General features: G+C 39.7%; 1 protein-coding gene across 1 annotated transcript; it reads right to left on the bottom strand.

Moving 5' to 3' along the window:
• Positions 1–25,553: 25,553 nt before the first annotated feature.
• On the bottom strand, positions 25,554–50,662 carry LOC128740777 (protein artichoke). Its single transcript, XM_053836344.1, has 11 exons — positions 50,566–50,662; positions 50,027–50,352; positions 38,888–39,031; positions 38,703–38,807; positions 38,316–38,442; positions 37,679–37,875; positions 37,394–37,549; positions 26,303–26,449; positions 26,000–26,156; positions 25,794–25,922; positions 25,554–25,726 (listed from the first exon to the last, which is right to left on the bottom strand). The coding sequence occupies exons 1-11, from the start codon at positions 50,660–50,662 to the stop codon at positions 25,554–25,556; spliced, it is 1,758 nt and encodes a 585-aa protein (XP_053692319.1).
• Positions 50,663–72,089: the final 21,427 nt, after the last annotated feature.

The following is a 72,089-nucleotide window of genomic DNA, read 5'->3' as shown; positions in this document are numbered from 1 at the left end:
TGTACCTCTCTCTGTTTTGACGCGTGACCGCAGTGAGCATGCGACTCCTGGGGCCTGGTTCTTTTCATCTGTCTGGCTCTCTGGCATTCGGCATCAAACCAGCTGTTAAGGCCCAGAAAAGAAGAAAAGAAAGGAAAATTCCTTTCCTGAGCTTAGAGCCGTTTGTCAGACTTCTATGAAGGCAAAAGTTTTTGCAATTTTTGGAAACGTTGATAACAAAGTATTTAACAACATACAAAAAAATTACCAAAAATAACAATTAAATCCTCAATTATAGTTCTTTATGGTACGTACTGATTAGTATTTTAGGCTTTATTTATTACATGAGAGCCGCTGCAAGTCTCGGAAATATTATAGTTAACTAGTTTAGCAGTCTTCTTGCGCTGTATTACAAATCTTAATTATAGCAAAGTAGTGAGAAAGTGTCAAGAAAAGCCACCCGGCAGCATCTTCGGCTGCATCATGGCGAAAATGCACGATGCACGTTATAATCTTCATGAGGAGAGGATTATGATAAGATTACACAAGAAAAGTTAATTATTTTCGTCTGTAATGCGCATATATTCTAATAAAAACCGGTAGGTTTCCTGATCTGTTCTGTTCCCGAACATTGTTTACATGCAGTGTAAGTAAGACAGCTGAGCAGTTTTAAAGTATCGTCTTAGCCCCTATTAAAAATGTATGGGTTTGTTGTTGTGCTTCAATGTGCTTCGCGGATGCTTCCCCTGGGGGTAAAATGGATGGCCCACACAATAATTAAACAATGCAAATTATGATTCATTACTAGATCTTATAATTATTTATAGTTTGCCTAACAGAATTATCGATGCGTTAATGCTAACAAATCAATAATCAACACTAACAATGTTTAACGTTTAATGTAACGAAATATATTTGCTGTAAAGAGCTCTAGCTAATATAATAGAATTGATTATTATATAATTACATTGTTTAAATATTAAGGGGTAAATCCAAATTTCCATTGGCGTTTTCTAAGAAACCGGACACCTCAAATGTTTTTCAATATTATTGTCATTGACAAGCCTATAAACTATGTATGCCCGTGTAGGAGACTGTCATAAAATTGTGGGACCCTTCGACTCAAACATGTATGATGGTTGTAAAAAATGCCCTTATTTCAAGTGTAACAAGAATTTTGTGTAAGCCAAAAATGAAACAAATTCAAAAACGAAACAGATTTTGATTTGAAAAACATTTAAAGAATAGTAATTTTAAATTTTTGTAGCTTTTGTGGTTTTATTTTTATGATTGAAATCTGTTTTGGTTGCAGTCTTTTGAGTTAAGTATCAGGTTGTAAATGCAAGTGAAACTGAAAGCTTCATATTATTATTTACGATAACTTTTGTAGATTTTCCAAAAACTTTTTTTTGAAATTGAGTAATTCAATTAACAAAATTGAATAACTTTCATGATCATTAGGAATTTTCTTTTTACCTATGTATCTAAAATGTCTTTTCGAAACATATTTGCAAATCAATAGTAGATTTTGATAAAGAACAAAAAATGTACAGTTTCTTAGAAATCCACCTGGCAGCAGGTATCTGTTATATACATAGATACAACGAGAGACAGAAAATTTTTGAATATTGTTTTAAAACATTTTGTTTGTCGTCAACAGAATCGTTTAACCATTTTCGCATAAATATATGCTAATGATAGAGTCATTTAATCACCCTGCTTGTATCTTCATAAAGTGAAACGAATAGTTAGAACTAATTAGTATCAGGTAGGTACCAGTTTAGCCAGACATTCGTTTAATTTTCGACAGTTTGACATCAATACATACGCATAACATAAATGCTGTCGCGACAGCCTTCTACCTGGTAATGAGTTGAACAGTATATAGACATGTACTAACGGCAAGCAAATCACTGTACCTGACTAGCAGGTCAGACCACGATAACCGATGTTGCTGGCCTATTTAAAGTGACCCCGGTTGTGCCAGTAGTGCATTCTCGAATATAACGACACCAGTGCAGGATCAATTCAGAATCGTAATTTGGGGCGATTGGCGGACTAGTCGCTTATTTTATCAACCCATTGGCTTAGTGACTAGACCGAACACTCGCGTCCTAAAACTCGATCCGTTCATCGTGGGATTTTGTGAAGTGAAAGTGATTGTTGATTGTGATTGTTTATCTGAAATTCTGCTCTAGCTACTTTGGTGTTCTACCTTATGATCATTATTCAGGAATCATAAAGCTAGACCATCACTGCAGCTAGTGTGGATCAATGCAGCATTTAAAATAAAAATAAAAGGTGCTTGTGAAATAGTTTATCGTTTATAGTTGGTCCATCGGTTGAAGGTGTCGAAGCTAGAAGGAACTCCCGGTGTGATATATGTTTCGATTATATCACAGCAGTAGTTACCTGATATTTTCGCACCGACTGCAGCAAATTATTTCGATGGACAGACGAGAAAACAAAGTGTAGTTATGTGGACGTGAAAAGGATACCGATGTTGAAGGAACTTCTGTTGTGATATGAGATTTGAAATATAGTATATCACAGTAGTTGTACCTCTACTTCGGTATACCAAACGCAACGAGATTAGAAACAGGTGCCACTAGTGATTACCGTTCGATAGTGTTTAAGCCGGAAGCGTTCGGTTTATGCGTCAAACTAGACTCAGATGGTGGAATTTGTAGCACTCATCACTGGGCTTAGTTTGTCGCATAATAATTCATTAAACAACAAAAACACTCGTCCTGATCTAACAAACCCGCGAGGAGCCCATAAAAACAAGCTGTCATCCGCACTGATCGCGCCCAGTCACGTATCTTTTTCCAATTTCCACTACCCGGTCCCATGGCCACATGGGACAGAGCACATTTTAAGCTAAATTCAGTTATCGTTTGTACGATGGAGCATTTCTGGTGTTCCTTCCAAAACTCCAGCTATCAGCTCGGGCTAATAGAGTTAAAACTTTCATCCCAACCGAGCTTCATTATCATTTCGTGTTTCTATACCGGAAAGAAAAACTTTTCCACTTCGCTCCTCATCCAGAAATAGCAATCCAACGCAACGGGAAGACCATATCCCTCGGGGGCCGTAGAGTGATTGTGCGAAACGGACGAAAACGATTTGGTATTTTTCCAGCTCGACCACCAGCAGCATCCGTGGCAGCCAGCTGGCAGTCACTGGGGTTTGTGGAGATAAATTTTCCAAAGGACTGGAGGTTTAGTGTTTACTATGGTAACTAATTCTACCGGAAGAAATCCGACAGATCATCACTGTGTGTCACTATGGTGGAAGGATATCATCACCAGGGTTATGTGTGTTTTATTAATATCGTAGGTGAGTAAACTATGAGCTATGAGCTTAGAGTTTGTGTTTGGGTTGATGTTTAATGGGACGTTGTTATGGTTATTTATCACGAAACAAAAAGTGTAAACTAAAAGTATATACCTAAAACTAACCAAAAATAATTTTGGTGCGGATTGATTTTATTTGATGAATGCTTTTTATGGTTACGGTTCGTCGTTTTTAATTTTTCGTTTGATCTTCGATGATTTGATGTAACTTATCGGATGCGATGCCCTTGCACAGTGGTCCATAAGGGCGAAAAGTGGAACTTTTTTTTAGTGTCTTTTGCTTTTATTTTATCATTTATAGTCTTCAGCACTTTTGTTCGTACGAATATTCCCCTTAATCTAAGAATGTCATCGCTTACTATAATGAAAATAGTAAAATAACTTTTTTGTGTTGGGAAATATTGACACAGTTTCTTCGGCAAAGTTGTAAATATTGTAAAAACAAGCAACTTTGCTGAGGAAATAAAATTTCTATCTTTATCGAGTGCTGAAGTATAGGGCATTTTCTTTAAAACTTCTTTAAAAATTAGTTCTTTAAAAATTAGATTAGCTTTTCTTAGTTGCATTTTACAAGAATACAATGTTCTAAGCAATTATCGAAGCTGTCAAAATACACGTTTTTGCAGAAGACCGCAAATCGTTTTATGTGTTTCGCGTTCGCTCGATACACGTCCATTTTTTTTATGTTAGTAGATATACACATGGTTTCTTCGGCAAAGTTATGGAAAATCTAAAGGTAAAATACTTTGCTAAAGAAATAACATTCCTATTTCTATCGAGTGCAGAGCTATAGAGCATTTTCCTTGGAAATTCTTTAGAAACTAGTTTTTCATACTTAGTTTATGTTGGTTGCATTTTACAGAAATATATGGCGATTATTGAAGGACTAGGCGGATTATTGAAGGACTCAAAATATACGTTTTTGCAGAAGCTTGCAAATCTATAGGATCTTTCCTTACAAAGTTATCGCTTTTGGCTCAGTTAAGGAAAAATAAAGCTTAAATAAGCGATAACTTTGTAACAAAAGGTCCTAGAAATTTGCAACCTCCTGCAAAAACATGTGTTTTGAGTCTTTCAACAATCGCCTAGAAACATATACTCTTGTAAAATGCAACCAACATACGAAAAACGTATTTTTAAAGAATTTCCAAAGAAAATGCTCTATAGCTCTGCAGTCGATAGAGATAGAAATGTAATTTATTCAGTAAAATGGTTTACCTTTATATTTTCTATAACTTTGCCGAAGAAACTATGTATCTATCTACGGATACAAAAAAACTGGGCGTGCATCGAGCCTTTAGCGAACGCGAAACACATTAAACGTAGGCTTGCCGTACTCTCTTTTGGGTGGTTGGGGACAATACAAGTTTATAGTACTCGAATTAAGCTTTAAGATGAAGTGCTGATTTCATAACCCCACTTGCCCCATTTTACCCCATGGCCTCGTGAAGCTATGGAAATTTTGAAGCTTGAGTATGCGATAACTCAGCAAGTAAAGGTCAAAGAGATATTTCTCACCCCTTTTTTCCTTCTACGCTTCTTACTACTTTTCAACCAATCTAGCTCTAGAGCCAGGAACTGCGGAGACTAGTTATAATTTGTCTTTGGACAAGAGGCTTCATTCGCACCTCGAGCAAGTATCATTCTCATAACCATGGTTGCAGCCCGGCTAAAGGCTTCATGGTGGGTAAAGCAGACTTCAACACAGAGTGAGGGTGTGTATGTGTGTATGTATGTGTTTCTTACTACTTTTACATTACCAATCTCGTTGCTAAAACCAGGAAGCGAAACAAGTTATAATTTTTCCCTTGAACAAGCGGCTTCATTCGCACCTCAAGCAAGTACCACTCTTATAACTTGCCCTGGCAAGAGGCTTCCTTGATAGTAAATGCAGAATTAAGTAAGAAGGATGTGGAGGGGCCTGAGAATAAACCCATGCTAAAGTCACTTAACATGGAACGGCCTGATTCTACTAAGATTCGAACCCACGACCACTCGCTTGTCAAGCCAGACTCGGTAACCTCGCGGCTGCAGGGCCCCCCAATATGCCCTATAGTTCAGCACTCGATAAAGATAGAAATTTTATTTCCTCAATAAAGTTGCTTGTTTTTACAATATGTACAACTTTGCCGAAAAAACTATGTCTATATTTCCTAACACAAAAAAGTTATTTTTCTATTTTCATTATAGTAAGCGATGACTAACTTTTGACAGTTTTAGATTAAGGGGATATCCAAACGAACAAAAGTGCTGAAGACCATAAATGATAAAATGAAACCAAAAGACACTAGGAAAAAAGTTCCGCTTTTCGCCCTTTTGGACTACTGTGCATTGAGGTATTTGTTATTCGCAAAACCGAAGATAGCTTTTTGGCTCTTCAAGGGCCGTTTAGCTTGCGTTCGAAAATAAGCAAATATGAAAAGTAGTCATTCTGGGTAGATTTCATTTTATTAAATAGCGTAGAAAGTACAATGTACATACATCATTTCTTCAATACCATTATAATCACGTTAGTCACAACTCATAACCATAGTCTATTGCGGCAACAGCAAAACTAAACAAAACTAAGGTTAAACAATTCTCAATGGATTTCTGCTACAAATACTTTCCGACGGTATATTGTCTCATCCTCATCGATCCGTGTTTTTTTTTATTGTTTTTTACTCGATGAAACTCAAGTGTTCACTATAGACCACTTTCACCGTTTCCCAGACAACGTGCTGCGTCGAAGTGCGACAAAGTTATTATCAATAATCTCAATTAAAATTGTGCTTCGAGCATCGCGTCTTGCTTTCTTTCTGTCCCAAGTTTGGAACAAAGGAATCAGAGCGGTCCCTTTCGAGTGCATACATCCTATTGTGTTCGCCGCCGCGCCATAACCGGGAAGCTAGAGCTCTTCGTTGTGTCCTGACAGTGGTCATAATTTGGACAAAATGTGAAGTTTGTGCGCACAATCGACGAGAATTGTATTATTTTATATTGAGAAGATCGTCTGAATAAAGTTTAAGTTTATAACTTGGAATCTATTGAACATGCACAATTAAATTGACCACCGTGCAACTACCAGGATAACATTGTGTATTCGGCTCAACCAACTGCATGTGCATTGCGTTCGTGGTAGAAGACCGGGTTTTCTATGAAATATAACTAAAACGTGTTAATTACATTAGAACGTTCTTCGTGTCTTTCATCTTGGCGAGAGTTTGAGACAAGAACGGAATTGCTTGCTCCAGTCAGTGTATTGAATTTTTTTTTCTTCAATGCCATGAAATGGAGTGGCACACTATGGAACAGATCAGGCAAGAGGAATCCAGCCAGCAGAGGAGGGATTCTTTTCAGCCTTAGTGACATAATGGAGCATGTTTGGCTCAGACTCAGACTTCGTTCGTTCTTCATCGCTCTGGTTCGGTGGATCAATAATTATTGCGGTAGTATAGAAAGCATGCTGAGTTGATGCTGTTTACGAGATGATAGTTTTTATTCACGGGTCATAGATTTTCGCAAACTAAAAATAAAAGTTGCATTCATACATATACCGCTTGGTTTGTTTTTGAAAAAGAAAACCTCAAACATCTTGTTCAGTTAAATGAAAATATAACAGAATAATAAGAAATGCCTTGAAAGAAAAAAAAAAATACATTGGATAATCATTTAGAAAGAAACTTCCTATTTACTTCGAAATTGGTTTCCATAACTACTATTTTTCAATTGTTCAGAAGTGATTTAAATTTATTTTACTAGAAGTAAAACTCTGTGCAGGTTTCCAGTGGCTCAACCTCCATGGCTCATAGCTCTAGACAACTGTTTGAAGTTTACTTATGCTCTTGCCATGACACGATTTTTTTTGCTTCTTCTTTATAGTCCAGGATAAACCAGCGTGGAAACGACAGTGCCTGCCTGCACCGGCATTACGTAGCAGAACGTAATAAGCTTTGATGCACTGAGCACTGCTGCTCAGTTTAATTATATTACTAACAGTCAGTCGGTGGGTCAATCGCCGAGATTCATCTCCTTGACAATAACAATATTGTAATAAGAAACGCGCGCATTTCCACGAATGCAGCCAGTTACGCTTTCTACAGCGCACAGTAGGATCATGCTTTTTATAATCCTACTTCCAGCTCTGTGATGAAACATCTTCGAAAAGAGGGAGTTACATACGCTAGAACTGCAGCAACCATCGCAGATCGCAACAAAATACCGGAGCGCTCCAATCCATCCGCCTATAGGGGTAATGATAATTATGGAAGGCACTTGATAGCTCACACAAGCCAAAGGATCCATTCCATGGCGCGTCGATAAATTGCCCCATTACCGCTTGGCTGCTAATGTGGACGTGGCCGCGTGCCAAAGAGGCAAGTTAGAAAGGCTGAAGTATTTAACGTCTGAATATAATTCCATTATCGCAGAGTGCTCTTGAGGGTTGTTGTGCACCTAGCTTTCAACTAACAACCTTCATTCACACACACTTTCCGCTCTTCGCTTCTATGCGAAGCGGTGGTAACCAACCCCCACTTAGCGCTTCCCGGTACGGATCCAATCGACAGCGTACCCCGTAGCCGCTTTTACACAACACAAGCTTTTGTGGGCGCTATGCGAAAGTTTCTGCCGCTGCCGGTGGAATTCAGTGACAAACTGTATAACTCGTCGACTGATAGCTAGAGTAGCTGGAGTACACTAGACAAATACGGCTAATGAGATCAAACATCCTCGCTGCAGCGACGTTAATAGTTTTCGGAACATTGTCGGATGGTAACCGCGATTATTTCAATTAATTACACTGTTGAAATAGTTAAATGGAGGCTGAAGTGACTTTGCCCGCCAGGCTGTTGAGAAAATGAAAAAAATAATAGCCTTGATAATAGGTATATTATGTTGTTGACGGTACGTATTCTAAGCATCGATTGACAAAAAATTATTTTTGGAGAACTCAGCTCAGACGAAGAACCCTTCAAAGATTAAGGTTTCTGCATTGTTAAATATGGAATGGGGAGGAGCAGAAGTGCGATGAAGACAAAAGTGCGATCCAATGATTTATCGGTGTACATTCCGCATAATTTGACAACATTGGTATGGTTACATAATTACATTGACAGCTTGAATTCTATCTTAAACATTTGCTGTTTACGAAGCATAATAAATAGCTAAGTTAAGTGAAAACGTTTATTTAGTGTGTATTATTTCGTTATATTTGTGTGTAATAAGTAAAGTTTAATGAAACCATGAATTGCAATATTGTTCATTGATAATTTATAAATAAATTTCAACTGTTGTTTTTAGCGTATCATTCTTAGAAGTTTTCATGGCCTGTTCCAACTGTTTCATGACTTACGACGATAGTACAATTTTTAAGTAATCTGTAAAGTTAATTAAGTATAAGAGGTAAAATGAATTCTAAATCTTTGAGTTCGTTACTCCTTATGTTTGGGTTTTTTTTTCAAGTCGTCCGGCATCCTTACGACGTGGTCGGCCTACCATAGGCCACACCCAGCTTTCGCCAGGTGTACGATGAGTATCTCTCCAACTAGTACCCACAGGTCGTAGTCCATACGTTTGCGCCACTCTCCGCTTTTCGTTTGTACTCCGTCAAAAATAGTCCAATACTGCAAGTGCACGTATGTCTTCCATAAGCAAAGTTACAGTCTCAAGTCCCTAGAGGACTACCGAAAGTCGGCTACTTTTCATCCCCTTGCCACAATTCGTAGGGACTCGAGAATGCCCCCGAAATGCGTACGTAACACATCACCCACTCCGTTCCAGGGTTGCTTTGATCAGCCGCGTCAGTTGGCCCAGAAATCCACGAAAATAATTATAATGCGCGGGCACGTCGACATTTTAAAAATTTGTCGGAGAGTGAAAATTTGACCCTTAGTAACACGGACCCTCATAATGCCCGTCTTATATCATCGTATCAATTCTCTTGCTATTGGAGATAGACGACGTAACAAAATCTGGGAGTGCATCTTGTAGGCAGCGTTAATCAGCGTAATGCAGCGGTAATTTTAGCAATCGAGCCGATCGCCCTTTTTGTAGATCTTTCTAATTAGTCAGTGAAGTGCCGTTGCAAGTGGCAAGTGGTCATTTTTGTAGAGCTTTACCAGAAGTCGGCTGCAATAAGCTTCAGCTTCCATTCCGCCTCCTTCTATTAAATCGGCAAAGAGATGGCCATCGAGGTACTGTTTCCAACTGCCAACCACTGGGTGCTCGATTGTGACCGAATTTTCGTCCTTATTTCTACAGATATCAGGCTTCTTAGTCACTGCGAACCGCTAGCTAGCTTGATTGAATAACACCGGGAAAGTATTTATTAGCGATGAAATTTAAAGCCCTTCGCAAACCCGAGCATGCTGACTTGATTTGAATACATACTATATTCTGCATCAAATATAAGAAGAAGAAAATGAAAACTATCAATCTGTAACAGTCTCTCTCTCAGGTTTTGAGTGCACGTGTACTGCTACTATATAATGTTCCGAGCCCTGAGGAACCGTATGTTAGTTGTTGTTTTTTATTAGCGACACTTTACACCTGTTAGTGTATTTGCGTCGGAACCGTATTCGTTGACCAGGTGATATCCCCGTGGCTTTGTGGATATCTTTGAGGATATCCTTGCGCTTCATTCTCGTCGTTGGGTCTTTCTTTGTGAGAATAGTGCGCGTTTATAATGGTGTTATTGAAAAAAACCTTTTATTCTTATCATTCACAACTTTTACTTTCGTCACCGTCAAGGCTCTTGTTGCTTTACGTCTTCCAGTCCATCGCGCGCTGCTGTATTCTGCTCATCACTACAAAGCCTGTTCCCAGCTCGTTGGTTGCTTCACCACTCTGGTAAAATTGGGCTTTGCCGCCACGGAAGTTCCACACCTTCTTGCCGTTGCGATAGTTCTCCTACAGTGCCACGATGCCGAATTTTCGGAATTCCAATTGTTCGAGCTGCACCCTGTCGCATGGCTGTCCTGCACTCAGTGTACCTATTTTACTTATTTAACTGCAACACCGGGTATGAAATGGAGAGAGTTACCTGGAAGGAGCGTCTAACATAGCTCTGGCCCTCTCAAACTCCCACCTAGCGCCTCCACGCAGATCTAAGTCAAATGATGACCGTCGATGGCCTTACCCGGAAATGCTTCATATAGTTACTGAAGCAGCTAAGCTAGGAGGTGCGAACTAGAGCGCCTGTTCTCCAGGTGAGGGGCGGCTCACACAGCGTCTGTCTCGAAACGGGCGGCTGAATATGAAATGCTGTATCCCGCAAGCTATACCTAAGGTGGCAGACCCATCAGCGGGATGTAGGTATTGCGACCCCGGTGAGGTAGTATACCGAAAACACAATTACCACGAACAACAGAGAAAGAAATTCAGGACGGAACAATCGGTATAGGATACGGCAAGGGACAAGGAAACGATTAAGGGATAATGATTGGAAACTTGGTACCTGGAATGTCCGAACTCTCCATGAACCGGCACGGGCTGACTTGCTTGCTCGAGAGCTGCATCAACTCGGAGTGGAGATCGCTGCTATTCAGGAAGTTCGGTGGCCAAATTCCGGAGAAAGGGAGTTCCGTGCAGTAGACCCTATTGCAGACACTTCTTTAAAGTACCACATCTACTACAGTGGTGGCAAAAATCAGAACATGAAGTCGGTTTCGTAGTGTTGGGAAAACAAAAGCAACGAGTTATCCGGTGGAGGCCCGTAGATGACCGTATATGCGTGTTGAGGATTAAGGGCAAATTCTTCAACTACAGCCAAATCAACTTATACGCACCGATAAATGATAAATCGCATGATGTTAAGAACGAGTTTTACGACAGGCTTGAGAGGACCTATGGAGAGTGCCCAAAACACGACGTGAAAATCATCATCGGAGATGCAAATGCGTAGAACGGGAGGGAGTAATACTTCCGTCCAGTCATTGCAAGACATAGCCTTCATCTGTCGACAATAATAACGGTCTGAGGCTCTTAAATTTGGCCGCGGTAGGAGGAATGGCCATCTGTAGCACATATTTTCCACGTTTGAATATTTGGAAACACACCTGGAGGCATCCAAATGGAGACTCTAGCTCTCAGATCAATCATGTCTTGATTGACGGTCGACACTTTTCGGATGTTATCGATGTACGGTCTTTTCGGGACCAAATATCGATTCTGACCACTATCTCGTAGTGAGTAAGATTCGCGCAAGGCTGTCGAACACGGTGAAAGCTCGCACTGAGAGGACGCTGCGTTTCAACATCCAGCGGTTAACGGCAGGCGGCGTAGCAGCGGAGTACGCCAGGACGAATCACAGAACAGTATGTAGAAGGAGAAGATATAAATAGGCTGTGGAGGAACATCCATTGTCCCATCGAAACAGCTGCGAGAGAGGTGGTAGGCACGACGCGTGGAAGACAGCGTAACAGCTGGTTTGATACCGAATGCCACAGAGTGACAGATGAAAAGAACCAGGCCAGGAGTTGCATGCTCACTGCGGCAACGCGTCAAAACAGAGAGAGGTACAGAGAGACTAGAGCTGCGGACAAAAGAATCTATCGTCTAAAGAAACGCGAGTACGAGGAGCACGTGCTCGTCGGCGCAGAGGAGCGATACGCCAGCAACGATACACGGAGTTTCTATAAAACGGTGAGATGCAGGAGCTTTGCCATGCCTGTGATGTGCAATGATAGTGCTAGCAACCTGCTTACCGACAAAACGACGGTTGCAGCCAGGTGGAAGAAGCACTTCCAGACACTGTTGAATAGAGAGGTAAATGCAGAGATCAGCAGGGACAGGATAGGAATTGTAAGCGAAAGTTAAGCTGTGGAGCCACTAACATATGAGGAGGTTAAAAAGGCAATAAAGGCTGCTGGGAAGGACGGTAACCCGGCTGAACTCCTAAAAGCGGGGAGCGAGCGGCTGTACGAAGCAATCCACCGGATCATTGTCAGGATCTGGGAGGAAGAACGAATGCCGGAGGAGTGGTTGGATGGCCTCATATGCCCAATTTTCAAAAAGGGACACCGACTGGAGTGTAAAAACTATCGAGGAATTGCTCAATTCTGCATTGCTCAATTCTGCCTATAAGGTGCTTTCCCGTATCCTGTTCTGCATACTGAGACCGTTAGTGGAGTCCTTCGTCGGCGAGTACCAAGCTGGTTTTCGTGAGGGTCGCTCCACGACGGATTTTTACCTTACGTCAGTTGCTAGACAAGTTCCGGGAGTACAACTTGCAGACACACCATCTGTTTGTGGACTTTAAAGCGGCGTACGATTCAGTTAAACGAAATGAGCTGTGGCAGATAATGCTAGAACATGGTTTTCCGACGAAACTAGTTACGCTGATTCGTGCGTCGCTGGACGGATCCAAATCATGCGTTAAAATAGCGGGTGAGACCTCGGCTGCTTTCGTAACGTTCGATGGACTGAAGTAAGGGGATGCACTCTCTAACCTGTTATTTAACATTGCCTTGGAAGGTGCATTACGAAGGGCAAACGTGGAAAGGAATGGAACTGTCAGCACGAAATCTCACTTGCTTCTTGGTTTTGCAGATGACGTCCATATCATCGGAATCAACCGTAGAGCAGTGGAAGAGGCCTTCAGGCCTTTTAAAAGGGAAGCGGCGAGATTGGGGCTTACCATTAACAGCGCCAAAACGAAGTACATGGTTGCTGGTAGGGATCGTGGGTGCCCAAGTGGTGTTGGTGCCGAGGTGGAGTTAGATGGGGAACGATATGAAGTAGTGGAGGAATGAATAATTTGCATACTTTCTTAGCTAAAAAGAAATGTTGACCTGGAGAGATAGTATTAATATTTGTTACTCCGATGTTAGAGCAAACAGCTCTTTCAATCTATAAAGTTTGCCTCAGTTCTTCATATATGTGCTAAAGCTGACTGAAAAGCAAATTTTATCTGCACATAATTTTATGGTTTAAATCCAGTGCATTCAAACCTGCTCATGCGCTCGTATCCCTTTCCTTCTGCTTGGATAGAAAAAAACCGATCTGGGAAAAACTATAGCACCTACCATCCGTTGTCCAGTCATCGAACAGTTATATTTTTTTTCTGTACACTGTCGATCCAAAAGAGTTCGACGATTGCCAATTGATTGCACATCAAGTGCGTTTATGAAATGAAATGTTGATGTGCAACATTACTTTAATATCCGTAATTCCGTCAGACTAAACCTCTATTCTAATGCTGCCGTTAAAAATTGATCGTAAAGATGAATTTTCTCTTAGAAAATATTACGGTCAATTGCACATAATCATTGTCATATCACAATTGATGGCGTTGAAGAATAGTGATGCTAGTGTTCTTCATACTCCCACACCTTGGAATTCATGTTTGAAACGACGTCGATGTGACCGCTGAGTGACAGAGCGATGAATGCAATAAATATTTGTCAATCAATTTTGACTGTTACCTAAATCTATCGAATGCCAACGCTGAAATTGCTTGCCAATGTGCTGGATTTCATTCGTCGAATGAATGCAAGTGACTGACTTATACTGGTGCAATCTGAGTTGATGACAAATGGGTTCGGTCAGAGCAGTCTGTTGAGCAGTTTTGTTGGGTTTGTTAGATTTGCTCTATGGATTGGTTCATATAAGGTGAATCAAAAAAGAACAGTTTGTTGCATATCTCGATATTGGAGATTAATTTTTTGGTATTCGAATCAGTGAAATTTCAAATCGATCTGTGTACATGCATTTTGCGGTCATCAAAATCCAAACTCTTGTTGAAATTTTGAAAGTAATAGCATTTAAATTGTTTTTGTATGATGACCTGTGTTCAGAGATGCCAGAAGTGAAGACATGTCTTCATTTTGAAGACATTTTTGTTACAAAAAAGTGAAATGTCTTCACTTGAAGACATGTGAAGACATGTCTTCACCATGCAGTTTAAATGGGCGGAAAGCCGAAGGAAGACAAATGAAGACATTTTTCCTTGATTCGTGAAGACTTTTCAAAAAATCACCTGGCATCCCTGCCTGTGTTTTCAAGTTTGAGGCTTTTGTGGGCTTTGTTTAGGTTTGAAATGAAATCATAACCATATCATCTAAAGAAAACTGTCACTGCTAACAATTAATGCCAAATATTTACCTGTAATTTTTTCTCCACTAGATTCACAACAGAATGACGATGCTACAAGAATCACCATAATAATTTGGTTGGTAAACTTTCGCTAATTAAAATGCTACGAGGGGGTGTGCTTGGTATCGCCGGACACGTAAAACGCAAACACAATCAAAATATTTGCAAAAGAAACTTTGAATAATTTGGTTGCGTCTCTGCCGGCGGCGGCGGCGGCGGGCAGGGTCGATCGTGTTCCATTAGTCCTGGTTTAATTTCCATTCTCTTCGTTAAATGATTTGTTTTCATTTCTTACTTTGGAAAAATTTTCGATCAAAAGATTTACGACACAGCACTGAAGAAGTGTGCAAACAGAAAGATTGATTATTTAATCAGCCATAATTACTTGCAGCTTCGGCAGCACTTTCGTCCGGAAGAGACTCTTCGATTTCCACAGCGAAAATGTTCACCATCACCGGCCGGGTACGACCGACAGTGCGTGGTCCTGCAAAGATTTAATTTCAATTTGGGTAAAATGGTGCTTAATAATAATCTTCTGCTGCCTTTCTTACTAATCTGTATTGATACACAGTGGAATATACAGTTTCAGTAAATTTACTCAAGTTCCGTAAAAACTGCACCCGTAAATTAGCGGTAATATGGTTTTAGAAGCAGTTTCTTGAATGAATAAACTGGTACTGGAACAAAACTTGCGACCAACAAACGAGTTTGTGATTGACTTTTTCAACAGTGCACAACACGACAGGAACAGGAACACATTCGACATTTTTCAATCGACACTGGCAGTTGTTCAGTTTTGCTTCTTTCTTTCTGTTTTTTTTGTGGAATGATAATCCGGTTGCTGGGATGCCGCTTTTGGTAGTAAAATCGATTCGTCACCCTACGAGAGGATTTATTGTTCCGAGTTTTCGGATACGACGACTACGAACGAGACTAATGAGAATTTGTTCCGACCGACTGTTGGAATAAATTTAACTCCAAAGCTTGCGAAATTCGAAAGATGATGATGATGATGGTGACACTGATGATGATGCTGATGATGATGATAATGAATTCTATGCTTTTGAAAGTGGTAATGGTGATGAAGATGATAAAGATAATATAATTTGATTGTTATTTTGATGACAAACCGGCGGGTAAATAAATATTTATATTTGAATCTAGTAACTAGTCTAGTCTACAAACGAAAACGAAATACTCTATTCATGTATGTAGAAACAAAGTTTAAGGTTTGCACGTGGGAGTATGTACTAAATTAGTTATTTAAGCGTATTACGCCAATAGCAGACATTGTTGAGTTAATTGAAATTCTGCCACAAAGCCTAGTGTAAATTATTTCAATTTCTTTCATACGAGTTTAAAAACTAGTCATGCGATTAGTGTGAAATAGTAATTTGCAGTAGAGAATATGCCATTCTTTATTGCAGATAAGAAACCATTCCAGGTATTGTGAATACGCAATTTGTATCAAACCAGGAGACTGGTCTGGCTGTCAAACTCAGATATTTCCCATGTTTTAGTCTTTTGATTTTGGTTCCCACTATGGAAATTCCGCTTGCATGAGAACAATCTGATGGATCCTCTTTTCACAGCTACATCCGAAGGAGATAGTATGACTGCCCCTGCTGTACTAAGCTTGTCCACCCTTTCGGTATGCATATATATTCTCCTGGGCGAGCCAATATTGCAAATCTTCACTCTGCTGCAGCATAGAATCCGTTGTAGGTACAGGATATTCTGTAGCAGCCAAGTATGTGTGTCGGCGAAATTATCCTGATAAAGTGCAATCTATTCACTTGAGTAGATTGCTGAAATGTGTGAAAGGGAATTCGATATCAGGTGTCTACACTTGACATTGTAGGGGCCCCTTCTTGTCGGGCGCTTCGAAAGAGACTTTTGTTCTTTAGGATACACGAGTGGCTTTTATTTATATTTGAAAGACTATTGGTTAATTCACCTGGGTCAATTAATTCAATGTTTACGAATAATATTTTCGTTCCAATTATTTTTGTTTGGTTTTTAAACTTCTCGTTCTTGGACTATTGCTACTCTAGTTTGATGACGATTACAACTATTTTACTCGAGACAATGGGAAAACAATCGCGTCGCTTCGAGAAAAGCAGCAAGTTTTTTCCATACCCTCGTTCATGTATCCGGGTTGGTGCCGGGTGCAATGAAAATGTCTCTTTTCAAGCCACAAGTCTACACAGTAATCTACCAAATGAAACGTATTTTTAGTGAACTTTGACATGCTTGAAAATTTCAGCCATCTTTTCCTTTCCGGTTGCCGTATAAAACTTCTGTCCACGAAGTTATTTGAAATCGACCTCGACATAGGTTTCGTTGTCCATAATCACCACGCAATCGATATTTGTCAGCAGTCGTGTACAGCTTCCGGTTGATAACGAATGGTCACAGTCCTAAGTTACTTCCCCGTGGAACTCATTGTCGCTTTGTTAGGTACGTTTGGAACCCAAAGATATAGACACCCGCGGTTTGTTTGCATGCTAATTTTGCTTTTACCTCTTCAAGTCCATAAAGAACTGCTGGTCTAATTAAGGCTTTGTACATTGTCAACTTTGTATGGCGGCGTATGTTTCTTGATCGTGGCATTTTGCGACGGGTAAAGAAGGCCCAATTTTTCGTTTGAATGCGCCGCTGGATCTCCTTACTGGTGGTGTTGTCCTCGGCCACCAGCAATCCCAAATACACGAACTCATAGACCACTTGCAGTTCGTCGCCGTAAATGGTTACTGTCTATGGAATGCGTTCCTTCACGTGTTGGGTCTTAAAGGCTTTAATTTTTAGCCAAATTATCCTAGACTCCAATTTAAGTTGAGCGTAGATTGTCTCTGTTATAAAGTTCTTGGCTATAATATCAAAGTCTTCTACGAAACCTAGGAATTGGCTGCCTTTGGTGAAAACTGTACCGCTCGTTTCGGTGCCCGCTCATCGGATCTCCCCCTCAAGCGCGATGTTGAACCGCGTGCAGGAAAAGCCGTCACCTTGTCTCAACCCTCGCCGCGTCTCAAGAGTGTATCCGAGATGCACAGGAAAAACATCATTCGATCCAATGTAATGTTATCAGTCACGTCAGTTTATCCGAAAAATCGGGTACGTGCGTTATCTGCCATGGCTGGTCACGATTGACTGTATCGTATGCTGCTTTGAAGTCGCTAAAGACATGATGCGTGGCACGTTGTACTCCTGATATTTCTGCAAGATCTTTCGGATGCTGAAAATTTGGTCCATAGTGGAGCGAGCCACCATGAAGCCCGCATGATAATTTCTCGCGAAACCTTGTGCTATTGGTGTCAACTAGCGTAACGAGATCTGGAAGAGTACCTTGTAGACCGCATTTACCGCGTTATGCCGGGATAATTGAAGCAGGCAAGCCGATTACCCTTTTTGTAGATGAGACAATCCTTTGCTTCTAGCTATTCCTCCGATAACTTCTCGACCTTCCAGATCTGGGAAATAACCCAGTGTCGAGCTGTTACCAGTGCTTCCTGGCCATGTTTATAAGGCTTTGCTGATAGGCGGTCGTTATCGGCGGTTTTGTTGGTCCTTAGCAACCCGATTTTTTGTTTGTTTTCTTGGAAGTCAGGTGCTGGGTCATTCCTATCTTCTACGAGTACCACAGCCATATTAGGATATCATTCGTTTGTGATCAGATTCCCTTTGTCGTCTCCACACATATCAGGTTTTGGTGTGTAATCCTTAGGAGATTCGTTCACCTTCTCGCAATACTAGCGCGTGTCTTTAGCTCGTAATAGTTGTTCTAATTCTTCATGATCTCTGTCCTCCTTCTGGCGCTTTTTACCCCTAAAATCGGGGTTAGCTGGTTCCTTGTTGGTCGGTATTTGGCAAAATTCTCTCTAGAATTTGGGAATACTCAGATACTCAGATTCGAGGTCCTTTTTTACTCTCCACCGCTTGTTGGCATTTCTCATCAAACCAATAATTTTGTATACTCCAGGGTTCTTCTTCTAGCCTCGATGCTCTCCGATGACCAAGCGTATTTTACCCCAACCGTCTTCGAGGGTTGGAACACCTAACTTTTAACGATTCCAAGAGAAGGGAATCCACTGAACTATCACTAGACTAGTAACCATCGTGACCGATGTATCCTTAAACCCGGAACACTGGACGTGCAGGTAAAGCAAATGTGAACCAAGTCGGAGACGACAAGCCGAAATCACCGACTCCCGATCCCATTCTGTTCTATATCAAACCTACCGCCCAACAATGACCCTCCATCTTTATGAGCTTTTCACCTCACAGTATCAGTTGATAATGCACGAATTTTCTCGCCATCCTAAGTAGATTTGGAGGACGCAATCGTCGAGATATTTCTTCTTAAATGGACTGTGAGCTAGTCAAGACATACTTTGTGACATAAGAAAAGGTGATTCTGTTTTCTTAGATAAGGTTCCGTGAGTGCCGTAGTGTCCAAGGAACGTCAGACAGCCCGTCCATTGACCGCATCTGGTACTTCAGCCAACTAGTTGGAATAACCAACGGGGAAAGGCCACAGATAGTCGCGAAAGGCCCGCGTTACCCAGCAATTGCTCAAGTGACCATTGCAAGGTGTCCAAAGCTAACGGGATTGGTGGAGAAGGTGAGTCTGATCCGTTCTGTGATCTGAGCCTAAGCCTTTGCGTATCACAGGGCCTCGGGAAGCTGCTAAGGTTGTACATCGGTGGTCGTTACAGTTCGTGTCAGTGGGTAGGCCATGGCACATGGGATCCTATCACCAGTTTATATATTTCTTCCCTACCGATCTAGGTGTCCATACCCTCGATGACGATTTTGATGTGTCGTGTCGTACGTCGTCTCCAGCCGCGCGTAGAACGCTTCCTTCTCATTTTCGGATATACCTTCGTGCGTCTACCAAAGCCCGTTCCCAGTTCGTTGGTAGTGCCACCGCTCTGGTCAAACTGGACGTTTCCGCTGTGGATCTTCCAAGCCATTTCTCGTTTGCGACAGATTACGGGGTTCAAGCTGTTTGAGCAGCACCGGTCACCCGGTCATCGATCTGCAGTTCCTAGTATAGAGTCACCTACACACTTAAAAAAAAGTGCCGAAGTCAGCAAAATTTTGCCGAGATTTGGACAGCCGAGCGTTCGGTAAAATTTTTTATGATGTCAAACGTTAGTAAAGATCCGTAAACGTCGATTTGCAAAACTGAAATTTTTACCGAATGGTCGGCTGTCCAAATCTCGGTAAATTTTGCTGAGTTTTTTAAGTGTGTAGGTCGATGCCCAATATTCCGCTCCAAATTTGCTTGAATGTTCGCTCTGGTTTAAGTTGGTTTCCTAATTGGGGATACGCTAACGAGTTATGTAATGGGGCTACTATCTCAGACACCACGTTTCCAAATTCAACCGCCCGCTCCGGATCAAACACTGCAGTGAGCCGCTCCTGGAATACAACTGCTCATTTGGCTGAGAAATCGACATGTTATCATGAGCCGCCCCTGACAGGGGAACAGACGCTCAAGGTTGACAAGAGTATTCATCGTCGCTACACTCTGCCTTTGCATGAGTGGTTCCTTCCTGTCGGTATACGACCTTAGATTCCACCAGGGTAGGTTACCCGATCTTATATGTTTAACGGGTTCGACATTGAAAACCCAAATCCCACCCACCTCTAGTGTGGATTACTTCGAGGCGCTATTGGTGAAAATACGGAAATTTAATTCACCAGTGTTACGATGCGAGATGTGCATCTAGAAAGCACCGTCAACAGAATCATTTGTTTATTTCGTCAGCCGGCGTGTGCCACCAGGTGAGTTATTTTGCAATAATGGGATGAATTTTCAAGGAACTAATCGAATCCTGAAGTTCCGGATAACCCAGGGACTTTGCGAAATATTTACCAGTGCCAACAGCTATTGAATCTTTATACCACCGGGTGCCTCAGTTGGGTGAAGTATGGGAATACTTAGTACAGTCGGTCAAGGTAGCCTTGGGTGAAGCGTACTCCGAAAGAGAATTTCACGACTAGAGGTTGAGACATTGTTAGTGCTAACTAAAAGAATAGTGAATTCGAGTGGTCAAAAGAAATTTTATTCATGAGAAAAAATTGTAAACTGTAAAGTATCGAAATTGTGAATCAAGTACCGTCATCCGGGGATACTTGCAACACCGGGGTTACTTGCAACACTTTTGCGCATCGCGCTTTTGACAGCTCTAACGCATTTGTTTGTTAACTTAACCATTTGTAGGCAATGGGATTTTAAAGAAGGGACGTTTACCTATTGTTTAGTTAAGTTTAATCCATTATGTCATTGATTTGCTTGTTTTTATACGACTGCAAAGTAATTTCATTTTCAGAGTAGGAAAAATGGATGCGCAAAGTTGCGTCAGTGCATTGATATGAAATTATTTTTTATCATTTGGTTCCTGTACACAATTAGTACATCATATAAGCTAACAAATAGCAACTTTGAGCTTTATTTATATTTTGAACTTGGGGAAGTAACGACGAATTCGTGTTGTTACTTCCAATATGGCGCGGCTTGCAGCACTTGTAAAATAGATAATTAGAGTAATAGACAGTATGTAAACAGTATGTTTGCATCTGTATGATGTTATTTTGTCTACTGCCATCTCCAGAAAATTGTGAAAAATTCCACGTGCCTTGAGACGGCAATTTGAAGTTTGCCGACATGCTGCATTTTCACCGAATATCTTTAAAAAAGCGATAGACAAAATTGGGAAACAAAACATGCCTCCAGTATCACTTGTTTTACTAGAAATATACTCAAAACATCTAAAAACGCTCATTCGCGGTTTGAAATTAAATTTAAAATCATAAGAAACGCAAAACCAGAAACGTGTTGCAAGTAACCCCGTTTACTGGGTAACTTGCAACACCCCTATTTTCGGTTCATTCTACAGGCTCATTTAGTTGATAATTTTTCTCATAATCATAAATCAAAAGTACTGACAACTATACAAGTTTTGGCTACTTACACTTGGATCTAAACGGTACACTTCGAAAGTTATACCAAGTCAAAGTTCAAAAGTGTTGCAAGTATCCCCGGTTGACGGTAATAATTTTATGCTATTTGGGTCTTTTTAGTAAATTTATTATAGAGTGACGGAGCCACCTCGTCATGCGTAATCACGATTCACACTTTATTTCGAGTGTTAAAGGAACATATCGACAAGTTTTTGGCACGAGATGAATCTTTCACTTCTTGCCCGTATGGGTTTACATAAAGCAAAGCAAAGCCTAGGTGCTACATTACGTTATCGAAACTTGACCTTCTGTTTTTTATACGACAGACTTTGCAGTCAGAGTACAGGACAATTGCAGGGCTAGTTGCTACGATCCTCCAGTCGAGATTCGAACATACGACGCCTGGCCAGCGTCATCGGAATCAACTGGGAGGCTCAAATGGTTTACATACGTTTAGATAAATAAAATATTTCGGTCTTTTTACAGAAATCAGTTTTCTTGTTCAATGCTAGTTCGTCATACGGAAACTGCCCATCGTCATAATCAAGATTTGATTTTGTCTTCCATGGACAAACGCAATTTTTCACAAAAATCTATGCATTGATTCTTCAAGTCGTGTGCAAGAACTTTCCAACTCCCACAAAAAAAATGGAAATTGTTTGAGTCACAGCTCGCCATTTCAAGTGTTTACTCCGAATGATCAGCAGATTCTCCTCGTTATATTCAAAGTGGATAGAAAACCCAAGGGGACTTTAATTTTCGAAAAATCCATTGGAGCGCACGGTATACCACCTGTTTTCCTGAAAAAATGCATCCACGCTCTAATCGCTTCGATGAGCCATCTTTTCAGCTTTTCCGTCACCTCAGGTGTCTTTCCTTCAGCATGAAAATCAGCATACAAAGAAAAACAAGAAAAACGTAGATAACTATCAAGGAATCTCTGTTCTAAAGTCGTTTTCGAAACTCTTCTCGTCTTAAAAACTCGAGATTATCGTGTTTGAACCAGTATTTGTATTTTTCAAACAGTACAGAGATGTACAACCAACATGGGTTTATGACCAAGCGCTCCACGACTACCAACCTTGACCGGTCGCAAACAGATATTATTTACACTGATCTTTCCGCAGCTTTCGACAATTTGAACTATCAAATTGCCATTGCCAAACTAGATAAGCTTGGCATACGTGGTCTGTTGCTGCATTGACTACGTTCATACTTATCCGATCGCCACCTGAAGGTGGCATATTGAGGGAAGTTTCTTAGAATCCCTCAAGGCAGCCATCTCAGTCCTTTCATATTCACTATCTACTTCAATGACGCCAACTACCTGCTTAAAGATTCACGACTCTTGTTTGCAGACGAGCTCAAGTAGTTGTACTTAAAAGTTGAAAAACTATTCGATGCCGCTGTCTTTTCGTCCATTCGCTTTTGACTACAGGCTGTCAAATATGCCATTACGTCGCGAAAACTGCGTCAAGGATCTGGTTATACTGTTCGACTCTAAACTACCTTAAAGTCTAAAATATTGCGCTCCAGTTTAAAGTGCCCCCTGTCAAAATGCCGTTCGCCAAATGGAATCAGTGCAGCGGAGATTCATTAGCTTTGCTCTTCGCTTTGACCTCGCGAATGGATTGCCCGTCTATACTGGAAAGCCTTCACATACACGTCCGGAGTCGTAGCTTGCGCAATAGCCCCTTTTTATCACGTGTCGCATCGATGGGCTAACTACAGCAGCTTTAGCACAATTACCGGTCAACAACGCCATTTTAACTGTTTTCGTTCCAGCTTCGAGTTTGACGTCAGCCGAAATGTGTTGAAAAATCGCTGTTTTACAATAGCACGTAATTTTTAGGTTAAGTCTATCATTTTGGATCACATGGCCTGACAACATCCTGTTGATATTTTATGTACAATTAAACAAATATTTAATCGAATCGTAAACAATGCAGAAGAACAGTATTACAACGTACAACAGCAGTGGACAATAAAAAGTTACTTCGTCGATTAAACCACTTGACAAGACAGAAAGATTTCGGATTATTTGTCAATCATTGACGGTGAATTTCAACGAAAAATCAATTCCACGACCGAGCTTATCTGTTAAATACAAATAATTTGGCATTTTTCGCAGCAGCCGAAAATGATTTACGATTATAACGAAAAATCATCCATAAGCCGAACTAATGGCACTGTCAACGATGCTGTTTGGAAGGGTACAAATTCATGATTTACGTGTACCATAACCATTTCTGCAAGTACATGTATTAAAGTGTGATTCACAACTCACCTACCAACCTTTTGTTCGGCATATGTATAGCTAATTGATCCAATCGCAGTTGTAATACGAAAGCGCACCGTAATTACTGTTGGGGTCAATGAATTATTTTCGATTTTAACCAAAAACAAAATGTCGAGTAAGTACAATGGGTTAATTTTAATCTATAATTGCGCGTGGTGCGCTCTATTAACCTTTGAACGTTTTATTACCGATGCCATGAATGAAGCATACTTTATATAATGCATGCACCAGGCGGGGTTTTTCAAAAGTGGTTTTTCCTGTTGGCTTTCACGAAAATCCTCAATCATAATGAACGGTAAACGAACAAAACAAATAAATGTGTAGCAAATGGAAAGCATTGAAACGGTTGTTATTTAATTAATGGAAACAGAAACAAACAAACCGTTCGACGACCGACCGACCGACTGACCGCCCGACCGGTCAAGTGATTATCATTGGGTCCCAGCTCCGAGTACTTTGCCGAACATCTGAGACCCCCTGTACCAGTGTGGCACTACCAATGCACGAGGTAGCGTATGTAAATTATCCTCTTTTGGTTTTATTTTGTGGGAGAGGTAAAATCAGTTGGTACTCGTAGCAGCAGCACTGCACTGCACTGTATTGCCGCGCCGGTGTACCGAACTCGTATTATCGTAATCCACCGAGAAGCGAACTTTGTTGTTGATGGAAGCAACGTTTTGGGAGGATTAGTGGTGTCAGGAAAAATAAAAATGGTGTCGTAGCATTTTATGTTTTAATATTATCAGGATGTGAAGTTTATCTTTTTGCATTTTATTTCAATATAAATTTGTACTGCATGGTACTTACCTTTCAGAAAAATTATGAAAATGTCATCCAAAATAACGCTATCAGAACATTTTTTTTTGCAAAAAATCTCTTTATTGATATATTCAAAAAGTATTTATTGAACGAGCAATCTTAATCTTAACAAACCGTGTTTACTCTGATATCGAATCTAGAAGGGTTTCCTTCCCTATTATTATTCTCACATCGTACAACTCTCGAACATTCAGCGTGGTTTTCCCTTCACTAGTTAATTAACCTACCTTCTTCACATGCCAATACCCTTACTCAAGAGGGATCTCAAATTTTCCACACACCACACCAACGCTGCGCTGTAGTTTGCGATGCGGTTGTCGTTGTCGATCAGTCAATCGACGCTCACTTTTCCCTATTCATTAAAACACCACAATCTTCTTTCTACTCCTAAAACCGATGGAGAAACTGGATAAAAGTGGTTGGGACACTAGAGAAGAGACTACGGGAAGGAAAGGACAGGTGTAATTTTCACTGGCTCTGGCTGGTTGTACATTTATTTACAGTTTGCACCTCTTCTCGGCTTAAGTAATCATTTGTCACCGGTGCCTTCGTTACACGTCGGATAAACGGTCATTAATAGCTAATTACAATTAGTCAGGATTAGTTTGTCGTTTTCACTCCATCCTGCTGGTGAATGCTCACTTATGTTTATATCAACTAGGGTGGGTTGAATACGGGGTACAGGAGATGGAAAAGGCAGTGGAATCTTAGTCGAATAAATACAAACTCACAGGTCGTCTATTTACACACACGCAGACACATAATGTCCTATCTGGGGCGACTCCAAGTCGCCTTTAGGTCAGTGGTTTATGTTCCTAGAACACATCCCTCTTCTTATTGTTTCTTAAAATACCACGTGGTAGAGGGGCTGCTGCCCCTCCGGAAGTACTACTACCGCTGCCCATGCTGCTGCTGGTGGTGATGGCACTGGAGGGTGTACCGAGGCCCACAACCGAAGCTGACGACGAGTCGTCACCGATGATGGCTACTGTTGCGATTGTGGTCGTAGCACTGGCGGTGCCGGAACCACTTTCCTGGCCATCACCGTGTATCGTTCGTTAATCGAACCGTTCGATGACGTTAGTAGTAGGCTTGCCGGGTGGTGGCGGCGGCGCTGGAATGCACATCTCATCAATCGTACAAACCCGGTCGGTGTAAGGGAATTTAAAGTTGATTTCACTACCCGCCGTCAGCAGTGACGTTTCGGTTCCATTCTTTTCCAGTGTAGAGTCTGATGGGAAAAGTAAATTATTCCCAAATTAGTAAGGTTAAAAGCTAATCCGAACATCCAATCTCACCTCGTTTCTCCTCATGCGTGTAATATCTGGCTCGGTGTCTCGAGAGACAGATAGCCGTTGACACTACAATTATCGCCAGAATAACGAACAAAAACAGCCCACAGAAGGCGAGAACACTGACACTTCCGGCTGCAAAGGAAAGATCATTAGAAATCCAACCGGTACGGTTTTCCATTGTAACCTGTGATAGGCAGGTAGGTAGGTACCTTGCTCGAGAAAATTGTGCGATGTGCTGGCGGCATCATGGTCCTCGTCGACAATGACCTCCATGCAGTCCTCGATGGCAAAATGCTCCAGGTCATTGATCGGGATGCCTCGCAAACGTTCCGGCAGAAAGCACTCCGGTTTTTCCCTCCATGGTAGCTGCAGGTTTTGATGAAAGGACATAGGGTCGTAAAATGAAATCAGACATTTTCTACTTTTATCATTATCGTCATCCCAACAATCATGCCAATCTGCATCGTCGGTAAATGTTGAATATAAGAAAATGGGTGGAAGGTCTCTCTTACCTCTTTGGCCATCTCGATTATCGCTCCCATGTGGCACCGGTCGCATATGAGTGGATTATTATCTATCCTCAGGTCCTCGATGTGGGCCAACTGGGAGGTGTAACGGTCCTCAATCCCGGACAACTGATTGCGCGACAGGTCCAGCAACTGAAGAAGGAGTGACAAAAGAAGAATTTACATATTCAGCTTCTTTTTTTTTATGACAGACGAGACGAAAGATGAATTGCTAAATAGAGCTCTCTTTGTTTCGTCAAATAGGTAGGGTTTGTTGCTGCTTCGTTGTAATTGCCTATTCCCGTCCTATCCAACACAAATTGTTAAAAATATCAGCATTTTTATGACACAGAATGCCAAACTAGTTATTCCTTAATATTTTAGTTTGTTGTCTATCATACGCGATCAATCAAAGTGAGCTGAGATCTATTTAAATGCTTTTTATCATTAAAGAAGTCCTACCAGCCAAATTTCCTACTCTTTTTCGTGCGTCGAAGAAGAAAATGTCAACTAACCGTTTTAATTTCCGTCATTCATAAATGAAAATAACTCACGCAAGACATTATCGTTATTCTACAGCCAGGAAAACTTGCCTGACCTTCAGAAATTTTGCAGAATAACATTTGTCATGCCGTTCTACACAAATACATGCACGTTAGCTTCGTAAACATTGTTGTGATTTTTAGTTCGGACGATGAAAAATTTTGATGGACGGAATTCAAAACGGTACGACGAATTTAAGAAATAAAGTCAGTTGTGTAATTTCAATAATATGCTTTAATAATCGCTTTTCAGTGATTTCAAAGTTCACAGATCGGAAGGTAAGTGTGTTTTAGTCAAATCAGCACAAAAACTTTTGGAGTATTCATTAAATCCATCCAACAAATGATGAAAATTAGAATGGCTTTACTTACTACGACGGGAATTAGAAATAAACCCTATAATCTTTCGGTTTTACTTTCCCCATCATGCAGGATTATAGCACCCATTTAATTACGGTGTTGGGCGAACTTGAGAATTGATATTAACGTATTCAAATCAACTTTCAGATTGTGATAAAAATGAAACACTAAACCCTAAAACTCTTTCTGTCAAACGTGTACTGTTCCTCGGTTGATTGAAGATATTATTTGTGGTCAACAGTCACGAAGTTGGTCGCGTGTTTGTTAGCCGTTAGAAACAATCAAAGCAACTGTTTTTCGTACCATCCAAACGTAAAATTTGACAAGACGTGACACTGACCTAGTAGGTATTAGGGTAGTTGATCCAGTAGTTGTGGTAGTACCAATAGTTGCGCTACTATTCATTATTAATGCATATTTTCGTCACCGTAGCATTTTAGATAAAACAATTACATTCATTATATAAAACAGGTTTTTAGAAGTATTGGTAGTTAGACTACACTATTTAAAATTAAAGCATTATTTGCTAAAATGCCAATTTTCCAAAATCTAACGCGCAGTTGGAACGCACAACTATAGGCGCTCATCTATAGTTTTGCTACGATGTTTTTTCACTTAGCAACCTAGCAATGTATATGGAATAACACAATTAAAGGAACATCAAACTTAATTAAGGAAACATTAGCGCAACTGTTGGTACAATATAATTGAATCGGAAAATTCATTTTTTCTTTATAAAGCTTCTCGTACAACGAAAGCAATTGTCTTGCCTTGTGACATATACCTTGTATTTGATAAATTCATATCCCACAAGCATTAATTGAAGCATATACCTCAATAAACAAGCAAAATGAAGGTATATTGTGCTTAGTGGCGCAACTAATGGATCATCTACCCTAGTTGCTCTCTTAGCAAATATAGGTTAAAAAGCGAAACACGAAGCATGGAACGAATTAAGAAACAGAGTGATCAATATTTGTTACCAATAAAACTGATTTGTTTTGATTCTCCCGGGGAATCGAAACATGAAGTTCTATAGGTATACGAGGAAGGACCATGCCGTTTTATTTAAAGCGTCAGTCATGTCCCTATATTTAATTTTCACTGAATTAATCATAAGGTTTTGCGAAGGATTTGAAGCTGAAATTTTAATTTTGTTGCATTTTATAACGGACTAGACTATATAGTTTGTTATTCTATTCTATAGAATCTGTTATTCTATTCTATAGAATCTGTTATTCTATAGAATTTATAAAGCTTGTTTATAAATAATAAACTTTTTGTTTATAAGCTTTTTATGGAGCTTGCTGTATTACAAAAACTCCAATAGCGTGCTTATCTATTTTGGTTTAAACTAGCTGTACCCTGCGTGCGTTGGAGCCCATCCAACTAAAAGCAAATTGATTCTAATGTGTTGGATGTCGTCGTCTAAATTCCTGTTGTTGAGACGAAAAAATAGCATTTGAACCAACATTAATGAGGATTGCTTTTAAACTATTATTAAGCATCAATATTTTAGGATTGTCTTTGCATTCTAGTTAAGAGATAATGTGAGAAAACTATTTTTAAGATGAAGTCGCTTTGATTTTCAAGATTTGAAGATTGAAGATGACGAAAGAAATACCATGTTAGAGGATTAGCCTGTAATGTGTATTGCTTACACATTATTAAGGTACTTGCCGGTAGCATGTAACGGGACAGAGGGAAAGGGTCAGAGTGAATTGATAGCTTCCCGCGTTAAATGGGGCGCGTCAGTCAATCAGTGGTGAACAAGTTGGATATCACATTGGCGATCTGTTGTCAAATCGAACTTTCAGATTGAATTTCGTGGTAAAATATGGATTATATTTTGCAGCGCAAATGAAATGGCACACTGTTAATGGAGCCAGAAAGGCAAAATTGCACATGAGAAAAAGAATATATCACGCCGGCTTTTCATTGAGATCGATACCAAATCAAGCGAAATACAAGGTACAATATTCCAGGGTTGGCACAGAAGATGGCAACAAATTTCACTTTCAAATACAATATAAGAGGAATTTCGAATACGGATTGATTGAATCAACCGGAAACCCAACTGAAGTAGTAATCTAATTCTTCTTCTAAAAATTTGTTTACTACTACAATAGAAGGAACTTCCATCTTCTACCAGCTGACCTGGCAAACTTTGTATTGCCACAAATTAAACTATGCTCTGCATAAATCGTAAATCTCGGATGACCTTTGTCACGATCTCGAGTTTTGCAAGTTTCTGAGGAGTTCAACCTTCGACGTTTCACGTAACTATGAAATAATATCTCCCTCATATGCTCATATAACACTTCGCCGAATATCATTTCGCGGAAAACCAATTCTCGGTTGACCATAACGCGGAATAGTATTTCACGGAATACCATTTCGCGAAAAGTACAATTTCGCGGGTGAGATCCTCTCCTTACTCGCTCGTTCGTTCGTTCGGACCCAACTGGAACTGGGAAAACAAATAAACCTAGATAGAGGTGACTGCCCGCTGGCAGTGGCCGTTCTTCCGAAAGTGGGACGCTGGCAAAACTCGAGGCCTGCGGTTGTCTCGTCCTGAATTATCTAGCATTACTATATAGATATTTTTTGATAGTATTGTTATTGACTAATGTTTTAAGGAAGAGTCTAAAATTTTTCGAGTTCAATTAGTTTCGGAATGGCAGCATGGATTCGTGAAAAAACGTTCGACAGTTACCAACTTGATGCCATATGTTTCTTCACTAATGAGTGCACTTGAAAAACGTCAGCAAATTGATGCGGTTTATGTCGATTTTGCAAAAGCGTTTGATAGAGTGCCACATTCTTTGATGGTAGCGAAACTGGAAAAAATGGGATTTCCTGAATGGTTGACACGGTGGATACTGTCATATCTCACCAGTCGCGTTGCAGTCGTACGTGTTAAGGTGAAACGGTACTGAATCCCAACATGGCCGGATCGATGGCATCCATTTTCTCACATGCACGCCATTTTCCCGGCCATGTTGGGATTCAGTACCGTTTCACCTTAATGGAACCAAATCCCTACCATTTGAGATTCAATCCGGTGTGCCTCAAGGAAGTCACCTGGACCCACTGCTGTTCATTCTTTTTGTAAACGACTTGTGTTCCACGATAAAATCGTCCGAGTATATGTTTGCCGACGATCTGAAGTTCTATCGGGTAGTTGCTTCCAGTGTAGACGGCTCTGCCATACAATCCGACATTGATTCGTTGTTAAATTGGTGTAAACTCAACGGAATGGATGTGAATGTGCAGAAATGTAATGTCATCTCATTCGGCAGAAATAGGCATCTCACCTTGTTCGATTACAAAATGGATCGAGTCGATTCTGTTAAAGATTTGGACATTCTTCTAGACAATAAATTGAGTTTCACTCAGCACATTGCAGCTACTACTGCTAAAGCGTACGCTATTCTGGGCTTCATAAAAAGGAATACGCAGCAGTTTACCGACTCTTATTACTTGACGTCTCTCTACTGTGCGATTGTACGCAGTATCCTTGAGTATGGGGCGTTTGGATGGGCGCCCTACCACTTTCCTTCGTTCGGTACGCCTGCGGTTGCTGTCCTGGGATGATCCAATTCGACTACCTCCTTACGACCATCGATGCGCTTTAATACGTCTGCCAACGTTGGCGAATAGGAGGAGGAGGACTTTGCTCCAACGACTATTCATCTTTGATCTGCTAGGAGGTAATAACGACAGCTCGGAGCTCCTAAGTTGAGTCCGATTTCACGTTCCACCAAGGCATACTACTCGACGAGCTGATTTCTTTTGGCTTCCATTGCACTGTACTCAGTTCGCTCAAAATTTGACCCACCCCTCGACCCCCTCTTAGAGGGGTAGGGGCCTCCAACCATCATAAGAACCTTCCCTAGCCCCATAAGCCCCTGCATACAAATTTTCATGCCGATTGGTTCAGTAGTTTCCGAGTATATAAGTCCGAGTCTAATCCGAGTACAGATATTCTGTACTACTTGGATAAACCAAGTAGAACCTAATGGACGAAAAAGTTGTCCGCAGATGATGAGCGAAGACCAGCAGTAGCTCGAAACGTCCGAACTAACTGGTATTTGAAAATATTCATACTTATTTCGCCGAAAAACGTCGATAAAATCGAACAAACAAAAAGACGGATAGCGGCTGCCAACAGGGCCTTCTACGGATTACGTAGCCAGCTGAGGTCCCGTAGCCTGCAACTCCGTACAAAACTCGTGCTCTAAGTAAGACGCTAATTCTCCCGGTGGTACTCTACGGTCACGAAGCTTGGACGTTGAAAGAGAGCGACTGACGAGCTCTTGGTGTTTTTGAGCATAAGCATTGACGTAGCTAGCAAATTTCTCTGGAGGGGGCCTAGGGGGTGCCTTTCAAAAAAATTTTGATTATGATCTTATTGCTCTGGCTTTCATCGATAGCACAAGTTTTGTAGGGCACAGTTTTGTAGGGCAATACCAGGCGGGCTTGATGAGGGTCCGCGCAAACTGACGCAACTGAGCAGAGCTACATTGGAGAGAGTGTTGTGTTTCGTGTGCATCTCGGGGATACTTTCGAGTTACTTTGAGACGCGGCGAAAGTTGAGATAAGGTGACGGCTTATTTTGCATGTTATACAACACCGCATTTGAAAGGGTGATCCAACGAAATCGGAATCTAGGACGAGTGTTCTAAACATAAATGCGGCCAAGACCAAATACTCAAAGGAAATAAACGCGTGCCTTTCGCGGACGGTAACTGTTGATGGCGGCGACGGTTCGTGTATTTGGGATTGCTGGTGCACACGGACAATAACACTAATAAGGGGTCTAGTTGCGCATGTAAGCGGGAAATTAGGCTTCCTTTGCCCTTCGCAAATCGCTAGGTATACGCTATGTTCGAGTGGAAGGTACTGCGGCCGATATTTGGCGAAGTACAAACTGAAAGCGGAGAGTAACGGAGACGTATGAATCATAAGCTACAAGCACTGTTTGGAGAGATTGCCATCGTCATCTGGAGAAAGTCAGTAGGCTACAGTGCGACGAAAACAGTTCTCTTTAACAACTGCACTAGCATCAGGAACAGGGAGGCTCAACGTGCAAGATGGCTCGACCAGGTCGAAACTGGCCGACTTCTGTGACTGGGAAATTTGCGACGAGTGTCCCAAGATGTAGTTGAATGGAGACGAACGCTTGAAACAGCATGAGCCGGGATGGCTACTAAGCTACTGACGACGACGACAACTACGCTTTTGCGATGCCTAGTGAAAAAGAAAATATCTACACAGCAGGAGCATATACACTTAGTTTTTTCCCGGTTTCCAATTCCAATGAGGAAAATTTCTGGAGGGGGCCTGGTACCCCAGGCACCCCCTCTAGCTACGCCAATGAGCATAAGATCCTACGATCAATTCCTGGCGGCAATTAGAAGAAGAAGCGTGGCGCAGGCACACGAACCATTAAATATAGCAAGTCCACAAAGATGCGGATATTGTGAGGCGACTAAAACACGGCAAGCTGTAAAATACAATATTGTGTAGAGAACCCGACAGAGGTCGACGACTTCGAGGCATACCGCGGACCCGGTAGGCGGTATTGACGAGGATGCTAGAGCAGCGTGTGTTATGGGTGATTGCAGAGCGGCAGTCCAAGATCGAGAAACCTGGAGACGGCTCCTGAATTCGCTACGGATTCGATAAACGGATTGTCATCGAACAAGTATCTAAAGTAAGTAAGTAAGTAAGTAAGGAGGGCAACCTGATCGCAAACGAACGCCAGATGGTCGACAAGGTGGAAGCAGTACTTCGATGCGCATCCCAATGGCGATAAAACAGAAAAATACGGAACGGAAATTTACCTAGAAATGCCTACAAACGATATCAGCATGCCGGCTCTTGATGTCTAAGAGATCCGGCGAGAATTCGGTTAGCTAAAAAATAATAGAGCCATCGAAAAGGACTGACTCCCAATAGAACTCTATAAAAATGTCCAAGAATTCGCCCCCCAGCAAACACCAACTCGTATATCAATGTACGAAAATTATCGTTATTGATTTATAATAAATTTAGGATCGTAAATATAGCCTAATGAGATGCACAAAAGTTTATATTTTGTCGTATTGGACGATACCAAGTGATTAATTTACGGCTTCCAGTATAGAATTGTATAGCATTATAAAACTAATCGCTTTGAGTCGGATCTTATCGCATACAAAGACATACAAAGTTGAATTGTTAACGTATATTTTGAAGTACGTATATGGCCTCCAAATTAGTACGCATATGCTTGTTTTGTGCATCAGATACGATTTTTCAGGGTATATATAAGTACATATAACTCATTTATTGCTCTGATATGCATATGAAAATGTTTACTGGGCCTCTACGGACAGTGACTATTGACGGCGATGAACTGGAAGTGGTTGATTAGATCGTATAGTTAGGATGCCTGGTCACCGCCGACAATAATACGAGTAAGGAGATTCATCGACGCCTACTGGATCCAACGAAATCGAGCCTACTTATCCCTTTGCAAGATGCTTCGATCAAGAAGCATACGCCACCGCTCAAAGCTGACGATGTGCAAAACGCCAATCAGACCGGTAGTCCTCTACGGACTTCACTTGACGCTTACGGAAGACATGTGTGCACTTGCCGTATTTGAATGAATGATATTGCGATCTATTTTTAGCGGAGTACAAAACGATAGATGGTCCTAACATGCTAGAATGCTCGACCAGGTTGAAGCCGACTTGCGAGTGTCGAGACGCTCGACGAATTGGCGACCAATAACCTAGGACGGAGTACAGTGGAGAGGAATTCTTGATACCCACACAATTCTTGATACGCGCTATGCTGGTAGAAGTAAGAAGTAAGTACAGTAAAAAGGCTAGGTCATACTGCTTGGTGGATTAATTCAGGGTTTTAAAAAGGGGTTGGTCCCATTGAATTAAAGTGATCGATGGGAGGTCCAACCGGTATCAAATTTGGGATTTTTACTTTTTGACCTATAATGAAATTTGAAAATGCAATAGGACACCACCCCTAGTTTCTGATAATAAAGAACAGAAGTTAGCGCTAGTGTTTCATCAGGCGCCATGCGCGAGAGTACGCTTGAAACTATCGTTTCCCTCTTGAATACAACAGATGTCGTTACTTTGTAACGCATATTGTACATATTGAAACCAGTCCAATTTTGCGCGACAATAAATTTACTCAGCGCAGCAACAGTACCGTGAATTCGGGTGAAATTGATCACTTTTTCGAGTATTTTTTAAATATCTTTGAATAGAAACATATTTAGGAAGATGATTCAATTTTAAAATAAGTACTGTAGTGCTGGCTACACGACAGTATCATCTATATCTTATATAAATAGTTTTATTTTAGATAAAACTTAATGTAATCGTGAAATTGAAAATTTACAAATAACGGGTGAAATTGATCACGTAGAAATCAAGACGATATTGCTATTAAACCATACGCTCTGACAGCAATAACCTAACATGCAGTATAAAATGTGGCGTAATCGAGATATTGCCTGTATGTAGGCAACAATATCGCGTACAGCAACTAGCACAAAAATCAAACAGTCAGCTCTACATTAGCATGGTTGATGCATCTGCTAAATAAATATGAACGATAGAAAAGATATTAAGCCAATTTTAGCATTGTAATCGTTTGTTTTTGTTTAAACATTGCTGTATATATGTGTAAATGTACGATTTTCGTATACAATCTTCACCAATCTAGTGAAACAAATAATTTAATTCTCCTCATATACGGGAGCTTGACTGTCTCTTTGAATGTGTAGTTGCATTTCGCTATGTAAGCACAAACCGATCTCTTGCACTCTCATGCAACTGCCATATGGAGCGTTTGTAAAATTTGCGCGAAGTATTGTCTGTCTTTTGCACCCTTTTATAAATCTCCATTCTGCTTCACAGAAAGAATAAACTTTCGCAGGTGGCAGCTCCATTTCGCACCCATAGCGATCTAGAAATCTATGTTGCCTCAGTTCATGATGTTATCAATCGTTTTATTTCGTAAAAGGTCAAATCAAACAATTTCTGTCGCATAATTTTATTCATGGAAATTATCAAAGCACAGCCAGATAATTAGAGAATCGAATTAGTTCTATCAAAATTTCCTTCTGCAACGAAATTTGTGTTAACAGCAAGGAGTTTTATCGGGCATGTTGAAAATTGCGATTCGAACAAAATAGTAAATTTTAAAAAATCAAGCCATTTACAAGATCAATCTTGCTGAAAGCCAAGTGACTTTGACCTGTAACTCAATCTTTATATGGATGGGTGCATATTCAGCTTTATGAATCAGTATAAACGTAGAATAAAGAGTTTTTTACTCGTTGGTCCAAGGTGATCAATTTCACCCGAATCGACGGTACTCTCTCATGCATCTCAGTTTCTTTTATATCTATCGCTAATCGGAATCGCAACTTAATGTTTGACACCTTAACCAGTGAAAGGTTGATAAACATTGTTTTTCACATCACGTGATAAATGCGTTCATGTTGTTCTTCGAATTGAAATGACGCAAACATATTCAGCTCCCGGCTCTCGTACGATATCAAAATCACTTTTCCGGGCTCACGGAAGAATGGTAGTAAGATGCTATTGAGAGGTATAGGAAAAGTTTGTTTTTGATCAAAATTAGGCAGAAGTTAAGAAAATTAAGCATAACAGATTAACTGTACCACAAATAAAGTGTGATTAATGATTGTTTTGTAGGTAGGTAAACATGGATAAGTGGGATATTTTAAATTTTACTAACACTAGAAAAGTCCCATCTCTTGAAAAGCAACGGTTCGTGTGGTGTCCTATTCTGAGAAGGTCGTTTACACTTTTGAACTTTTTCTCGGTCACTTCGTGGAATAACCCGTATCGGAGAAAATTCTCTAAAGTTTTTGGGGAAAATTGGTAATCGCGAATATTTTGAATAGGTCCATAAAGAATGCCCGTGTACAAAATTTCTCGAAACTTTGGCCTATTTTGTACTATAATTTTCAAAATTGCCCAAGTTTTTAACGGTAAAATCGAACTAACATTGCTTAAAGTAAGTTTTCCCGATGGTTTTCATCCTCATCAAAGATCTGCACTCGAAATAAACTATTTTTATCTGTTACTCAGTATGCTAAATTTACACTAATTGCTGTCACGTAATCAGTCAGTGACTTGCTACTTTTTATTTCATGCAAGTTGTCATGTGACAACCAACATAATTTACTCTTCACACATGGCTTACATTGTAACACTCCGACTGTCAGGATTAGAACTCATTCGTGATCAATTTCCCCACCAGAAAGCACACAGTTGTTCTTTTTTTCCTGGCGACCTGCTCCGCTCTTGAACTGAAACAGAACACTTTCATAGCCGGATGGTTTGGTAATGCATTGATGCGATGCGATGCAATGCTGTGGTGGCTGCCAGCAATATCTGGAGAGCATTTACTGCGTCACTTTTTCCCCCTTCTTGTGTTGCATAATATAAAATGCATACCCTCTTCTGCTCAACTCCCGATTAAGCTGGGTAGGGCAGAAAAAGAGATGAAAGCCGGGGAGAAAAACCACGCTTCTCCATTCCCACGTGTGATACATCACAAAGATGTCGCGCTGATATTCAACCCCCGGTTCGGCTGGTAGGATAGGGTTCCTCCAGCGCACCACAAGGACGACGACGTACTCACTCACACACAATAGGTGAACAAATTGGAAATGGATGCACGATGGGTTGTCTATTAGTGAATGGGGGCATCGAGAGGTAAAAAAAGCAGCACAAAACTCGCGTCCTGGTAAAATGGATTGCACTCGCCCGGTGGTGCTCGCCTGTGCTCAGCGGCAGCCAGCTGTTTGCGGTTGTACATTCATATTTTTTTTGTCTAATATTTTTGAACAGTAAAATCCGGAAACGAATATATCGTAGTTATAATGGTAAGGACATGAATGATAGATTTTTACTTCCGAATTGTCTGTTGATGGCAGGAAAGAAACTGGTACGTTGTGTGCGACTCAAGGGAGAACGAAATGAGCAAAAATCAACGAAATTCAGTTTGATAAAAAGCTTTGGTAAAATTTGGTGCCATTTGTATTGCAGCTTGTGCTGGTAATGATAGGTTGTTTTTGCCCGAGAACTTCCGGGAGCACTATTTTTCTATTATCTGAAATTCAATTTCCAAACGATCTCACCTGTAAACGCGCCAACGGGAGAATAATTTGCAGTGTGTTGTTGTCAACGTGGTTGCCGGACAGGTTGAGCGCCCGCAGCTGTTTGAAGGGTCCAAACAGTTTCATCGGAAGCGGTCCCATATCGGCTATTGCCAGGGTGCTGACATTCGGGATCATCTGGCAATATGAAGATAGAGAACATGTTCGCTCAGTCGTGTATACATATTTGTGTGTCGGTTGAAAGCGGGGTGTCACCGCGGGCCGGGACTTTCGAAGCATCATATGGGTGTTTGCTTGATAGATTACCTGGAAGGTTGGATTCACCTCCATCAGATCCAGCTGCAGGTTTCCGCTGATGTTGAACGTCTGCAGACCGGTTACCGGCTCCAGGCATTCCGGTTCGATGCGCGATAATTTATTGTACGATACGTCCAGATATGTCAGATTCGATAAATTTTCGAAAGCTTTTTCCGATATTTTTGCCAGTCGGTTCCGGGAGAGATCTGCAAGGATGGTAGAGAGTAAATTGAATAACGTTTTACCGTTTCCATTGATGACATTATGGATGGGAAAAAATCGCTGATAGGTTAGAACGCGTTGACATATCGGAACCACAGTTGTTTGTTAGTGCATCAAATCCCATTTCAGTGTGAATTTTTATTTGTTCGTATACTGTGCATTTTTAAATTCTTTCATATTAAACCACATAGAAACAATATAAGCAATACAATTTTTTTATTGAAAGTCCTTTGAGCACAATGCTTCGAACAATTACGCTTTGCATCTCTTCCTATACGCTGATAGCGTGCGTACAAACAGGAAGCCGTTGTTAGTGTCCGCTCTTTCAAGATTCAATATTCATTGTATCCGATTTACCACCGAAACGAGAAAAGGAACCGAGCAAAAAAAAAAACGCAGAAACGTTAAATGATATTCAACTTACCTAGAAAGTTGAGTCCCTTCTGATACTCGAACAGTCTATCGACGACGGCAGACAGTTGATTGCCGTCGAGACGCAGTATTCGAAGTCGCTTCAGGTCCTTGAATTCCGTGCGCACCAAGTAGGTGAACTGAGGAGGTGAGTGGGGAGGGACGGAAAAGGAAGAAGAGCAAGCAAAATGTCGTTAGTGTAAAAAATTCATACCGGACGAGCAATTTCGCTTAACAGCCATCATCTATACATACGAGCACATACATGAATTTACGTTCGGTTACGGATTTTGCTCATGTTAAGTAGATCGAACGGTAATTTTCAATCAATTCGAAAACTGTTTATTCTGTTTCTGAAGTGCTGAGGATGCTTCAAAAGTTCGAGCAAAGTTAAACTCACCTGATTTTGGCCCAAATCTAGCTCCGTGAGGTGTGGCAGCATATTGTAAACCTGCGGGTTAACGTTCAACAGGTGACAACCTCTCACCTTCAGTACCTTCAATTCCTGGTGGTAGCAAAATAAATACCAAAAAAAAAATTACAGTTTGCGGAAATTGTGGAAAATTCAATTACATCCTCCCCTACCTGGACATCTTTGAACACCTCCGGCGGTAGATCGTCGATGGGATTTCGACTCAGGTCGAGATACTTGAGCTTGGCCAAATGCAGGAACAGCCGGGCGTTCAGCTCGTCTATCGAGTTGTCTGCCAGGTTCAGTGATTTTAGACTCTGCGAAAGAGGTAGAGTAGAGAGAGAGATGCATGTATAATTTAGAGCTACTACAGTTATAAATTCCGGTTTGGACTTTTGTGCTGCTGGCGGCAAACATTAGTCTTCATTTGCGAACAGCGAGCAGAGATTTGCAGAATGATTTAAAGTTACGGACCAACTCTTCTCGTAGACATAAAACTTAGAAGAAGCAAAAATCAGCGTGCGAATTTATCGGTTTAGTTTTTTCGATTTATTTTGTTAATTTGCACTCTAAAAAATGGATTACCTGGAAAATGGTGCAACAATTTAGTCGTAAATTTAATATGCAACGCGGATGATTGCAGATAGCACATCTGTTTGTGTTGTTTACTATACATAAACTATACGTTTGAAAGAGTGGAAGGGTCTGAATCGCCACCGTTGTATAATCTACCATTGTAACGCCATATTCAACTGCATTCGATTTGCTTTAGTTTCTATTATCTGAACAATTTAACCTGTTGGTAATTGTAGTCAGAAAAATAAAACTTACATTAAAATTTATAATCTTTACTGAGACCCTAATTCTAATTCAACACTAATTCAATGATACGTATTTCAAAAAGAAATGTCAATACTAAAGTATGATACTGAACACGGATTAGAATAGTGACAATCTTTTGTTTATTATCGAAGCAATATACTATCAGAACGTGAGAGGAGTGCGTACGAATATTGATTATGTAAATAATATTTGTTACTTTAGACATCACGGATTTTTTCAGAATTTCAGAATTCTTCGTGTCGTACACCCTTTGATGCGGTAGAAAACTTGTCACCAGTCACCCCTTGTAAGACTCGGTTTCGATATTCTCTTTTGCTGTTGCGCACGTAAGCATAACATAGGTACTGCTTTTCACCAAACATCGCGGTTTTAAACAAGAATGTTCCCAATAACAATATGGACGGTTTCGAGTAATAATTACACCACAGACAAACAAACGAGACAATCGCAATAATTGCATCGTCCATGCAAAAACCAATTATTTTTCAAATGGGCATGTTTCGCAACATTGTCTAACCACAGCGCATGGGTGTTGGTTTGAGTTTTCAGTATAAAATTATACAAATATAAAAACCTTGCAGTATAAATCCCTATAAATATAAGTTACTCCGCAACATACACAGCAGAGGGTGCAAGTGTGCAAGCCAAATGTGATAGGACGATGGTTTTTAAAGGACTTTTCTTTATACGTCATGTCAGTTCGCTAGTACTATTAACCGTGCAGTTAGCTTCGAGGTACGATGCTGGTCTAATAAGCCAGTCGTCGTATGTTCGAATTTTTGCTGGGCGATGCTGCTAGGGTCAACTGGATCGTTGCACTATCCCCGTAGTTATCATGTACTCTAATAACCGGCTGCGAAGTCTGTCGATAAAGAATTCCTTTCCATTGTTGCGCGTCTCGACACACGCAGGTCGGCCTTAACCTGGTCAAGCCATCTAGCACGTTGGGCCCCTGTATTCCTGGTGCCGGTGGGGTTCTAGAAGAGAACGGATTTCACTGCACAGTCGTCTGGCATCCTTGCGACGTGGCCAGCCCACCGTAATCTCCTAACTTTCGGCAGGTGTACGAGGGGAATCTCACCTGTAGATCGTGATTCATACGCCATCGCCACTCTCCGCTTTCCGTTTGTACTCCGCCAAAAATTGTCCGCAACACCTTTCGTTGAAATACGGCAAGTGCACGTATGCTCTACATAAGCAAAGTTACTGTCTGAAATCCGTAGAGGACTACCGGTCTGATTAGCGTTTTGTACATTGCCAGTTTTGTGCGGTGGCGTATGCTTCCAGATAGAAGCATCTTACGGAGGGAAAAGTAGGCTTGGTTTCCAGCTTGAATGTGTCGTTGGATCTCCTTACTCGTATTTTTGTCGGCGGTGACCGGAGATCCCAGATATACGAACTCATCAACCATTTCCAGTTCATCACCATCAATAGTCACTGTCCGTGAGAGGCAAACGTTGCTTTCTCTGGAGCCTTTTCCTAACATATATTTGGTTTTCGACGCATTGACTTGTAACCCTATCCTCCTAGCCTCCGTTTTTAGTCTGGCGTAGATTGCCTCCGCCGTCCCAAGGTTTCTAGGAATGATAGCGAGGTTTGCGAAGGCTAGACTACTCTTGTTGGCTACTCTTGTTGAAGATCGTTCCTCTCGTTTCGATGCCCGCTCGCCGGGTCACACCTTCAATAGCGATATTGAATAACATACAGGACAGTCCATCCCCTTACCGCAACCTTCTACGCGATTTGAAAGAACTCGAGAGTGTCCCCGAAACGCGCACATAGCACAACATTCGCTCCAGAGTAGCTTTGATCAGCCGCGTCACTTTGTCCGGAAAACGGTAAGCAACTTAAAACACTAACATTAAAAAATATATTTTACCACGGTACCCCTTGAAAAAGACACCAACAAAGTGTCGAAACGTCGGGAAAAGATCAAATCTATGTCTTGATATTTTCTGAAGACTGCCCATGCCAATATTTCAATAGTTACAAGTGAATCCAGTCGACAAAAAACACAACCAAAACCAAAATGGCAAGTTTTCTTTTTATTTAATTTCCAGGTTTCGTATTCTACTACGACGCTCTTCATCCAATGAAGTGCAGTTGCGGTTCTTGGCTATTTTTGTAGAACTCTGCCGGGAGTCGGTCCTTTCTGGCGGCTCTATTATTCTTCAGCTGACGAATTTCTCGCCAGATTTCTACGACATCGGGAACTGGCACGCTGTAGTCGTTTGTAGGACTCCGAGATTAAGTTCCATTGCATCTCCTGCTGCTATATCGCCGTTGAGGTGCTCATCGAAATACTGCTACCACCTGTCGACCACCTTGCGCTCGTTTGTGATTAAATCCCCTCCCTCGTCCCTACACATGTCAAGTTTAGGTGTGCAGCCCTTCCTAGTTTGGTTCACTTTTTCATAGCATTCAGCGAGAGAACTGAAAAACGGCAAAGCAGCTGGAAAGGACGGCATCCTCGCCGAACTTTTGAAAGTCGGGAGCGAACGGCTGTATTGTGCAATCCATCAGGCTAACACTAAAGGTATGGACTGCGGAGGAATTACCTACGGACTGGTTGGAAGGTCTCATATGCCCATTTTTCAAAAAGGCCATCGGCTCGAATGCAGCAATTATCGAGGTATTACTCTCCTCAATTCTGCATACAAAATTCTCTTTCGCATCCTGTTTCTCAGACTGAGGCCGTTGCAGGAAAGCTTTATTGGCGAATACTAGTGCGGTTTTCGAGAGGGACGCTCCACGACGGACCAAATGTTCACCTTGGACAGATTCTCGATAAATTTCGGGAATTCAACTTGCAGACTCATCATTTGTTTATAGACTTCAAGGCGGCGTACGATTCAGTTAAACGAAACGAGCCGTGGCATGCTTGAACATGGTTTTCCAACAAAACTGATTAGGCTGATACGTACTACCCTTGATGGTTAAAAATCAAGCGTCAGGATAGCGGGTGAGACATCGGATTCGTTTCCCAAGTAACAATTCCAAGTTTTATTACGTTCGTATAGTGGTTTTCATGACCACTTTCATTAAACCGACCGCTAATAAAATTATGAGCTCCACTAGAACTTTCTGATGACCGCTATAAAACTGCTTTCTGACCAAGTGGCCCACTCCTCAGAATGTTTTCATAACCGCTATAAGAATCAGGTTATAAGCTCAAGTAGTCGTATCACGCTCTGCTGAAAGCAGCAATAAAACCGGTTAAGCTTTCGCTGCTTGACAGCCATCGCCATAATTTAAAAAAGTTTTTCGCTTATCGCTTTTCTGACAAAACCTAACTAAGTTGTCAACTTGAAAATATATCCGCGATCAGAAAAGTTTAAATTTTACTGACAGATCATTCTGATCGAATTGGTTTATAGGGACCAGAAAAAATATTCCATAGAATAATTATTTAATTTTAAGCAATTTCTATGGTTTGCAGTATGTGCGCATTTAATTTCATCGTGCATATTGACCATATCATCAGCGCGCCACTGAAATTTTGCAATTTTCGAAAACTGGTTGTTTTAACAAATTGAAAATATTCAGTTAGTCAAACTCAATTTAGCATAGCATAGCATAGTTTGACCGCCCGTGAGTTGCCCGCGATTGATCTAGATCAGCTGAGACTGCACAAAGAACCATCAGAATGATGCTTGGGACTAGGAGGTAGCAGATCGTTCTCAGTGTGCATTTTCTGGTGATCTAATTCTTTATGATGATCAATAGCAAAGCTGGCCACGCCCATGCAGGTCAATTTGGGAGGGAAAGGAATGTTAGTCCGACACTTGCTGCTACTAGAGACCGAGGAATCCTCTGCATCATCCACAAGTGCCACAGGAAGGAGTTGTTGTTAGTAGAAAGGAATTGATCTAGATCCACCGAGGCACTGTCATTCGAGTTCGCGAACGGTTTGAGGTCGTTTTTGGTTACGTGGCCATTGCGAAACAGGTAGTTGAGATCCGACATACCGATATAAGAAAAAACTATGAAAAATCGATTTACCGCACCCGACGTTATGTACTATCAACATATGCGATTCGTTCGAAATCGCGCGCGGTCAGTTATTAAATACCGATAGACCTTTGTTGCTGTACACGAAAGCTATCCTGAGACAAACGTGTCTATTTGGCAATTCATCAAAAACTAAACATTGACTGCGCGAGATACCATTTGGGCATCCTTTGATCATAGAACTTGCTTAAAGACTTTGACTTCTCCTTAAGCTGTATAAAAGGTATTAAGTTTTTGATATTTGATGATCATGTGATAGAAATAACGCGCGATGTTCCTAGGTAACCGATTTTACGATTAAAATGCACGTTTATAAGATTTCAATAAAAGTTCCGGTTTGTAAACGCACCATTGCTAAGTGTGCTCTAATGAATTCAAAATGGCGTTCTAAAATAACCGCTGTCAGAAAAATGCAATGAGCGAGACACGAAAGCAAACGATGCTAAATTACCATACGAAAAGATTCTCAGTTTGTAAGCACCAGTTGTATGAGACCTACCTGGATATTCGGAAATTTTCGTGTACTACCAGTAATTAAGATCAAAAATACAACTTTTTTATAAATGAAATATAATGGTAATGATACTACATAATGAACAATAGTTTGAAAATTAATATCGAGAAATATTATACACATGCGAGATTTACGATGGCTTGAAAACCTCGTGACAAACTTAAATTTATTATATCTGAAATTAAAAATCAGGCACAATGAAGTGTGCCAATATAGTCCCTAAGTTGATAAACATTTCCTCCTATCAACAGTAATATGCAGAGATATAGCGCCCTGCACGCGTTATTCAGTTAGTTAAACTCAATTTCTAGCAAAACCATTTTAGTTGCTTCCTCTGACAGGAAAACCGATTGATAATAACTTTCTTTCTGCAAAACACTTTGCTTTGATGAACTGTTGTTAGCGAGCTAAAACAAAATACTACAATATGGCAATATGGTTTCGCATAAAAAATGATTTTGGTGTTGAACTTTGGTATTCTTCATAATAGTAGCAAAAAAACTGTTTGGTTAGGGTGTTACCATTTGAATAGCTCTAACAGATTTATTGCGGTTTGATAAGTAACCGCTATAAGATCAATTTTGATATGTGCGCCATTTTGTATTGCCACGCAACAACTGGTGCAGCCAACAAGTTTTAACGTGGTAATATAAGCAACCACAATAAATTTTCTTTATTAGCAGTTTTATAATGGTTTTCTAGCTAGCTATAAGTGTGTTTGGACTCGTATCCTCTTGGTATTGCGCAATACCACAATAAACCCAGAGGTAATGATTAATACCGCAATAAAACCATCATGAAACTCAAGTAAAACCATGTGGCTTTAGAATTGTTACTTGGGTTTTGACGTTAGATGGTCTGAAGCAAGATGACGGACTATCGAACTTGCTGTTCAACATTGCATTGGAAGGTGCTATTCAAAGGGCAGGCGTGCAGAGAAGCGGTACCATCATCACGAAATCTCATATGCTCCTAGGGTTCGCGGACGACATCGATATCATCAGTGTTAACCGTAGAGCTGTGGAAGAAGCGTACACGTATCTTAAGAAGGAAGCTGCGAGGATAGGGCTTATCATAACTTCTACCAAAACAAAGTATATGGTGGCTGGTAGAGAGCATGGTAGCCCTTCGGGTGTTGGAACTGCGGTGATGATAGATGGAGATACTTTTGAAGTGATCGACGAATTTGTTTACCTTGGTACGTTAGTGACATGTGACAACGATGTGAGCCGTGAAGTGAAATGGCGGATAGCGGCTGCCAACAGGGCCTTTTACGGATTACGTAGCCAGCTGAGGTCCCGTGGCATGTAACTCCGTACAAGACTCGTGCTCTGTAAGACGCTAACTCGTCCGGTGGTACTCTGCGGTCACGAAGCGTGGACGTTGAAAGAGAGCGACCGACGAGCTCTTGTCGTTTTCGAGCGTAGGATCCTGCGATCAATTATTTGCGGCATATTAGACGAAGAAGTGTGGCGCATGCGCATGAATCATGAAATATACCAAGTGTACAAAGCTGCCGATATTGTGAAGCGACTAAAATACGGCAGGCTACAATGGGCTGGCCATGTAACAAGGATGCCGGATGAGAGACCAGCGAAAACAATATTTAGCAGAGAATCCGCCAGAGGCCGACGACTTCGACGCAGACCGCGTACTCGTTGGATGACCGCTGTTGACGAGGATGCTGGAACAGCGGGTGTTAGGAGCGACTGGAGAGTGGCAGCCCAAGACCAAGTAATGTAGAGACGGCTCCTGAATTCGGCATAGATTCGATAAGCGAAATAACCGAAAAAGTAAAAGTAAGCATTTAGCGTTGAAACATTTTTGCCTTTCTACTATATAAATATATAGTATAAAGGTATAGAAATCACTTGGAAAACCGGAAATGGAAAGAAGGTCCTGCGGGCCGAATGTTATATACCATTCGACTCAGTTTCGAAAACTGAGCATTTTCTGTGTGTGTATGTATGTGTGTGTGTGTGTATGTGTGTGTGTGTATGTGACGCTTTTAATCTCACTCACTTTTCTAGGATATGGCTGGGCCGATTTTAATGTTCTCAGTGTCAAATGAAAGGTCTAGGTGTCCCATTGGTCGCTATTGAATTTCATACTGATCGGACTTTTAGTTCAAAAGTTATGTATAAAAATACGAAAAATATGGGACTTCATTATCTCATAGGTCTCTTAACCGATTTGAACAATATTGATTGCATATGAAACAGGAGCCTTGCAAACCCTTAACTTCCAAATTTCATGACGATTGGACTTGTAGTTTGAAAGTTACATAAATAAATGTGAAAAAATAGTATTTAAAACATATTTATGTAACATATAAGCATTAATTTAATGAAAAACATCACACATTTCATGATTATTTGAAAATTACTGCTGAGATCTATCAAACGAAACCGAGTTATTTAAAATCGGACGGTTCATTCAAAAGTTATTCAAACTTTAACACTTAAGCACCGTATATTAAACCGTTAAAACGTGTGAAATCAAAACATATCAATTAAATGTTGATTGTATTCAATGTATAAGATGTGTGTGATGTATGTGTGTATGTATGTATGTATGTATGTATGTATGTATGTATGTATGTATGCATGTATGTATGTATATATGTATGTATGTATGTATGTATGTGATGACAATTTGCAATTTTAAAATTTGCAACGAAATTCAAGAAAAGTGAGAAACATGTCAATTGTCTGAAGTTTTTGAAGCCTCTTAGTGGAATACGAACTCTGAAATTAAAGAAAAGAAAAAGCTTTTACCGACTAAATTCCACTATTTAATATTTATTCGCGACAGATACGTATACGCTTTGAAATAAGACACTGATGAAGCCTGCACGTCGTAGGTGAACTACGTATCTGTTGCAAATAAATATTAAATAGTGGGATTCAATCGAAAAGTTTTTTCTTTTCTTTGATTTCAGATTTCAATTGTCATTTTCTTCACTTGCTGTTACTCACAATTGTACAAGAATAGCAAAAAGCAAAGAAAAGCAGTTTATTTAAGCATGTAGGTATAGTGGTGTATAGAATCAAAAATACTAGTGAGTTGATTTTTCCAAATAAATTTGTACAAATTCCAAACAAATTCTGCGCATCAATAGATGCTCTTTTCAATCAATAGATACTAGAGAAATGTTATATGAAAAATAGGAAGTAAACGTTGCACAGTAGAAATTTTGTAAGATTTGTTTTCGTTAGTGATATTTTAAAGGACAGATGTTTTAATAAATAAATCAAAAAAGACAAGCACTGGGAATCATATCGATCGTATTTCCCATTCTCAAGCATGTTTATGGCGCAGCTTTGGCACTATTTTTCGACCTCATCTTGTTTTCCTAACCCTCTAACATTGTAAAAACGATGCGATCAAGCTAATGACTATCTTTTCATGAAAGTACATTCAAAAGAAGCTTAAGTTTTGATTTTCATGCAAAAATAATTATCTGAAGGAGTGCTAGCTAAGAAATAGTTCCATTTCTCGTTTTCATATCTAATGCTCTATTCAGTAATTTTTTTCTAATTCAGATATATTGCAAAATTGAAGCCAAGCAGTCCAATAGTAAAATTTTGAGATCAATCATTTTGTTGTAGATATCCTTTTTCTTCAAAAGCGAAATATAATAATAATTTTTCTGAACTCTTGTTTTTCAAAGATGCTAACTTTTGAATGCATGGTACTAATATCAAAATATAAAAAAATCTGCTACGAACAAATACTTCATATTGTCAATTCAAAACAAGTTTCGTATGTGGCTCTGAAGCCCGAAAGTTAAGGCAGTCTGTAGACCCGTTAGAGGGTTAATTTCTAATTTTCTATACATATTCATTCAAGTCTGTAAAAATTATCTTTTGTGTTTACATTATTTTTCTATAAATATTATAAAACTAAATAAGGTGTTCATCAAGTAACATAAATGACGCTTACATGTATTTACGCACCCAAGGAAAGAAAATATAATTATTCTACACAATACGTTGTGAATTTTACTGGCAAATAAGGATTTTGAGGAATACGGAACGGATATTTAAAAATATAGTCTAAGATAACATCTATACATCTACAATTACGTTCTTGAGAAATTAAATAATGATTATTGTGGCAGTAGAAAGGCTAGGTCACGCCGCTAGGTGGATTAATTCGGGTTTTGAATTGTTCTGATAAGTTTATACCCCTGGAAGAAATAAACTGTTACCGGGTATAGTAGCTTCCGAAAGCAACAAGTTGGCGCTAGTTTTCGACGGAATTTGACCTTTTGTTTTGTTTGACAGACGTCGCAGCTAAATTGCTATTGTGCAGCCCAATTGCAGGGCTAGTGCTACGATCCTTGACTCCGACAGTCTATTGCTATTGAAACATACGACGACTGGCTTATTAGAGCAGTGTCGTATCTCGAGGCCGAGTGGGAGATCACCTTTCAAATACAACTCCTAATATGTATCTGAAATTTACCGAAAATTTAAATCTCTATCCGTTCCAATTAGTACAATTTTCATTGAAAAATGCTAAAAAATACAAATATTGTGTATCTAAGGCCGGGAGCCCATTACGGTCTCGATCGACTAAACATGACAGATGGGAAAATTTCAATATTATTTATTGACGCATTTCCATTCGTTATGTGTACACGTATTAATAGTCCTTGTTGCTCACTGATGTGCGCTATGTTGTTGTGTTTATCTAGCTCATCCTATCACATGCAAAATGTGTCAAAAACAATATTGAAGTCCCCTCAAGCTCGGATTGAAATCCGCTATATTGTGTTCTATTATGTGTATTCACTGCCCCCGAAATTTAACAGTTCACAAGCTTTAATTTGCCGTTTTTATGCTACAAACTAATAACGTCGACATAGTAGATGTCAGTGATGAGATATGCATTGATGGAATGCTTTTAGTTTTGTTTGATATCTGAAAACGCTCGTTTCGATATAGACGATTCGGTGATTGATTGACTCAAAAATGAGATGAAAAAAGTATTTTCAGCCAGGTACTATTTTATACCCTTTAAGTTGTAAAAGTTCTACTACGTTGACAAAAAATCAGTTAGCTGCTGTAATTATACAAAACAAGATTATTTCCGTTCAACATTTTCACATTATACCATTTCGGTAGTCTGTAAATTTGTAATTCAGTCATTCAGCACAGCTGCTGCAGCAATCGTGCAGATTCCTAATTTTTCAGGATAATTATTTTCTCACCCGGAGAGCCATTTTCGTTTCCTTTACAGACGACGCCAATAGCATAACAAAAAATCAGTTTCGCACCTTTCGGCACCATCGCCCCGACATCGGGTTTCGATAGTGTACTGCGGAATAATTCCGCCGGTAGGTAGGTACAACCGTATGTTTTTATTCACGGCAGCACACGACGACCGGCTTCTTTCGATTGGAACGGGTAAATTCATAAAATGTAAGCACCAATGTACATTCGTTTTTTTTTTGTTCGAAGAAACCTGCCACTCTAGACAGGGAATCAACCGTAATCAACGGATGGGGAACCATCAGCCCCGCTTTGGTCGATGGCAGTGTTGCTAGACTTGCTAGATATACGCCAGTAGTTTTTGGCTCTGAATTTGAAAATATAACTGAGTTTTTCCAATAGTTGGAAGCACTATCCAGGATTGGAACCTAGAAAGGCAGACTGCGAATTCAATTGTAGTAGGTTATAAGAATTGCTAATGCAGCATCATGGGAAATGCTTATTATATCTACTTTTTTTGCTGGCACTCGGTACGGCTGTCGTTCAGTATTAGCAAGAGAACGAGACATTTAAAGTAAATAATAACCGTAACATTCGACTTCGGAAGAAATTATCATGGAAATTGGACTGTTATTTACATTTTTACTACTCTGTCTGTCGGCACCAGCAGCAGACGGAAGGAAAAGCTGATGTGAAAATTTTTTGTTTCTCCCATAACCACTTACCTTTAGATGGCCGAAAGTTCCGCTGGCAATGCGTTCCATACGGTTCTTGGACAGATCTAGCTCCAGCAGGTTGTCTTGCCCCCGGAAGTTGTCGACGATGATCTGCGTGATGTTGTTCCGTGAAAGATCCAACAGGCGCAGTTTAACGAGTCCCCAAAAGGAGTTCATACCGATGGCGGGCACGTTCGCATTGGTAATCGTCAGTACCTCTAGCCGAGAGAAGGTTTGCAGGATGGGACCGATGGTCAGGGAGTTTTTCGAGCCCCGGATGAGAATCACTTCCACCTCCCGGTCGAAATCGGACACCGGAATGGATTTCCATTCGACTGGAATAAAGTAGGGTAGGGGAGAAAAAAAAAGTAATATTAATAAATGGTCGATGGAATGATAGAAGATGAATCTGGTTTCGACAATTGAACGGAGAACGCACTTGAAACTGATTGATAAATAACGAATTTTCAGTCATTGCTAAATTTAACATTTTTCGTTTTTTGCCACGATAGACTATTAAGATCGTGATGAAAAGTTCAGCGACTCACCTTTACTGCACGATGTCTGATAGAGCCCCTTTTGATCGAGACTGCAGTCACAATTTGATGGACATCGTTTGATGGCTTCACTGAAGGATGGCTGCATGCCAGCTAAAACCACCAGCAGCAGTACTGATGGGAGGATTGATTTTCTCCATTCATTGCTGTTCCAACTGTGGACTGGGCTGTTGATCGAAAATGGGTCCATTTTTCTGAAATTAAGAGAAGGTAAAGAGATGATAACAATATACTGATAGCTCAATAGATTTGATATACAGACTACTGATAAATCGACTCTAAAGCAAGACAGGTTAATCATTTTAATAGCCGCATTAACTAGGAAAGATAATCTTGTATTCATATTGTTGACTTTAAATTTAGGTCTCGCTCTATGTACCTATGACCGATAATTTTAGCATTCCAGAAAAGATAGCCGTCTTGATAATTAGAATTAGTTTTGTTTACTCGGTAATATGAGAAATTAATTCCTTCCCGAATCAATGCCCAAGCGCAAGTTATGATGGTGCCATATTTACATTAACCCTTTTTAGGACCTGAATACGTGGATAGAATATGCCACATAAAACTGTTTTGTTTTCGAATACAAATCGGTCTAAATTAATAATTTGGCATTACGGTTTTCGTTTACAAGTCATACTCTCAACTTGTCATTCCGTAATTTATGGTTATGGTTTGATACAATACAAGTAAAATGACTTACTATTGAACCAAAAACAAAAATTTTACCGTTATGAGTCAGTTCAAAAAGTTGTATGGCACTGCCTTACAAAGGGTTAAGGCGATAAAAAGCAACGAAGCGAAAGGAGATGATTATTATCAGCAACGGAACTTATTAATTAGGCTAATTGCTGTCGGCGAGGAGGTTCGAAACCGGCGATTTATTGTTAGTGCATTAAATCATGCTGACACTTTAAGAGTAGATATTTAACGCTGTTGATGTTCTGTTCAACAATTAACACAACGACGGAAAGTGTGTTATTATTAAAGAGAAAATAGGCTTAAGGCTAAAGAGAACATTAACTTATAATGACATCAATTAATTCATGGCAGTAATATCATGAAGTACAGAGATTCAAACAAAGACGCCAGATTTTTGTAAAAAATAGTATTATTTCTCGGGTTTATTGACTTTTTTCAGTGCAATTATATTTCGCCACGGCTTAAATATAGTATATTTAAGTCGTGATATTTCGCTATTCTTTCACAGCGTATCGTTTCAGTCTACTTGAGCTTCGACTATAATCAGACGCTATTAAGAAAGCAGGATTTATTTCCGATTGTCACATCTCACTTCTAATTCTGTCCCGTGCGCGTTTACTCCTGTCACCCACTAGACTGCTTGAGGTATACTCTTCTAAAGTTTTCTTAAAAAGTGTTAAAAACTACTGGAAAACCAAAAAAAAAAAACTATTTTAATTCTGACACCGAATTTTGTCGGCTAGGAAATAATCTGAATTAAGGTGAAATTAGTCGTCATCGATTCTGCCAATTTCAAAAGCAGTTTTTTTGTTTGAAACAAAAATTCTGTTCATGAAAATATATTCGCTGTATTCAGATTGGCAAGAAGAATGCAGTATTTGCATTTTTATGAACAGAATCCCACTTTTGGACCCAAAAACTGCTTCCGAAATGGGGCTTTCCGACGAAAAGTTAATGACTGCTAGTTTCCCGTTAATCTTGTCACGTGTTTAGGAAATCTGTGGAAAACTTAAGAGATTTGAACACAAATCTGCACTAGCAACTATGAATCAGCAACTATGAAGAAGAACAGTGAAAGGGCACAAAAAATCAATAGATAACTAATACAGAAATGAAAAATTATTCAGAAATAATACAAAAATGACATTGAAAACTATAAAAATATCGTAAAAATGATACAGAGCGGGAGAGAACACGATGCAAGAATAAGAAAAATTTATTCAAAATAGATGCTCAAAAAATACACAACAATGACACAAAACGTTCTAAGAAATGATTGAAAAGTAACGTTATAGCAAAATACAACCAGATATAAAAAATTTAAAAGAGCCGTCAAATCGAACAAAAGTATCCAAAAATATAAAATTATGGTATAATGGTGACAAGAAATACAACAACAAAAATAAAAAGACACGAATAGAACACAACTGACACAGGAAATAGATACAACTAACACAGAAATGAAAATTGATGCAGTGATAACAAAAATATGACGCAAGAAACAAATAAACTCCACCATCAAAAAATTCTTTGAAACGTATAAACATAACAAAAAATACAAAAAAAAAAGAAAAATTACGCCAACAAAATAAAAAATTACAGAAAAAAATTATTCAAAAAATGTCATAAAATAATGCAATAAGGCCATTACAAATATTTTATAAAGTTTTTGTCCTTCCGGTGGCATGCCCTGGCGGGTGTTGTGGGTTCAAATCCGGTTTTAATCTCAGATTATAGCTTGGTTCGACCCATGCACCTTCCAGCATTGGACAAAAGGTAGGAGTCACAAAGGCAACTAGTTAAGCGTAGCTACCTATTACCTCCCCCCCTTCCTTTTCACTCTTTCCCCTCCATTCCCAAAAAATCCTTCTTCATTACTTTCCCTTACCGTTCCTTCATCAATTGTAGAACCATCGTTTCAAAAAATATTAGATCTATTCTTGCTTTTAATATATTCGTTATTATTTTCCATGCAAAGATCTACGAAAAAATACAAAAAAAAAGAAAAATTTTTCGGCCGATTTTCGGAAATTCCGTTGTTCGAATTTCCATTTCTGTTTCGTGCTAGAAGCATTAACTCAACTCGTACACTCATTTTTCGAGTTTTTCAGGCTGTAGAACCCACAGACAATTAATTTTATGAAAAAAAAATTAACTTATATCATACAAATTATTTTTTTGCCCCCCGATTTTTCAAGCCAATTTCCAAGGGGAGGTGACAAAAACTTTTGAAATTATTTGCAATGGCCTAATAACACAATAATAAACCAAAAAAAAGTTACACAAAAAGAACCCGAAAAGGCACACAAATATCAACAAAACTGTTTTTTGTTAAGTGAAGGAGCGTTTTTTGTTTGCCAGAAGAGCATTTTGTTAAAAGGCCACTTGCAACAGTCTTAATAATGGCCCCGATTGCTGTATACAGTTTACGGACTGTTCATAAAAGCGTTTGGTGAGAAGAATGATAAACTGGTTGAAAGTGGCAAATATCGATATGAGGCCACAAATACATTGGGTCGTTCAATGACAGTGGGACTCCAACCCACGCTCTCTCGGTTGGTACCCAAGTGTTTTTGCAATTAAACTACTGCCACCACCGAGAAAATGGACGGTTATCAACTGTAGAGTGGTAGAAGCGAACGAGCTGTCGGGTGTCAACCATCGAAGCAAGTGGCACTTTCAGGGTTATACTACACCGGGTGTCTTTTTTTGTTATACTTGTCTCTGACTCTGACAGATAAAAAAATATTACCAAAATTGTAACTTCATGACCAAATGATACAGAAACGTTCGAAAAGACACATATAACGATGGGAAAGTGACTCAAAAATAATATGAACTTACTACTAATATGACACAAAAAATATACAAAATGGTTGATTAAGATGCGCCCGAAACTTCGGTACCGACGTTTGGTTCGGTTAAATATCGTGCGGTATAAATGAGAACGCTGCGCGAACGGTAAATGTGCCACTCGACAGAACGTAAATATATGCAGATGGAAGAAGATGCGGCGAAACTAAATCTTCCTGGAGAAAAAGCGCCACCTGAAAGAGCAGGAGTTAGTGAAGTTAGAGTAAGTGGAGTTCGAGTGAGTGGAGTTCGAGCGAGTGGAGTTAGAGTAAATGGAGTTAGAGTAAGTGGAGTTAGAGTAAGTGGAGTTAGAGTAAGTGGAGTTAGAGTAAGTGGAGTTAGAGTAAGTGGAGTTCGAGCGAGTGGAGTTAGAGTAAATGGAGTTAGAGTAAGTGGAGTTAGAGTAAGTGGAGTTAGAGTAAGTGGAGTTAGAGTAAGTGGAGTTAGAGTAAGTGGAGTTAGCGTAAGTGGAGTTAGCGTAAGTGGAGTTAGCGTAAGTGGAGTTAGCGTAAGTGGAGTTAGCGTAAGTGGAGTTAGCGTAAGTGGAGTTAGCGTAAGTGGAGTTAGCGTAAGTGGAGTTAGCGTAAGTGGAGTTAGCGTAAGTGGAGTTAGCGTAAGTGGAGTTAGCGTAAGTGGAGTTAGCGTAAGTGGAGTTAGCGTAAGTGGAGTTAGCGTAAGTGGAGTTAGCGTAAGTGGAGTTAGCGTAAGTGGAGTTAGCGTAAGTGGAGTTAGCGTAAGTGGAGTTAGCGTAAGTGGAGTTAGCGTAAGTGGAGTTAGCGTAAGTGGAGTTAGCGTAAGTGGAGTTAGCGTAAGTGGAGTTAGCGTAAGTGGAGTTAGCGTAAGTGGAGTTAGCGTAAGTGGAGTTAGCGTAAGTGGAGTTAGCGTAAGTGGAGTTAGCGTAAGTGGAGTTAGCGTAAGTGGAGTTAGCGTAAGTGGAGTTAGCGTAAGTGGAGTTAGCGTAAGTGGAGTTAGCGTAAGTGGAGTTAGCGTAGTAGTAGTAGTAGTAGTAGTAGTAGTAGTAGTAGTAGTAGTAGTAGTAGTAGTAGTAGTAGTAGTAGTAGTAGTAGTAGTAGTAGTAGTAGTAGTAGTAGTAGTAGTAGTAGTAGTAGTAGTAGTAGTAGTAGTAGTAGTAGTAGTAGTAGTAGTAGTAGTAGTAGTAGTAGTAGTAGTAGTAGTAGTAGTAGTAGTAGTAGTAGTAGTAGTAGTAGTAGTAGTAGTAGTAGTAGTAGTAGTAGTAGTAGTAGTAGTAGTAGTAGTAGTAGTAGTAGTAGTAGTAGTAGTAGTAGTAGTAGTAGTAGTAGTAGTAGTAGTAGTAGTAGTAGTAGTAGTAGTAGTAGTAGTAGTAGTAGTAGTAGTAGTAGTAGTAGTAGTAGTAGTAGTAGTAGTAGTAGTAGTAGTAGTAGTAGTAGTAGTAGTAGTAGTAGTAGTAGTAGTAGTAGTAGTAGTAGTAGTAGTAGTAGTAGTAGTAGTAGTAGTAGTAGTAGTAGTAGTAGTAGTAGTAGTAGTAGTAGTAGTAGTAGTAGTAGTAGTAGTAGTAGTAGTAGTAGTAGTAGTAGTAGTAGTAGTAGTAGTAGTAGTAGTAGTAGTAGTAGTAGTAGTAGTAGTAGTAGTAGTAGTAGTAGTAGTAGTAGTAGTAGTAGTAGTAGTAGTAGTAGTAGTAGTAGAAATTTTGACGTTGTGGAAAACGTGGAAGAAGTACCCGTCCCAATGATGATCGGAGCGGAGATTAAAATGGCATCGGAAAAGCTAGCTATATGTTTGCAACGGCTGATTACTTGAATTTGGAATATTAAACAACCGCCGGAGGAGTGGAAGGTTTGGTTGTCTGCCCGGTCTACAAGAAAGGCAACAAGCTGGACTGCGAGAACTATTGTTCGACCATCGTTCTCAATTCTCATTTTGCGAACAGATTTGTGGAGATTTACCAAGCAGGCCTCGTTGAAGGGCAGTCAACGACGGATCAAATACTGCAGCTGCAGCAGATCCTCGAAAAGGGCCGTGAATACCCAGTTCTCACGGTCCATTCGTTCGTTGATTTCAACGCTGTATATGATACCATCGACCGAAAAGGGAAAGGAGAGGGACGAGAATAAATTGGGAAGCTGATAGACTGATCTATGGTGGCTGGTGTTCGGGTTTAGGTGGATTGTCGAATCGTTACGAATCACAAAGAGGGCTTCGTCAAGGTGCCGGTTATTCGTCATAGCGCTACAAGGTGTTATAATTCAAGTGGATATTAATAGGCTGGGCAATCAAAAATTAATGCATCTGCTTTAGCGACGATATGGAAATTTTCTACAGAACATCTATGACGGTGGCTGAACTATACACCAGATAAAACCGCGAAGTAGAGAAGATTATTAGGTCACAGAACGATACATCTAAAGCAAAGTACATGCTGAACGACGGAACAGACTTTAGGAGCACAGTTGTTATAGAGCTGTTGAAGTGACTTGTATATGACGTAAATAAGTTATTTCAACTAAATGTGGTTGAAGTATGTTACTTGGGGATATTTCAACTATGAAACCATAAGCAGTGAAGCTAAAATCGTTGTACCATAACTCGTAAAACTAAAGCAAATTTAACAAAATGTTTAAATTCTAATAGGTACTGTACAAATTTCGTTTCCCTGACAGTGGCGGTGTGATATCATCGCTATGAATGCTACGCTCCACCAAGGAGCGATCAGCTAAAACAAATTATTATTCTCTTCCGGTATCCTTTGTATCCCGAAGTCGCAATTTTAATTTGAAAACTTTTCTTTTCCGGTGAAGGTCATTCACTAATTTCGCATACTGGCAAGCTGGAGAAATTTCTAGCTAAATTACTTCCCGCTCGTCTTTCATTTGCGCGGTGTGCGTGGTGTGGTGCCATTTCGCGTCGAGAATATATATAATCCCGCAGAAAAATCCAACCGAGCCAGCGTCTGACTGGTGGAGTGTGGAAAGTTTTCAAGCGTCGTCGTTTGCGTAATACATTTTCCTCACCCAGGTACTTAGCTGTTCGCGAAAATAACGAAAGCCAGAGAATAAGTTAAATTTATGCCCAACTGTCAATGTGCTATGGATGCCGATTTTCGTTAAGTGTTATTTACGAGGCTATATTTGGCAAAACAGTAGGCCTATTGCTGATAAAGTGCAGCCAGTAAATGCTGTTTTATTACAGATATAAAGGTAGGTAGGTACAGGATTTTGTTCGGTACGGTTGATAAAGACACAAAAATTAGCATAAAATTTAATTCTGTATGGGGACTCATATAGAACTCAGCTGGCAGAGTATCAAATAGGTATTTGGTTTAAAACTAGTTTTCAAAACTGAAAAATATATGGTATTAGCCACCCAACAGTTTACACGGTAGAAGGTAATATAATTTTCCAAATTTTTTCAATAAATTATGTTTCGAAAAATCCATTACGTGCGCAATTCCTCACTTTATGCGCCATGTCAAAGTTATCAAAATTGAAGGATACTGTACTGAATAATAGAAGACTCCCGTCTAAGCTAAAAACCCGAAACAAATTGCTGCCATTATTCAAAAACTCTATCTAATGCATTCGTCTCCGCAAAAGTTTCACCGCTTGATGGCCCGGACAGTGCAACGTGCAGTAGTGTTTCATATTCCGACGCTCTGCTACTGCTCGTCCCATCCCGTTGGGTGAAATTTCGGATTTACGGATACGATAATAAATTTGCATTGACCGAACCATAGCGAGAGTCACCGCCGCAACCCTCCGGACGGACGGACGGATGGACGGACGACGATTGCCGAAAGTTTTATCCAAAATTCGCCCGCAGACTTTGCCGCAACTGATGGCTTTCACACAAAATTTATGTATGTGTGGACACATACATACATGCATACAAACATACGGACATGTATGGAATTGTTGTTACAGGATTGGATTTACCGAGACAACACCAGCCTAAGGAGTAATTCCACAAACGTTCCACAATTGGCCGGTCTCTTCAGTCCGGATGGTACCGGAGGCACATCAGAAATAGGAAACTATTGTTACGCAATAGCAAAATTCCCATCGAATTGGGTCACGTGGCTTTCCAGCTGTGGGTGTTACAACACAGGAGCGGTTGGTTTATTTATTGTCGGTGAAAGATTATGGGTGAAGGCGCATCGTTTTGACATATTTGACTGTTTACCTTCTGTGTGGATGCTGAAACGGGATGATGGTTGAATCGGATCATTTTTGTGATTGTACTAACAGAATGACCATTTAAGGTTCGTTACCTCTTGCCGAACCAACCGAAAGTGGGCAATTGTGTAAAATGTTTTGGTTAAACCAAGCATTCGGGTGGGTACGAACATTCCTGGTTATACAGCACTATGGAAGAGAGTACTGGTTTGCTTTTTACTACTTTTGAAACAAATGTAGTTAAGCAGGTTTTAGATTACATAAACCTGTTGAATGCCGGATCCGCTGGCTATTTGCTTTTCGTGAGCTTAACTTTAGTGCTCGCTGATGCACGCGGTTTGCGGCTGGAAACTTGAGAAGACTACCAAACCGGCGAAAGTTGGCTCGTTTTGTTCAAGGTTAAGATAGTAATTTTTCATCTAGCTAGGTATCGTCTTTAACTGCACGGACAGTGAAACATTACCTCCCGCGAGGAATCGTTCTTCTTCTGTTGTTTACAATTTATAGCAACTGCTTTGTTGTGAACAGAAATAAAGAACAACTGAAGGTTGAAAACGATTAATCTCAATAGCCAAAGTTTATTTCGTGCTGTACGTAATTTTCAGCGCATTGGCCAAAACCCTCGCGATACCAGTGCCGAGTGTCCTAAAATGTTTCACATGAAACCGCAGATCCACTTTTCAATCTTTTGACAAATTTTTGACCCAGTGTTTCATTTTCATTGTTGCATTATGTATGGAACAGTTTTTCGAATGACATAAATATATTACAATAGTAGAAACTACTATTGAGATTTCGCTTGAATTAATGCCCATTGTGCTTGAATACTAAATGCTTCATTCTCTACCATAGCGGAGAATGTCGATTTCAATTAATATTATTCTTCGCCAATTGCTATGGAATGCTTCCCATTTGTATAGATTTCAACGGACTACCGGTCTTAACTTCTAAGTTTACATCCAGCAATCTGTGCGCTATGAAACCGATACAGAATAAAACAGAATATTTAATATTTCCAGGGTCAAACCTATGCCAATACGTTTACTCTGCTCAGTTGCTGTTCTGTACAGTACACAAACCATACTGCGCCATGATCGAATGAGAAATGGAATGGAAAATGCATTGATACGATTGAATTGATTGAATGCGGCCGACTCAGCTTTGGGCATTTTTACCGTATTGTATCCTATTGGGTTGGGATTGGGATCCAATCGACCCATCATGGCTGGGCGATTCAAATTGTCATAAAAACTAATGATGAATGTCTTTATTTGCCCAATTTGACTGCACGTTTTGAGCTATTCATCCTGTGCAGTGGCAATGGCAATGCTAGCAGTAACAAATCAATCGATTAGTTCCATTGAATACGAGCTGGACGAAAACGATCGATGTACTTAGTTTGATGGTTAAATAGAAAATCGTCATTTGGACTGCATTGAACATTGAATCGCTTATGCTACTGTTTGACATGTAAGTTGATACCACTAAAAGTGATTAAAGAGGTTTTGTGTTGATGGGAGAATCAACTTTTTGAATGCTTCTCTATCGGTAATTTTTTTATTAGGTACCTTTAATGATTAAATGGCCATGCGCCTCCTTAAAAAACAGTATGATGGAGACTCAAACAATCAATTTTCTAGTAGATTGAGATAGACTGACTGACTGACTAACTGATTGTCCCTATGTCCCTAAGTCTTTGCTTACGGAAATTATTATTATGTTCAATGAAAAGCGTAAATTTCAATTCGATTTCCTGTATGGACTCATCACTGCGACCACTATCGTTGATCAATTGTGATATCGTCCGGGTGTCTGCTGTATAACATGCACTGCATTTTGTGCTATGATCGCTATTGAATGAGCGATATGCTTATTAAATTTAATGCGTGCTTGTGTGTAGTGGGATTTACCCTTCCTTCAATGCTATCTCTACTTTACCCACCTTGCTCCTCAGTGCCACTACTGTCTCCAATTATAGCCATCCCTGGCGAGGCTGACCAGTACATTTAACTATAAGAGTGACTTTTTGCGCTATCAAGAGTGCCTTTGTGGAGGTCATGTAGAATTTAGCATGAAGGAAGGGTAAATGAGGGGCCTGAGAATAAACCCATGCTAAAGTCACTTGACATCGAATGGCCTGGTCCTACTAAAATTCAAACCCACGACCACTCGCTTGTCAAAGCAGACTAGATAACCTTGCGGTTACGGAGTTTCCTTCGATGTGTAACTATTATAACAAATATTGCCTGCGTCTGATGATACTCGCAGCTTAGTAGACGGAAACGTCACGTGTTAAAAAGTTGACCAGACTGTATAAGGAAGAAAAATTAGTTACGTTCAGAGGTGAATTTTGTAAACAGACGAAAGGCGCGTCCATGGAGAACCCCTTTTCGCCATTTCTATGTGAGTTTTTCGCGCTAAAACTTAGAAAACAAACTGAATGAAAGAAATCTTCTACCAAATCGTTGGTGGCGTATGTCGACGATACTTTTTGCATTTTTATTGACGCATTCATCATCACCAATTTGACAGTTGCTTACATCTGCAGACTGCCACGCTATTTTTTGGGGGGCTACGAAACTCAAGGGGTTTGGCAAACTGGTTTTGAAAATGACAATATGTCCACTGGTTTGCCTAAGCTGGGGCACTCGGGGGTACGTGCCCCACCGTCTCTGTAAAATTTAGTGCATGACAAAATAATATTTGTATTCAGAAGCACGCAGTTTTTAATCAATTCGACCACCATTTTCGCGGAAAGTAAATTAATTGCGCAAGACTAGTTCCAATTTCAAGTCCAGTTATAGATTAATTTTCCATGATAACATGATTTGTTGTTCCTGAGTTAGGGCTGAATAGCTTGGTTTTTCTGAATATTTAGGCCATTACAAATATTTTATAAAGTTTTTGTCCATCCGGTGTTGGACCACTGAAAGGAGAGGGCGGTCAAAAAAAACAAAGAGATTTTTTTAATTGAGCAAAAAAATAAGGATTTTGTGCATTTTTATTTAAAGTTTAAACGTGAAAACCAAGTTTATTCTTGTTTTTAATATATATGTTACTATTTTCCATACAAAAATCTACGAAAAAAAGACAAAAACGAATGAAATTTTTTTTGGCTGATTTTCGAAAATTTCCATGGTTCCAATTTCTATTTCTGTTTCATGCTAGAAGCGTTAACTTAACTCGTACACTCATTTTTCGAGTTTTTCAGGCTGTAAGCCCACAGACAATTGATTTTATTAAAAATATTAACTGCGAGGGGCATGACAAAAACTTTAATCTCTCAAAACATATCATAAAACATATCTCAAGAACCAAACAACATAGAACAAACAGTTTCTTATTCTTAGCATATTCACAGATGGCATATTAGCATATTACCGATAGATTTATAAGTGATCCGTCTCCCGCTGCTATCCAGAGAAGGATGAAAAAGGCTAATTTAGACACAAGAAGAAAAACGGAAAACGTGACAAAAATTGAACAAACGGAACATAAAATGCCAAAAAAACGCGAGAAAGAAAAAGAATAGAAACTGACATGAAAAAATGATAAACGAAAGCAAAATCATGACAGACTGGCAGGTAAAATGGGTCATAAAAAGAAAGAAAAAAGTGGAAATGTAGACAACGGGAGGGCAAAAAGGGAAAACGTGGAAAGACAGAAAAAGTTGAAAAACGTAAGAGGAAAGAAAATGAAAGAAAAGAGAATCAAGAATCAAGAGAGTAAACTGGACACAAATTGAGAAAAAACAGGATCGAAAAGGAGAAAAGAGAACAGAAAAAGAAAATAAAACGGAAAAGAAAGATAAAAAAAATGAAAACTAAAAATAAAAGGAATAAGGCGGAAAAACCAAACGAAACGTGACAGAAAGAGAAGAAAAACGGAACAGACGAAAACAAAAAACGGGATTCAAAGACAAAAAACGGGACTGAAAAACGAAAACAAGGCAAAAATCACGGTCAAAAAATAAAGACAAAAATCGAAATGTGTCAAAAAATGACAGAAAACGGACTTGAAAACGAGAAAAAATGGAAGAAAAAAGACGAAAAACGGAAAAGGAACATTAGAATTCAAGAAAAGGGTGAAACCGTGACAGTAAAGGTATTCAAGAAACAATGAAAAAGTTTTTTTTTGCCTTCCCGCAGGGTTTTTCCCCGACACGCACCCCCGACTGCGTACACACGCAGTACCTTGTAAGTCGCAAGGGCTTGCATAGTGTCGTCGTCCCGCTAGTAAACACAAAGTTAGATTAAACTTCTCGGTCGGTGGAGGAAGAGGCCAACCCATGTCGCAACATTAATGAGGGGGGTTGTGTAGTCTCCTTTTGTCCAGCGCTTCTGTGGTTCAAAGATACACGGGTACCAGCGAGCCACATGCCCTGGCGGGTGTTGTGGGTTCGAATGCGGTTATAATCTCAGATTATAGCTTGGTTCGACCCATGCACCTTCCAGCATTGGACAAAAGGTAGGAGCACCCCCCTCCCCCTTCCTTTCTACTCTTTCCCCTCCATTCCCAAAAAATCCTTTATTACTTTCCCTTACCGTTCCTTCATCAATTGTAGAACCATCGTTTCAAAAAAATAATGAAAAAGTAGCCAACAGACAGAAAAAAGGAAAATCGAGAGAGGAAAATAAGGGAAAACCGGACACGTAGGGAAATGAGGAAGAGAAAAGAAGAAAAGCCACAAGGGAAAAGAAATATAGCGAAAGAGAAAAAAATTACCTATAGAAGAAAAAACGGGAAAAGGGGGTCAAACGAGATATAAATGCAGCAAAATTGGACGAAAACAGGAAAACAGGAAACAAAGACAAGAGAAACAGAAAAAACGATAGAGAAAAAACCTAGAACGGGAAATGGAAAAGGAAAGGTGGCGAGCAAAGGAAAAAAGGAAGCCCTAAACAGCTTAAACGAGACAAAGAAACGAAAATACGGTGCATCAAAAAGACAAAGATGACACAAAGAAAATGAAACAGACAAAGATGAAATACGAGAAGGAAGCGAGACAAAACGAGTTAACGAGTTAACGAGTTAGACAAATGTGAAAGCTGGAAACAAAAATAAAATGGAAAAAGAAGAGAATAGACGAAAAGAGTAATTCTCGCTGAAACGGGGCCACTATTGACGCGAAGTCTTCAAAAATTGGAACTTTCTCACTTAATTGGTTGAAAATGTTTAAAAAATAAGAATTACATTTTTGATATCTCGAAATAGTGGACCCCTCGTTCGCCAAGGGGCCTAACAGTTTCAAAAAAAGTTAAATTTTCAGTAAACGTTGAGATCTATAGTTACGTTAGGAGTTCATTTATATTAATAAAAAAATAAACTTTTATTCACCATCACTTAATCTAATACAGAGTTTACACGTTTTCACTACCTTGAGGTCTAACAAGAACTGACTACTGCTACCGCTAAAGTCTACTTCTGAACCTAAGCTGCTGGCACATTCTGCGTTGTCAGGATTTTCGTGTCCGAACATGCTCCAGGTGTATCCAGGTTGCATCGAAGGCTGCATTCTGCTGTGTCAGGAATCCGGGCGTGCGAAAGTTCTGGGCGAACTCCAGCACGCTGATGTCAATCGATATTGGTGCCGGATGTCTGATGTTGAGGTCGGCAATATTTGTGTTAAGCGTGGCGTGTGTTGGCGTCTTTGTCGGCTGTTCCATGTTGAAACAGGGAAGAGCCCACGTGTTGTTGATGTTGGTGCCGCTAATGTCCATAACTTCCCCCACGTTAAATTGAACCGTCCCGGTTCAACTTACTGCGTTGAATTGGGCTGTTGAATTCGTATGAATTTCCTGATGAAACAAATTTCTTTGATGAGGTACGCGAAGAGAATGGTCGCGAATAAGGCGATTATGACAATGCCTCCAATATTCACTAGGACGTCTTTTCGGTTAGTGATTTCTAGGTGATCTATCCTGTGGCGGTTGTTGGTTTGCAAGTCCTGTAGCATCTCAATAGGCTCCATTATCACCTCTGTTTCGTTAACGGTCACAAAGTGTAGTGGGAGAATGGCGGGTTTGTTATCAAATCGAAATGTCTTGCTGTTGAAATGGGTGTTTCCAATGTTAATCGAACAGTTGTTAAATGTTATGAAAAACGTTCCAGTAAGATTCTTTGGTCCATAATCACAAGTATTGTTAAGATGTATGGGGGTGAACGCATTCTTTACCAGGATGCCTTTGTTCTCGATAACTTTAATTTCGGGAGAACTTGTGTCGCTGACGAACACACATCTGCTTGGTTTACCTCGAAGAAGTTTGTGGTAACAGTCATTGCGTGTTACGTTGATCAGGTTTTCAATATTGCACAAGGAAGTGCTCTCGATTTGGTTGCATTTTTCATTTGTTAGAAATGATTCTTCCTTGCTAGTAATAGCGAATTTGCTATTAATTTTAATTAACTTTCGATTAACTGGTATTGGTTCGATGCGTAGTAATTGATAACTCCCTCTTCTCAGGCTTGGTATTTTGACTATGAAAATGATAGAGGAGTCATTATGGATTGCTGTCATTTTCAAATATTCATACGTTTGGTCGTAGCTTACGACTTCGATTTCCTGTGATTTCAAAAGGCGGGTTGCCAGTTCTAGTTCTGAAGGGTATAACAAAGCTGTTGAAATTACGTTAAGTCGGGAAAGTTGGACAGCTTCAAATATGGTGTCTAACTGGTGATGAATGGTATCCAGGTTGAAAATGATGTTGTGCATGTGCAGCATGTGTTGCCAATCGACTGACCTATCTAAATTCATACCTGCTTGTCTAATAAACCTACTGATCTCTACTGATTGTCTGTAAGCTTCTTTTGTTAAATTGTTAATTCTTTTTTCAAAAATATCATTAATTTTTATCTGTTCATTATTTTCTGTAATCAACATATTATTGGAAATTTTCAACAAGTTAATTTGGTTATTTAGATTTACGAGATCTTCGTTGTCGAGGTTACCAGTAATTGATTTAACAACAGTTCCCAGAATATTAATACTTCTTTGCTGTCTGCGTTTTGGTGTCAAATTTTGTAAAGTAATGCTAGCTTGATTATGCTTTTGTTTAAGAATTTTGGTTATTTCCCCTAGTTGTGAATTTTGTTCTAAATCTGCAATGATAGTTTCGTATTGTCTCAAGATAGAATGAAATGGATGAAGTTTGAATTCATGAATTAATTTATGGTAACCTTGTTTTATAAAAACTCTTCCTGATTTAATGGCAAATATGCCGGGGTTATTACTTAGGTCGGTTATCTCTAGATGAGATAATGGACTGGGTGTTGATATGATGATAAGGGATAAAGTAACAAGGATTGCGTTTATCATATGTGTCATGTTATTGCTGAAATGGTAAAGAAAAAGAAACAGAAAAAATTAATATTGGTTACAGTTAAGTCTTCCTTTTGCGTTTCAGTTTAGTTTTATGAATTTTCCTTCCGTTTTCGTCGATGATGTTAGTACGCATGTTATCAACTACTGTTATTTCTCGGTATCTTTCTTGGTGTTTCAGATTATTTCTTTTCCTCTCAAAGACTTTGTCATTTGGTAGAAATTCTTCAGGTTCTTCTCTGGGCCTGTTGATTTTGTCTAGGTCTTTTATCTTCATTCTTTCGTGCCTTGTAGAAAAGTTCCTGTAGAATTCTTCTTTTTGCTTGATTCTTTCATCAAGGTTTGTGGGGACAGAGTCTTCGTTACGGAATCCGAAAAATAATTCTTTTGGGGTCAACATGGTTTTTGAGTGTATAGAGTCGTTGTAAATAGACACTGCTAGATTTATTTTTGCTTTATCTGATAAATCTTTGGTTGACTCTTTGTTCGTTAGAATGTTGTGCAATTCTCTCAATGTTCTATGGACGATTTCTACGGTTCCATTTGATGAGGATTGCCCAACACATGTGAAATGATATTCTATGTCGTGTTCTTCGAGAAATTCTTTTATAGTTGTGGATGTAAAAGAAGCTTCTTGGTCCATGACGAGAAGGGAAGGTTTACCAACATTTGCCAAATAGTGTGTTATTGCTTTTAGTATATGTATTGTGTTACGGGTTCTTATGGGAATAGCCATGGTTAGTCGCGAAAATCTATCGCAAAGCGTTAGGAAATTATTATTATTAATGATGAAGATATCCATATGAACAATTTGCAACGGCTTCGTTGGTGTTGCTGTTAATTCATATTTTTGTTTATATGGACGTCTTTCGTACTTAGCCTTTTGACAGGGTTTACAGATGTTAATGAACTTCGTGATTTTACTTTTCATGCCTGGAAAGAAATATTTTCGAGAAATATGGGCTTTTGTTTCATAGATGCCCCTATGGTTAGCATTGTGTTGTCTTTGAATGACTAGGTCTTGTTCGAGTTCGTCTGTGACGTCTTCGAGCATTTTTTCGGTCCAAAAGATTTTAAATGTTTTTGCTCTAGAAAAATAATTTTTGTATACTGTTTGTAAATTAAGGAGTGTGTGTTGGTCACAGAAAAGGCCGTTAGCACAGTTCGGTGATGCACGTTCCTTTAGAATGTTTATAAGTATAGCGGGGCTGAACACTGGTTTTTTGATAATTGTTCTATGGTAGTTTCTAAAGATTGTGTTGCACTCTATGCTATTTTCGTTAGAGATTTCTAAAACTATTTGGTTTCTAAAATCATTGAGCGGTCTCTCGGTTGAGGGAATGAAATCACTGTCGTCAGTGTCTGCAGAATGTTGTGTCATGCTGTCACTGGAAGTGTTTGCGTTTACTTCTATTTCAGGTTGAATTCTGGAAAGAGCATCTGCGTTACTGTTTTGTGTCCCTTTTTTGTAGTTTATTTCGAATTCGAATTCTTCTAGGGCCAATTTCCAATGAAGAAGTCGTTTGTTGAGATCGTTTTTCTGTCTAAGCCAGATTAACGGTTTGTGATCTGTTCTGATTTCAAACTTAGTTCCAAATAGGTAAGGTCTAAAATGCTTTACGGACCATACGATAGCTAATAATTCTTTTTCCGTTGCTGAATATCCCACTTCGGTATCATTCAGTGTACGTGAAGCATATGCAATTGGGTGTTCTTTGCCATCGTCGAAGCGTTGGGACAAGACAGATCCTAAAGCAAAATCGCTAGCATCAGTTTCGAGAATAAATTTTCTTTCGAAGTCAGGGTATTTCAGCAGAGGGTCTGTAGTTAGAATTTTTTTACAATCATTGAAACATTGGATGAATTCCGCATTATGTATAATCTGTGCATCTTTTTTTAGACATTTGGTCATTGGTTTCGTTAATTTCGCAAAGTCTCGGATGAATTTTCTATAATAACCCAGAATACCGAGAAAGCCTTTAATTTCGGTTGGTGTTTTTGGTATTGGCCAGTTTATAATTTTATCGATCTTGTTCGGGTTCGGTTTGATTCCATCTTGTGTGACTACATGTCCCAAGAATTCGCATTCTTTCTGAAGAAACTCGCACTTGTCAAGTTGTATCTTCAAGTTTGCTTTTTCTAGTTTGTGTAGTACTTTGTTCAGGTTATCCAGATGTTGCTGCAACGAGTTTCCGAAGATTATAATGTCGTCTAGATAAACTAGGCAACAATTTCCAATCAAATCGCCTAAGATGCTGTTCATAGCTCTCTGGAAAGTTGAGGGAGCATTTTTAAGGCCAAAGGGCATTCTGATAAATTCAAAGTGTCCTTTGTCTGTGCTGAACGCTGTTTTCGGGCGGTCTCTTGGATTGACTTCGATTTGATGAAATCCAGATTTAAGGTCAAGGGTAGTGAAGTACATGCTTCTTCCTAACCTGTCTAGAATTTCATCGATATTTGGAATCGGAAACTTGTCGTCGATTGTCCGTTCATTTAGCTTTCGATAGTCTACGACTACGCGCCATTTCTGTTTCCCGCTGGCATCGGCCTTTTTTGGCACGATCCAGATGGGCGAGGTCCAGGGTGAAATCGAGTGCTGTATTATTCCATCAGCAAGCATTTCATTGATTTGTTTTTCGACCTCTTGCTTATGAACGTGGGGATACCGATATGTTTTTGTATGGATGGGTATGTCGTCAACCGTTTTTATTTGATGTTGTATGGATGAAGTGCACGATAATTTAAAATTTTCGTCGTGTATAATATTTGAATGTTTCGAAAGTACATTAAGTAAAGCATGTTTTTCTTCTATGTTCAGGTGCGAAATTCTAATGAGTTTCGCGACATCCTGACAGCTTAGCTTTTCGTGTTCTGAAGTTTGGTTTAAATTAATTTCGACTTTTGAGAGAATTCCGTGTACTTGTGCAGGTTTTGTCCATTTGAATGTGATTTGTTCGCCATAATTCATGCTTAGAGCTTTAATAAATCCATTTTGAGATTTGTAGAGTCCGGCAGGAACTTCTGCGTCTCCTATCCTGATTGGTCTTTTTAGTAGAACGTCACCACTTTTTTCTGTTACTGGTATTTCCAAAACTGTAGCAGTGTGAGCATTAAGTTTAATTTCCGGTGATCCAAGATTTCGTATGTTCAGCTTGACCGTTTGTTTTGGTAAAACGAGTCTGTGGTTTGCAATATCCAAAATTGCTTCAAGTTCTGAAAGAGTTTCATATCCCAAAATACCATCAAAAAATGAATGGAATCTGAGAAGGTAAAACTTAGCTTTTTCGCCAGTAGCAAACAATTTAATGGCTACCTTTTCGCTGCTTTTGTGACTACCTGAGCTATTTGAAATTTTAATTGTTTTGCATGGAATCCGTACGTTTTTTGGAACCAAATGTGGAGATATGAAATTTTTATTTGCACCACTGTCTATAAGGATTTTTGCCTGTTTGCCAAAAATGTTAAATGTGATAAATGGTAGGCCGTTAGTAGCATTTATTTCATAATGTCCTTGTAAGAGCCTATCTGAAAATTTGACTCTTCTTCCGCTTCTGAAGCTTCACTATCTGTTTCAATTTCTTCATCCTTCTCGGCAGTATGGTTAAAAAGCCTATTTCGTTGATTAGATCTAAGGGATGGGTCGATATCCATGGGCGTAATTCTGTTTCTGTCCGATGATGGTCCAGGTTTTGGATTGGAATAATTTTTCTCTTGATTGAATGGTTTGTAGTTCTTTTCTTGGTTAAATGGCTTGTAAACTTTGCTATGGTGAGGTTGCTCGTGTGCAGGTTGTGTTTGAGATTTCGTTTTTTCTGCGTTTTGGAAGCGACATAAGAATGCGTATGCCGTTTCTAAATCGCTTGGCTGAGCAGTTTGGGCATACCCAAAATATGGTTTACTCAGTCCATTGATAAAAGCTGCTAGAACTTCTTGTTCTAAGAAATGATTTATTGCAACCCAGTGTTGGTTGTAAGTATCGTTTCGTTTGGCTAGAGATTTCATGTTTATCATGATCTCTTTCGTACGTTTGTAGTACGTGTGCAAGGAATCTTGCATTTTTGTTGACTATAGTTGTGTCTGGTATGTAGCAATATTGTTACGATCACCATAAACACTTTCTAGGACTGTTGCCACCTCTTCGAACGTCGAAGGGTTTCCATTAACACAGATCGTATCACGGGCTTTGCCGTCGATCTTGTTTATTATAGCCTGTTCGTAAACAGCGAGTAATTCGGCTGTTACGAGTGGCCTGAATAAATTTAAAGTTCTTCTAGCTGATGTCAGCCATGAACTTAATTGTTTCTTATTCCCATCAAAAGAGGGAATCGTTCTAATAGGATCAGGAATCCTATAGAAATCAATTCGCCGGTCCTCCACAACGGGGGCCTGCTGCTGTCGTTGCAACTGTTGCTGTTGCTGATTTTGTTGTTGTCGGAGATTTTCATTTTCCAACTGGAGAGCGCCGATTCGCTGCTCCATATTTTGAATCGAGTCAAACAGGTGTTGGAAGTTTGGCTCCATTTTTCTAGTATGTTTTAATGCGTTAACTCTAGGAACGGGGTTAAATCTTTTCATAAAAAGGGAGAGGAAATAAGTTACTCACGGTTCTTTACCCTTCAAGGATGAAAATCCACCAACTTAGTTGTTTCCGGTCCGAGCACCACAAATCGCCTGCGGGTTGAGGGATGGCCGTCGTCTTCTCGATGAACACTGTAGCCGGGTTCTCGTAGTCAATGGTTTGACACTAGCACTTTGTCCGAAACAGTTTTTGATTGTGCACTATTTTCTATGCCACGGGTTGGGCCTTTTCACTAATAGATTAATTTGGCTTGCTAGTCCGAGTTTTCACTAAGTCGTAGGATAAGCCGTACGACTGCGCCAGTTACGTTAGGAGTTCATTTATATTAATAAAAAAATAAACTTTTATTCACCATCACTTAATCTAATACAGAGTTTACACGTTTTCACTACCTTGAGGTCTAACAAGAACTGACTACTGCTACCGCTAAAGTCTACTTCTGAACCTAAGCTGCTGGCACATTCTGCGTTGTCAGGATTTTCGTGTCCGAACATGCTCCAGGTGTATCCAGGTTGCATCGAAGGCTGCATTCTGCTGTGTCAGGAATCCGGGCGTGCGAAAGTTCTGGGCGAACTCCAGCACGCTGATGTCAATCGATATTGGTGCCGGATGTCTGATGTTGAGGTCGGCAATATTTGTGTTAAGCGTGGCGTGCCGGATGTCTGATGTTGAAGTCGGCAATATTCGCTGCTAAGCGTGTGTTGGCGTCTTTGTCGGCTGTTCCATGTTGAAACAGGGAAGAGCCCACGTGTTGTTGATGTTGGTGCCGCTAATGTCCATAACTCTATATCATGTGATATTTCATAAATTTTCCATGAAACAACTAACAAATGGCCCACTTCTGTAAAGAAGAAGAACGGGGCTTTCAAATGGAGTAGAAATTTTTTTGGCGGCCCTCTTGGATTTGGTCGCCATATTTGATTTTATTAAAAAATTACCCTAATTTTATGAATGTTTCTTCTAGCATTTTTTCTCAGTTTTCCAATGGCGGTCTTAAAATGTAAATCGGTTGGGGACTCATGGTGAAAAAGGCGATTTTTTGATAAAACCCAATATGGCGACCAAATCCAAGATGGCTGCCAAAAATTTGTTTTACTCCCTTTGAAAGCCCTGTTCTTCTTCTTTACAGAACCGGGCCATTTGTTAGTTTTTTCATGGCAAATTGTTGAATAACCCATGATATAGAAAAGTTCTAATATTTGAAGACCTCGTGTCAGTAGTGGCCCCGTTTCAGCGATAATCACTCAGAAACGACAAAGAAAATAGCAAAGAAAAACAAGTGAAAAATATGAAAAAAGCTTAGAGCAAAAAGAAAACGCTACAGAAAAGAAGAAAAAACGGAACAAAAAGTAGAGAAACAGAACTGGAAAAGAACAGAATTAACAGAAAAGAAGTAAAACGTGTGAGTGCATAATACCGCAGGCGAAAGATGTCATTCCTAATTTCCAGTAAAACTTCGTGCCTAATTTTGTAATATAGCCACGTTGACTTTAAATTAGCCTAATTTCAAGTCTAATTGGATGTTCAATGTCAAGCTCTATTTCGATTTTGAGCCCAATTTCAATTTTAAGTTCAATTTCGAGCTTAATTTCAAATTTAATTCCAATTTCAAATTTAATTTCAAGTCAATTTTAAATAAAAACTTAATTTTTTAAAGTCCGATTCTTGTCTAATTAATTCCAAGTAAAACTTCGAGTCCAAATTACTCTAAATTGAAGCCCAATTTCAAATCCAATTTTAACTGCTATTTTCAGTTCAAGATGAAGTAAAGCTTCAAATTAGTTTAAATTCAAATCCTATTTAATGTCCTATGTCAAGTCTGATTTCAAATCCGGTTTTAGTCCAGTTCTAGTCTAGGCCAGTAATAATCGACAACTAATAAGTAAACTGAATACTATACAATTAGGTTATT

This window comes from Sabethes cyaneus, chromosome 3 (assembly GCF_943734655.1).
Source record: "Sabethes cyaneus chromosome 3, idSabCyanKW18_F2, whole genome shotgun sequence".
Classification (NCBI taxonomy): Eukaryota; Metazoa; Arthropoda; class Insecta; order Diptera; family Culicidae; genus Sabethes; species Sabethes cyaneus.
Note: the sequence above shows the minus strand (reverse complement) of the source record. Positions and strands in the feature narration are given on the sequence as shown.

What these genes read in the sequence shown, in the direction of transcription:
- LOC128740777 (XM_053836344.1), bottom strand. Translation starts at nt 50,662, where the DNA reads ATGCAGCCATCCTTCAGTGAAGCCATCAAACGATGTCCATCAAATTGT. An exon ending in AGGTGAATCCAACCTTCCAG is followed by an intron (nt 37,550 to 37,678) that starts GTAATCTATCAA and finishes TCATATTGCCAG; the next exon opens with ATGATCCCGAATGTCAGCAC. An exon ending in TAATCGAGATGGCCAAAGAG is followed by an intron (nt 26,157 to 26,302) that starts GTAAGAGAGACC and finishes CAAAACCTGCAG; the next exon opens with CTACCATGGAGGGAAAAACC.